This window comes from Sesamum indicum, linkage group LG11 (genome assembly GCF_000512975.1).
Source record: "Sesamum indicum cultivar Zhongzhi No. 13 linkage group LG11, S_indicum_v1.0, whole genome shotgun sequence".
Taxonomy (NCBI): Eukaryota; Viridiplantae; Streptophyta; class Magnoliopsida; order Lamiales; family Pedaliaceae; genus Sesamum; species Sesamum indicum.
In genome coordinates this window covers 6,775,110-6,847,198 of record NC_026155.1, presented here as the reverse complement: position 1 = coordinate 6,847,198, position 72,089 = coordinate 6,775,110, and the positions used below count along the sequence as shown (strand labels likewise).

At 33.1% G+C, this 72,089-nt stretch overlaps 5 protein-coding genes across 8 annotated transcripts; 3 read left to right on the top strand and 2 right to left on the bottom strand.

Moving 5' to 3' along the window:
* On the top strand, positions 8,568-13,144 carry LOC105173456 (casein kinase II subunit beta-1). 2 transcript variants are annotated; one of them, XM_020697969.1, is made up of 6 exons: positions 8,568-8,703; positions 8,834-9,057; positions 10,570-10,788; positions 11,533-11,642; positions 11,740-11,905; positions 12,604-13,144. In XM_020697969.1, the coding sequence occupies exons 2-6, from the start codon at positions 8,868-8,870 to the stop codon at positions 12,732-12,734; spliced, it is 816 nt and encodes a 271-aa protein (XP_020553628.1). In that variant the 5' UTR covers positions 8,568-8,703; positions 8,834-8,867; the 3' UTR covers positions 12,735-13,144. The 2 variants fall into 2 exon arrangements, with proteins under 2 accessions (XP_020553628.1, XP_011093499.1); XM_011095197.2 differs by lacking the exon at positions 8,568-8,703 and having other exon boundaries at positions 8,766-9,057.
* On the top strand, positions 23,828-26,843 carry LOC105173454. 2 transcript variants are annotated; one of them, XM_011095194.2, is made up of 3 exons: positions 23,828-25,348; positions 25,848-26,091; positions 26,191-26,843. In XM_011095194.2, the coding sequence occupies exons 1-3, from the start codon at positions 24,267-24,269 to the stop codon at positions 26,344-26,346; spliced, it is 1,482 nt and encodes a 493-aa protein (XP_011093496.1). In that variant the 5' UTR covers positions 23,828-24,266; the 3' UTR covers positions 26,347-26,843. The 2 variants fall into 2 exon arrangements, with proteins under 2 accessions (XP_011093496.1, XP_011093495.1); XM_011095193.2 differs by having other exon boundaries at positions 23,830-25,348; positions 25,848-26,109.
* Positions 26,728-28,471, bottom strand: LOC105173455 (60S ribosomal protein L37a). Its single transcript, XM_011095196.2, has 5 exons — positions 28,369-28,471; positions 27,616-27,655; positions 27,218-27,306; positions 27,033-27,115; positions 26,728-26,946 (listed from the first exon to the last, which is right to left on the bottom strand). The coding sequence occupies exons 1-5, from the start codon at positions 28,369-28,371 to the stop codon at positions 26,883-26,885; spliced, it is 279 nt and encodes a 92-aa protein (XP_011093498.1). The 5' UTR covers positions 28,372-28,471; the 3' UTR covers positions 26,728-26,882.
* On the top strand, positions 34,561-43,087 carry LOC105173453 (eukaryotic translation initiation factor 4G). Of its 2 annotated transcripts, none has more exons than XM_011095191.2 (11): positions 34,561-34,703; positions 34,786-34,986; positions 35,196-35,305; positions 35,643-35,822; positions 35,974-36,041; positions 36,154-36,210; positions 36,842-37,621; positions 37,758-38,102; positions 38,191-41,309; positions 42,119-42,313; positions 42,561-43,087. In XM_011095191.2, the coding sequence occupies exons 2-11, from the start codon at positions 34,835-34,837 to the stop codon at positions 42,889-42,891; spliced, it is 5,337 nt and encodes a 1,778-aa protein (XP_011093493.1). In that variant the 5' UTR covers positions 34,561-34,703; positions 34,786-34,834; the 3' UTR covers positions 42,892-43,087. The 2 variants fall into 2 exon arrangements, with proteins under 2 accessions (XP_011093493.1, XP_020553218.1); XM_020697559.1 differs by having other exon boundaries at positions 34,825-34,986; positions 42,561-42,891.
* Positions 44,439-51,764, bottom strand: LOC105173802 (SNF2 domain-containing protein CLASSY 3-like). The gene is made up of 7 exons (XM_020698058.1): positions 51,594-51,764; positions 50,731-50,861; positions 50,348-50,602; positions 48,871-50,025; positions 47,363-48,549; positions 46,697-46,855; positions 44,439-46,511 (listed from the first exon to the last, which is right to left on the bottom strand). Exons 2-7 carry the CDS (start codon positions 50,843-50,845, stop codon positions 44,640-44,642), a joined length of 4,743 nt encoding a protein of 1,580 aa, XP_020553717.1. The 5' UTR covers positions 50,846-50,861; positions 51,594-51,764; the 3' UTR covers positions 44,439-44,639.

Genomic DNA, 72,089 nt, shown 5'->3' with positions numbered 1-72,089 from the left:
CCAATATATTTATTGCGGGTGTTACTATTTTGATTATAGTCTCAATTTTTTGATGAAATATTTTAATCAGTTACCAAAGTCGAATATTCATACATTTATTTCATTTGATTTTATAGTCTTGATTGTGCTGAAATGTAGTGTAGGTTTAAGTTAAATGAGCCTGTGGAATGCGTAGTGGAACTTACCACCATCTACTTACGTTTACACCCCAACCCTTGATATAAGGTCTATTTATGCAAATCAATCTTATTTTTTGTGCAATTACCAAAACCACCCATCAATCCAAAAATAGAGATAATTTGTGTAATGATGTTGATCTTTATGGAGATTGTATCTGTAATTTTTTCAAAAGCAGGGTGGTTTGTGTATATGAAGTTGAAATTTCTAGTGAGTATATGTAATTTTTTGAAAGGCATGTGTGATTTGTGTAAATACATTGTAGGTTGGGGGTATAGAGCATAGATGTACTTATACCTTTTCTATGTTACAATTTTCCAACCCAAATCCTGAATTTCCTCAATGTATTTTGTCTTTTTAAAACTTTAAACTCCTAATATCACCAATATTTGTGGTGTTTTTTATGTTTTTTGAGTTACATTTGGTCTGCCCTCTTGAGGGTGTATGCAGTGCAGCAGGATCCAAGAATATATCATTTATATTAATTCTTTTTTTTTTTCTTCTTTTGATGGAATGAGGTTTTGAACTAAATATATATCATTTAAGTGATCAACTCATATTTTTAAAAAAATAAAAAATTACATTACTATCGTAGATTTCTTTTTTACTGCTAGATGTGGTTAATTAATAATTAATATTATTAATCACCAAATAGGTTGAAACTGAAAACTCATTTTTTTAAAAAAGAAAACAAATATACAATAATTAAAATTATTTTCATAAATGGCAAACAAGAAAAGGGTCATCTTTTTTTTTTCTTTTTGGCACTTCATTACTCAAAACAATAATGGTCCAGAGTTCTACGCCTATATGTACCCATTACTATGGGCAAAAGAACTACAAAGTTTAGGGATACGTCTGAAGTTCCAATTAGCCCCGAGTTCCCACGTCTTCTTGATTCCTTGATAATCTGTTAGGGCACCCCATTCCACATCCTCCTTCGCATTTTTAATCTACCTGATGGCATCCATGGAGTCTGGTTCAAAATGACATTGTCAGCATTGACACAATGCATTTTTTCAGCAGCAAGTCGGATAGCTCTTAGTTTTGCAATTGAAGCATTGTACACAAAAAATTCAATTGTTTCTGCACGGATGAGGAAACTTTGATGTTATCTCACCAGGAAGGCAGCAAAGCATTTGTAGTTCTTCAGGGCAATGTAAGTATTAACTTTAATCCATCCCACTAGTGGTGGTTGTCATTCGTTGTTGTACAGCATCTTGACCCGTTTTGAGCTTCTTGCATTTGAGTAGGTTGTTGTGCTTTTTAGGACACTTTGTGCAATGAGTTTAGGTGTTTGTGGACTTTTCCATGGATGAGGTCATTTCGTGTCTTCCAGATCATTTTGAGCGTCGCCCATGCAATGAGGAACTCATCTTGAATGCTACAATTTGGGAAGAAGGTCGAGTCGTTGCTTGAGATTTTCAGAAACCACTCTCTAAGTGACAAGTGGGACGGGGGGACCATCTCACTTGCCATTTAGAGAGTAGCCATGTCCTTTCCAAGAACGCCAACACATGAAGAGGTGATGAGAAATTTCGACCTGAAAATCACAAAACGAACAATTAGTAAGAAAAGTTGATTCAATCTATCTTTTTGTAGGAAGTGTATCAAAGAGAATTCTCCAAATGAAAAGTTTAAGTCTGTTACGAAGATCCAGTTTTCAAATTCTTTTCCCAACAGTTTCACTTTTCGGATTGTCATCGAGTGTGTTTTGTTGGATGGTGTGAAATGCCGCTTTGGTGTTGAATTTTTGTGACTTGGAGGGAGTCCAAAATGGCTCAAGGGCTCCAGAAAATCCAGAATTTGAATTTTCCTTATTTCCTTGACAACATGCCAAGGAAACATTTGGAGGAGTAACTCAGCTTTCCATTGATTCAGTGGTGATCCATGATGTCTCGAACGAAGATCAGCCAGTTAGGATTGAGGATTAAAAGGCGGTCAAGGGTGAAGTTTTGGGTGGACGGGATCCACGGATCTTCCTAGATTTTGATAGTAGAGGTTTTGGACACTGGAAAGCATGTGCCCAACTGGATGATCCTTTTGCATTTCATCACATATTTTCCAAATCTATGAGGTCCTATCACCTGCGAATGAGAGAAAAAGTCAGCATCATTCTTTAAATATTTAGCTAAGAGTAGTTTGCACCATAGTTTATAAGATTTTTGCAATAAATTCCATGCAATTTTAGAGACCAAAACTTTATTGAAATCTGAAAATTTTCTAAATCCGAGGCCCCTTTTGCTCTTAGGTTGTCATAAGGAAGACCATGATTTGAGAGCTAGGAAATGGTTGTGTTCTTCATCGAATTTAGTCCTCCACCAGAAACGGTGGACTATTGAGTCCATTTTGTAACAGGCTTTCTTTGGGAGGAGGAACGTGGACATTTGGTAAACAGGAGAGATTGGGCCACGTTTTTAATTAGAACCATTTTACCAGCTTTAAACAAGTTTTTTGCTTTCCAAAGAGGCATTTTGTTCGACAGTTTTTCCATGAGCTTGTTGGAGAGATGGCTTTGGGATAGAGGTTTGAAGAATGGGAGTCCCACATGCTTGGCTTTGTGGTTGCATTCATGCATTTGTAGGATTTCAAGGATGATGTGTCATTACCTGTTTGGAACATTTGAGCTGAAGTGGACAAAGGACTTTCTACAATTTGGCTTGATCATTCTTCGAACTGAGTAAGGCATTGGTGAATGTTTCGCGCGTCTCCTTCTTCCGCCCTACAATAGATGGTGAGATCATCAACGTACAAAAGATGGGGACAGAAGGGGCATTTTTATAAATTTTTGTTCCTTTAAAGTGCCCCAAGGCTTTTTTCTTGAAGAAGGAATCGAGAGAGAACTTCAGCATAAATGATAAAGAGATAGGATGAAAGGGGATCTCCCTATCTAATACCTCGAGTTGGTCGAAAGAAATCAAAAGGAGCTCCATTGATAAGAATTGAGAAGCTCGGTGATGAAATGCATTGGGATATCCAGTTAACAAACTTATCCCAAATTTTCAGATTTTTTAGGAGATTGATCAGGAATAACCATTCAACGCGGTCGTATGCTTTTGTAAGATCAATCTTGATGGCCATGAATCCTTTTTCTCTTTTTTTTTTTCTTGTGGAGATAATGCATCAATTCATGAGACAGAATAGAATTTTCAATTGTTCTACCCGGTACAAATTCCATTTGAAGGGATGGGATGATTTTTTGAAGAAGTGGTTGTTTGCCAACATTTTGGACATCACCTTGTAGGAATTGCTCAACAGTGCAAGCCTTCGGGTTTTTGGGGATGAGGTGATATACTTGTGGTTGATGGCTTGACCAATTTGTCCTAATGAGAAGAAGTGACAGATTGCATCAATCATTTGGGGTCCAACGATGTGCCAAAAGTGTCTGAAAAAATTAGGTGGGAAACCATAGGGTCCTGGGTTTTTGAAGGATGCCATTTCAGAAAGTGTCTTTAATTTTTTTGGAAGAGGGCATTCTGCAAATTTCCACATTATTAGATTCAAGTAACACTTCAGGCATAAGTTCACAAATGTGATCAATCATTTCAAACTCACTTTTTAAAAGTTCGTATTTGAAAAGGGATTAAAAGTAGATAGAGAACTTGTTAGCAATTTGCTCCAATTCATGATGGCATTACCCTCATTTGTTTGGATTGAGTGGATGTGGTTAGCCCTTGATTGGAGGATTGCTGCCATATAGAAGTATTTAGTGTTAGCATCGCCATCCTCAAACCATCTATGCTTTGCTTTTTACCTCCATTTTGTTTCAAGTCTCTTGAGTTGTTCATCCAACTCACATTGGAGATTGTTTTCCATTGCAATTGTCTCACTAGACTAGTCACAATCTTGAAGTGTTTTCAAGTGTTGTTTGATAGCTGAAATGTTTTCTTGACACCAACCAAAAGTCTTGCGGTTCCACCTTCTCAACTCCTTCCTAAGCAATTTAAGGAGGTTGTGTAACCTGTTAATGGGATTACTTGTAACAAAGAACAACCAAACATCAGCAATAAGAGTTTCACAGGAAAGTCTCTACAACACATTTCCTCAAAAAAGAATGGTCTCAATTTTCCTATACTACTTGGGTGAGTATCTAAGAGTAAGGGGCAGTGATCAGAGGCAATAGCCGGGAGATTAAGGATAATGGTCTTAGGGTAGAGGAGACACCACTCAGGGTTTGCAGTAGCCCTATCCAATCTAGTTGTTGGATAATCCTGTTCTTTTATTGGACCAAGTAAATCTGCAGCCAGAAAAACCAAGATCTACTAGATTACACAAATCAAGTTCATCTCCCGGGGCATTACGAGATGCTGAAGCAAATGATTTTCCCCCTCTTGTTAGTTTGAGACATGATAGCGTTAAAGTCGCCCATGACCAGCCACGGTCTGTCAAGATTGTTACACATATTATGAAAGGATTGCCAAAATAAAAGTTTAAGGACTGTGACACTAGGTAGTGGATACCCATGAACTGCTAGGGTCGTGGTTCTGCATTGAGAAAGATGAGAGCATTAATCATCCACGAACTTGTTAAAACAACAGAAATGTTAAGGTTGGGGGTCCAAGTTAAGCACAGATTTCCCTGCTTTATTTAAAGCAGGGACAAACTCAAAGTGAATTAGATTGAAGGATTGTAAGAGGGAAGAAAGCTTATCAGTGTTAGTTGTTTTGATTTCACAGAGGAAGCTGATGTCGGGTTTGTGAGATTGAAGAAGTTTCTATAGCATTCTCCTTGCTGCAGGCCGGGCCAACCCACGGTAATTCCAAGGATAATCTTCATTGAGAGTTTACTACCATGACCCCCTTGGGCCCTCGACAGAATTGGAAAAAATTAAAATCTCATCAGCATTGAACTGGAAAGCGTTGACTGGGCAGGATTTCAGCTCCTGTTTGGTTCCCACCAAGGCTTTTGTATTTATTTCTAGCCTTTTCTTTCATTCTATAATTTTTCTTTCTTTTTGAACTATTGTTTTCTCTTTCACCAGCTCCAGGATGAACTTAGGATTTTTGTCGTGTGAACTGGTACTGTTAGGCAGGGGAAACTCGGGTGAAAGGGGAATGACATTCATTTGGCAGGAAAACCAGCCTTCAGATCGTTCATCAATTTTCAATTTCTTGGATGTTGGATTGATTTCCAATCGGGGGTGGAAGTCCTTTTAGCAGTCACCTATTTTGTTTTGTTGGTGGGCTGGTCAGGTGTTTTTTTGGGCTCGTTTGGATTAAGTTAGATGTTTGTTTTGGAGATTGGGTTGGGCTTATCTATTTTCGGCTCAAGGCAATAGGAGTGGGATTTTGAGTGACGAGTTTACCAAATACCATTTGGGCTGGAGGTTTAATGAGTGGGTTATCTAAGATTGACCCATTCCAATGGTGGCTAAAGTTGACTTAGGGGAGCAGTTAGGCTTTAGGGGGGAATCAGGATTTGGGTTTATGGGTATGGGAACAACGAATCCACATAATGATTGTGTTGTGTCAGGGGGGTTAAGAACAATTGGGAAGATATTTGGGCTCTTATTGTTCTTTCCATTTGTCCTTTGCCAAGTTAGGTCCGTTTTTTGTAAATTTTGGGTTTCCAACTAGGGGGTTGGTGGGTTTGTAGTTTGGGTTGTCTTTTGTGGTGATCTTTGTTTGTTTGGGTTCAATGGATGCAAGTGGTTTCTCAGGTGGATATGGTTCCAAACTGGTTCTGCAGATATGTATGAATGGATTTGGTATGGGAGCATTCTCTATTTTGAGCTAGGGGCTAAAACGGAATTGGTGTTCCGATATATTTGTTGGTTTTAGGTTAACAGAGTAGGAACTGATTTTATGGCCCACAATACCACAAACATGACAAAAATCACATAATCCTTCATACATGATTTCAAGCACCAATTTCCATTTTCTTTGACAACTTAAAATGATATGATCTTGGAGTGGTTTCGCCACATCAACTTCTATCCTGATTTGGAGTGATTTTTTCCGTCAATGACTATCTGTAGCAAGATCCGCTCCAATATAATTCTCGATCAAGTTCCTGATTTTTTTTTTTTTGCCACTTTTTTGTTTACATTGATAACGAGGAGACCAAATACTTGCGCCTAGATTTGGTATTTGTTGAGATCTACTTCTGTAAGGGCTTCCTCAAGGTGCCACGGTTTTGAAACGATGAGATTACCATGGGCTGAGTCTCGATATATGCCTGCAGTCATCTTCTTTTTCACGGAGAAATACCAGGTATTTTGGGTGATAACATTAATGGTGCTTTTTGGAGGGATATTCCAAGCTTTGACAAGGGTTGATTTCATGGCATTATGGTTGAGTGGTTTCTCATAGATGACTTTAGCAACGATGGGGTAATAGGAGGTAGAATTTCGGTGTTCTGGTGGGTTTTTGTCATTTGAGAGTTCAAGGTGAATGATTTTGTCAAAAAGGCTTGCCACAAAACCTCTTTCCTCCATAAGAGGTGGGTACTTGACCAAACAATCAAGGGATTAAAGGGATTAGAAAAGAGTTTTGTTGGTAGATGAGTAAATGGGGGGGTTAAGTGGGGATCAGAGCAAAGGAGAAAGAAGAAGATGGAAGGGGGAAATGGAGGAATGGACAACCAGGGGTGGGAAAAGGGGAGATGAGTCAAGCCCTCACTCTGTAAGGGAAGGAGAACCCTTTAATTCCACCATGGGAGTTCCACTATAGAGAGAGAGAACGTCTATCTTTAGTGCATTTTATCTTTCTTTGTTCCATTCTCCTATTCAGATGCCGACACTAATTCATTGATTTTATACTATGAAGATAAAAGGGTCATCTAATTATCATAGTCATAATTTTCCTGTTAATAATTCCAAATAATGCTGAATTTTTTGAGATATTAATTATAATATTCTAAATAATTTAATTACGTCTCGTAACTTACTATTACTATCATCTTTTTTTGTTTCTTCTGGTTGTCTTGGTTATATTATTTTATTTTAATATAACAAAAGAATTTTTTTATGTAATATTTACTAAAGAAGTCTAATTAATGTTTCTACCTAACAAGTTCCATGAAATACTCTCATCACCTAAAATATGACAAAGATAAGTGAGATGTATATATATTTGTTTATTTTCTTTTTGACTACAAGTATCTTCATCCTACATGTTAAAATATAGTATTTTTTTAAAGACGAAGAGATCTCGGTATTTTCAGTAGGGGTGGCAATGGGATGGATATGGGAGGACCAGGGACTCGGCACCCATTCTGCCAATTCCGAGGAGGATTCAGGACTCATCTGCACTGGTCATTTTCTACCTCCTCCCCGCCCCAATACAAAATTTATCGAGGTGGGTTCAACTTGATTCACCCAATTTTTTTTTTTACTAAAAGAAAATTTAACATATATACATATAAAAATTATTCATAGCCTAACTCAAGTATTCGAATTCAAGAAACAAATTCTCAAATACAAGTGAAATTATTTATAATAAAACAATCCAAACAATTCAGAGCAATTATATATATATATATATTTCTTTATTCCTTGTTAATTATTGTAGGATAATTTTTCAATATAACAATTATTAAACAAGTACTTAATATTAAATAAATAAAATTATATAATATTTTGTTAGTGTTTATTCTACTAAGACTAAGTAAATATATATGTATATATAATTATTATACCGGGGCAAGTTAACAAGAACTCGCTAACCATCCCGTCTTCAATTTTTGAACTCGAACCCGCCCCTTCAAGGGGGATTCCAGCAGGCAAGGTTTCAATCGCTCCTAATTTTCATCCTTTATATTGCCAAAAATTTATTCTAGACATTAATTTGTTTTTGTAGTGAATCAACTATAATTATTACGTATTTCAAATTATTAATAATTAATATATATTAATATAAAATATTAATTAATTTTACAATATATCAACAAATACTATTAATAAATTAATGGATAAATGGTGACGAGCTTTTTAAAAATTTATCATAATTATAAATACAACGTTTATAAATTATGAATAACTTGTTAAAATTATTGATCGTCTAACAAATACATCATTATTATATCTATAGAAGGAAGATATTTATTAGATAATTGTTAATTCTAAGAGAATATTTATAATTTTTTAAACAACGAAGAAAGTATTTGTAACGAAATTCAGGAGGCATTTATAATTTATTTTAAGTTAATACAATAAAATTGAGATGAATGATTATATGATTTTTTTCGATAAATATAAATTTTATTAAACAAATGATAATATATGAGTACAATACAATATGAAAGATTAGACAGTCACGTCAACAGTAATGACTATATAATTATGAAGGGTGAATTTGTGTGATGGTTGAGGGATTTGAAATGAGATGAAATGAAATATCGTCCACCATCACATCACAGAATACAATTCTATTCCATAATTAATGATTCTTTTTCAAATAAAACAATGAAATTAAATTAAAATAGACACCACCTCCTCTCCCTCCCCAGCTGTGTTCTCTCTCTCTACAAGAAAGAAACCCTAGTTCTCTCCGTCTCGTTCAATCACACGCACAGCATAACAACACTGTACGAATCCAAGCATTTTCATCCTCTTTCCGATCTTCCAGTTGTAATTCGGGAACCCCTGTAGGTAGAAGTGGGCTGGTAGTCGATTTTGTTTTCTCTTTTTTTTCTGGATATATACGAACATGTACAGGGATCGAGGAGGGGGCACATCCAAGGGCGGGGATATGCTGGATCGGAAGCGAATCAACGATGCGTTGGACAAGCACTTGGAGAAGTCTTCTCCTTCCACCTCCAGAAACAAGGGTTCTGCCGTCGCCGTGCCCTCCACATCCAACGCCGTTGGGAAGCATATTGACCACCGGGATAATCGCTCCTCATCCACCCTCACCACCACGAAGAATAAGTGCTCCGATGGTACGTTGTTTTTTTTTTTTTTTTGGGGTTGGGGGGGGAGGGGCGGAGTTGTTTGGTGTTTTGGATTTTTAACGTGATTTATATGGGTTGTGTTCAAATTTTGTTATTTTTGTTTATGCTTTCAGTTGATTGTAGAACAAATGTGTGGTTGTTACGTTTAGCTACTCAATATTTGTTACTGATTTATTTATTTTTCGTCTTCTTAAAGAGTTATTCTGGACGTGTTACGTTTGTGGGCTTCCGGAGTTTCATTATTTTTGGCTGAATGCTGTCGCTTTTATTGTTTGGAGAGCTTTTTAACTATTTGGGTGACTCGATAGATCTCTGAGCTGCTAATTTGTACAATTGTGACTACGATTATTGATGGGTGTGCCTTGTATGAAGTTCTTTAGCTTTTGATCTGGAAAGAGTTGATTTGTACTTGCAGTTATGTATTCTGTTCATCCCTTCTGTTTGCTTCTTGATTCTGGTGCAGTCTTTTGAGAATTTTCATGACTGTAAGGATAGTGTGATGAACACTGAGTCAAGTATAAATTTTACAATGGTTGTTTGATACGTTTGAAGTCATTGTGCTACTTTTTATGCACTGTTAAGGTTATGTTTCTCAGAGTAGTTGTAATTAGTGTTGTTATGGCTTTGAAATGTTAGCTCTCAGACGAGAGCTAAACCTAAAAGCTGCAGGAATTCTTTCTGTGATTTTGAGTTAATTGTGTATTGTATCTGAATGTAGCGCATTTAGTGTCTCAGATATGTAAAATCACACCTAATGCATATGTGGGTATGTCTATATACATTTTTCTGCGTGAATTTAAAGCCTAAAGGTGCCATAAAAACACATGCTTTCTGATGCAGCAAAGGCGTCGGTTTTCCTAGGCTAGTCTAGGTGCAAGGTTGTAATGCCGCTTGTGCTTTCACATGAATGAAAATTCTTAGGAGCATAAACAATGTGACTTGCTGAGGACTTGTTTAAAGTTCCTAGATTCAAATGGAATGTTGGTCTATATTGATTTTTCTTGTAATGACGAATCTTTCCTAAATGGGGATCCAGATTCTACTAGGCCCTATGACTGGCTCATTCACTTAAAGTTATGTAGTAAGACCTCCATTACTAAATAGCATCAATGTTCTGGTCATATTTTCACAGTAACTGATAATGTTATAGAGGAAGCTGGCAAGTGCTATACTTAGAATGATGATGATATGGATGACGATCAAGCTGCAAAGAAAATAGTGATGGTACCGTAAACTTAAAAAAAAAGTCATTTGCGGGACACATGATTCTAACTCTTCACTTGCCGCTAAAAAGCTATCTTTATGTGCCCTAGGGCCTGGCCATGTAACAACTATGCTTATCTAAGTACTAGTTATATGTATACCTTCTTAACACAAGCATTTATGGTGCCTATTAACTCACATTCACTTACCTTTTTCTACTTTCATTTTGCTTAACATATGTGCCTATGTGTATTGATCAAACAAAAGTTAACGATTTCTAATGTGTGCCATTTGCAGAGGAATCTGAAACAGACAGTGAAGAGTCTGATGTCAGTGGTTCTGATGGGGATGATACATCTTGGATTTCATGGTTTTGCAACTTGCGTGGAAATGAATTCTTTTGTGAAGTGGATGACGAATATATTCAAGATGATTTCAATCTCTGTGGGTTGAGCAGTCAGGTTCCATATTATGACTATGCGCTTGACCTAATTCTGGATGTTGAGTCTTCTCATGGTAAGCCTTTTACATTCTTTTCCTGCTTGATAGATACTGTTTGGGTTCTGCTTTTAGAGATATATGCTGTTTTCTTATATTTTATGGAATCTTAATTCATTTTATCACTGGTGTGGCTTCTAGTCTTATGGATAAGAAAGGCAGATTTGTCCTATTACAACATGAATGTAATGAGTCAACTTCGTAATTCAGTAATCTAATTTGGCGTAGATGTAAACGATAGGCTGAGATCTTGAGCATTTATTCTGTTGTTCCAAGCTCTGCATGCTAGCGTTTCACAGAGTTCTTAATCATTATGCCCTGATTATGCCTGGATTTGAATTAGACTTCGAATTTAGTTTTCCATTTCTCATCTGTATTCGGTTGCCGTGGTCCTTGGATCTGTTTGCCCAACTCTTGGGGATATATGTACTACTTCTGGCTTTTAACCTTCTGGGGAAGTTCTTTTATTGGGAAGTTAATTTGTTGTAAGATTTAACATTCCTCCTGATGGATGTATTTCGGTTTTAATTCTTGTACATTCTTGTAACTTTCACTGACAGCTGCCTGCAGTCTATGCTGGAAACTATTTTCAGCATTTCCAGATTGAAATAACCTTGATTTTGGTTTATTTCCTCTCCTATGGTTTGCTCATAGCTCAAGCGCGTTTGTTTAATCCCATCAAGGGCATACTTCCAATTTTTGTCCCTTTCTTAAGCTGAATAATTTTGGTCATAACATTTCTTCCATGATGGGCATATGTAGGTGATATGTTTACTGAGGAACAGAATGAATTGGTTGAATCAGCTGCAGAAATGCTCTATGGCCTTATTCATGTCCGTTACATTCTGACGACCAAGGGAATGGCTGCAATGGTAACATCATTAGTTCATCATGTTTTGTGCATTTGCTACCTCTCCTTTTAGTTTGGTTTTTTGATTTAAATTATCAATGACATGTGAGTTAAAACAGTTAGAGAAGTACAAAAACTATGACTTTGGAAGATGTCCAAGAGTGTACTGCTGTGGACAGCCTTGTCTTCCAGTTGGACAATCGGACATCCCACGCTCCAGTACAGTGAAGATCTACTGTCCCAAATGTGAAGACATTTACTACCCTCGATCCAAGTACCAAGGCAGTATCCTTATATTGTGATGTTGTTTCTGGGTTTTGATCTCTGGTTCATTTCATAATTCAGATGGTTGCATCTCTCTTGCTCTTGCTTACCTATTCACTCGGAACATCTTATATTGACGGAAGTGCAATCACTAAGTGATTAATCACTGCATTCACAGTCAATCTCACAATCCAATACTAATTTCAGTTTCTTACCCATCAGTTAAGTCTTATCTCTCTTAATAATTTTTCTTCTGTCTGATGAATTACAATGTGCACTATTCTCCCATACTAACCTCCAAAAAAGTGAATCCTCCAAAAAACTTTTTGTCCTCTTCAAAGTTTAAAGACTGAAGCATATTTCTTTAACCCTTGTATAATTGTATAGAACTATTTTTGCAGTTAGTACTCCCTCTATTGAGTGTTGTAAATGGGAAAAATAAGAAAAGAACAGATGAACACACAGACCAAGGTATTTGTGTGGATGGGTAGGAAAAATGGATTTAGCAATTTCCTTGCTTATGATGATGGGTGTGCTCATAACGCATTACTAAGATATTGCCTTAAGTTTTCTGTGGGAAAACACAAAACACATATTTTTCTGATGTAGAACTTAATTTATGCTGTATTTATGATTTGCTTGTTTTATGCATTGACATTAACCAACTATTGTAGTAGTATGTTACGTACCAGTTCAGTTGTTTTTCTTGACTGCCAAAGATATTGATGGAGCATATTTTGGGACCACATTCCCTCATCTGTTCTTGATGACTTATGGACACCTCAAGCCACAGAAGCCAACACAGAGCTATGTTCCAAGAGTTTTTGGCTTCAAGATCCACAAGCCTTGACAACAAGTTTTCCCGTAACCTATCTCGAGCTCTTAATTCTTCCTTGAACAAATGGTTCTCATCTGGCATCTGGCATCTGGCACGGACAAGTGTGGGTTGTAAACAAGGCAGGTAAAGGCACATCAGCTATTCATATACCAGAATTGCTTGATTCGTGGAGAAGCAGTTCTAGGTTATCTTTGAAGCAAATTCATCATTTGAACATGGAGCAACCTGTAAGCTAATTTCATTTTCAGGTTCAGAAATGCTTTCAATACTTTGTCATGTAGTCCTTGTGTGCATACTTAATCAGCACTATATTTTCATATGGAGCAGTTGGAGGAATGTATCCAGTTGTAGCCTTACTTGAACCTAAATTAACATCAATTCTATACAATATAGTTTAGTGCTGACAAGAAGTATTTTAACAATCTGAAAAACAATCCTTAAAATTTATATTTCTTTATCTTGTGTTTGAATAATTGCTGTGTCTCTGCTTGAGGTACCTTTGCATTCATTTCTTTGGCATAATTACCCTACTTTACCTTTCCATTGGTTGATATATATATATATATATATAAATATATGCAGCATATAGTTGGATGGGAATTGCCTGTATGAGTACCACTTGACAATGTAAAGAATAAATTGAGGAAAGTGTACTTCTCTGACAATCTTTAGAATATTTATGGAGAAGGCATTATTTGCAGTTACTACCTCTGAGGTTGTGGCCATTATATTTGCACTATACAGCTTCTTTGGGATTTTGACTGATTAACTCTTACCCATGAGGTTCTGATATTTTTGGGCAATAGAGGATCTTAATTAATTGGTACTAAAAGCTAAAATTACACCTATTTTTCATGCTTTTTCTGTGAGTGGCATAATTTTTGGAAATTTGTTATTAGCTATTTCTCAAGATGTACTATTTTCATGCTATCAATTTTCATTTGTTTCCTAAGTGATATAAAACTTTTATCTGATCGAAACAAACTCATGATTTTTTAATCATAAGCGGCCCACAATTTATAGAATGCAATTTCTAAAATCAGACAGCCTCACTTTTATCATTCAGAATAGTAAATTTGTAAATAAAATCAACAGGCTTGTATGATTTTCTTTTTCTTTGTTAAGACGTATTCTAGAATTGAACGTCAATTCTTATTCTAACGTTGTGATTGCTGGTGATATGATGGTTCACATTTTTGTCTGTTTTTATACTACAAGTTACAGTTGTACATATTAACAATTGGGTGCTTATTCCCAATTGAAGATTCAAAATGTCAATTTGTTTCCCGAAATATTCATTTGCAGAAATTTTAGTATTTGCACATAAGTTATGACTTTATTTATATTATCGAAGATCGTCTTAATTTAAATATTTTTCACTTTTTCTTTTTTTGATTGATAACATTTGATCCCAAGATTCTGGGATTATTGGCATATAATTACATGTATAAACTCGACCTAATTGCTAATGCTATACTTCAATAAAAAAGATTTAAATTCAACGGGATAGTATTCCATATGAATAGATTTGGAATAAGTTACGTCTACATCTCCTAAGATATGATCTAATTATGATAGTTAGATTAAAAATTATAATAATTTCTTCTAAGATATGATCTAATTATGATAATTAGACTAAAAATTACAATAATTTTTTCTGAGGTTTGCACACCATTACTAGCCCAATCAGAAAAGTTTAGGAGTTATTAAACACCCTTATCTTGAAGCAAAGAACACAGGAATTTGGGGGATTACCCAAAATGGACAATAACATTTGACATACTTTTTGTTTCTTTTCTCCATCTCGTTGTATCATTTTTCTTATGATGTTATATTTAACTGTCTTTTCAAATCTTTCATTGACAATTTTCACCTTAAAGGAACACAACACTGACGAAGTGATTAGAGAATACGGACGTCTTATATGGAAGAGCATTTTAATTATAAAAAATGGTCAAATTATAGTAAAAATTTATTTTTGAAATATGAGATAAAATGCACCTAGTCTACCCAAAACATGTAAGATCGAATAAACTCTGCATTATTATAAAACGATCAGAAGAGAAATAGTATATCATAAACCTTAACCGTCTTTTTCATATATTCAATAACACCGTACATCTATTATTTATAATAATTGATTAAGTAACATTGTATTAATAATTTCAATAATATTTTACATTTAACAAAGTAAAACGTATAAATATTAGTTAATACTATTAATTGGTCAATCATTATTTCTCTTCATGACCCCTCTTGATTGATCATTTGTAAAGAATGTGCTTCGTTAAAATATTGTCAAGAAAAAATTCGATGGGATAAAAATTTTTGACTAAGGAAAAAGAATATATCATTTTTTAAGATACTCTAGGGTTCAAAAGGTTACGTTATGAGAATATTTCTGGATCCATATTTGAGTACTTGAGGATTCAAATATTTTGAATTGCCTCGTTAAAACCTTGCGAAGGAATACCCGATGGGAAAAAATCTAAGCTAAGGAAAAAGAGTACAATTTGTATGTGTCCCCCCCCCCTCAAAACTATAAGCATTCTTACTGGATGTCCTTTTCATCGACGCATTTTGATGTTATGGATGATTTTTTTAAATGTTGTGGTAGGTAAAACCTTTGTAAGTAAATCTGCCAAATTTTCCTTTGACTTCTATCTGCATGACATCGATTTCACCTTTCTTTTGAAGCTCATGTATATAGAATAATTTTGTTGAAATGTGCTTCGTCCTATCTCCTTTAATATAACCTCCTCGTATTTGAGTGATCTACACAACATTGTCTTCATTGAGTACTGTTGGATCATCTTCAATTTGTAATCCACATTTTTCTTTGATATGTACGATAATTGATCTCAGTCAAATACATTCTCTACTTGCATCATGAATTGCAATTATTTTTGAATGATTTAAAGATGTAGCCATCAATGATTGTTTAACTGATTCCCATGAGATTGAAGTACCTCCACATGCCAATAGATAATCAGTCTGTGATCTCCTTTTATATGGGCCAAAGAGATATCTAGCATCTGCATACCCAATTAACTCAGTACTTGATCCATATAGGTAGAACATCCCATATCAATTGTTCCACGGAGATAACGAAGAATATGTTTGATCTAGTTCCAATATCTCCAAATAGGATTGGAATTATACCTTTCTAATAAGTTAATTGCAAAAGATGTATCAGGTCTAGTATAATTTGAAAGATGCATAAGTGCTCCTATAGAGTTTAAATATAGCACTTTAGTACCAAGAATGTTTTTTTCAGGAGGACCAAAGGGACCATTATTATGTCAAGTGATCAAACAATCATAGATGTCAAGGGATGGGCATAATCCATGTGAAATTGCTCCATTAATTTCTGCATATAAGTGGATTGCTAAACAAAAATATGTTGTGACATGTGTTCAATGTAATCCAAGACAAAACTTGATTTTGCTAAGGTTTTTCATTTTAAATTGTCCTTTAAGATCATGTGTAGTTTTGGTGAGCTCTGTTGGAGTCCAAATAAGATTTAAATCATGAGTATATACTACAACTATAGCCAATTCGGTTGGTGATTTCTTAATAAAAATAGATGGGCACATCTCATTGTCTTCATATCCCTCTTTAAGAAGGTATTCACTCAGATGATTATACCTCATGCACTTAGATATTGCTTTAATACATACAAATACCTTCGTAACATAATAGAATAATCATTTCTTGGTTTCTTATTATATGTTTCCGACATCTTGAGCCCTTTTGGCACTTTCATATAAATATATTTGTCTAATGCTCCTAACAAATATGCGGTAATTACATCCATCAATTGCATTTTCATCTCTGTACGATCACTAAACTAATCAAGAATCTAAAAGTAATTGAATCAATGACAGGAGCATATGTCTCCTTGTAATCAATTCCAAGTTTCTCCCAAAAACCTTATGCAACTAATCATGCTTTACATGTCATGATTTCATTTTTTTTTCATTTCTTTTTATAAAAAACACCTACTTATATCCAATAAGCATAATGTTTTGGGTGTTTGGACTATAGGTCCAAATATTTCATGTTTTGCAAGCGAGTTCAGTTTGCTTGGTATTCCTTGATGATTTGCGGTTCAATTTCATCATCACTGCTGGTGATATCAAAAGCAATTCCAAATGCAAATACGCTACCAATAACGATTTTATTTCTATCCTATATTTTTTCCTGATTGTGAATAATGTATTAAGATCTCATTATTTATAAGTACCTGGTTCTCTTCAGGAGGAGGAGAAAATTTGGACATTAATTTCATTGCAAATTCTATGGATGTATGCTCTTCAAGAGCTTTATTTGGTTCTTCAAGAACTTTAATTTGCATTTTTCTCTTTCGAGGAGTTTTATCTTTCACACCACTACCCTTCGTGCTTCAAGTGGGATAAGAACTCATGCTGCTAGATTTGTTTATGATTCTTCACGGAGTCTAGTCCTTGTTGTTGCATTAACAGCTATGAGATTTTGTAATATTTTGGTTGTTGGTGAAAGCATTCGATAATTGATTTGCAATATTTTAAAAATGAATACTTCAAGTTTACATTCTTTAGTGTGATGGTCAAAATGAGATAACTTTGTTTCATGTCATGTGTAGACAAATATATTTTGTCATCTAGACAATAGGAGAGAAGTGTCAAAATAAAGTATTTGGGCCGATCAAATAATGTCTCGCAGTCAAAGATTCAAGCCAGTCAGCTCGTGCTCATGTACGCTCCAATCAAATCAAGATAAATATTTATTATACTTATCTCTTTAAAAATACAAATATTAAAGAGATAATATCAAGTTGACCAATCATATCATTTTAAATATATGATGTAGTTATCCCTTTAAATTAAATTATAAAAAAATAATACAAAAAGTGTTCAAGTGCATTACAACTCTACCTCTTTCACACCTATATAAAAGAGTTTTCGAAACTCATTCAAAGGACACATAGGGATGGAGAAAGAAGAGCAAAGTAAGGAAAGAAGGACAAATAATTCTCTCTACAGTTTTTTGAGATAAAAACATTCAAGGGCATTTAAGGCAGAGATAGACTCTTTCGCTAAAGGTGTGTCACAAATTATAGTCTTTAATTCAGAATTATAAGTTTTATGCCCTCGAATTAACGTATATCCAAATATACTCTTAAGAATATCCAAGTGGCAAATCCATTTTCAAATCATCAAATTTCAAGCCAAGACTATAGCGTTTAATTCGGAATTCCAGGCGTGAGCCCTCGAATTGAAGTTATAAAAATTCAAATTCAAGTCCTAAGGAGATCTACATGGAGATTACCCTTTGAATTTGTCAAGTTTTACAAGTATTACTTTTAAAGAGAAAAATCTAGGGATAGAATAGAGATTGTAGTCACTTGATATTTTAATTCAAATATTTTTTTTTTGTGATAATTTATATGTGTTTTGATTTTTCAAACACGATAAAATTAGTGCTCACACCATATAATTTCTTGTTGTGTTCAGGCATAGACCTTTCCCTCCCTAATGGACAAAAAACGAACTCATCAAATTGACATTCTTTAAAATGTAATGTAAAAAGGCCACCCGTCATTGGTTCAAGATATCTAATAGTGGATGGAGAGTCAAGTCCAATATAGATACCTAACCTACATTGTGGACCCATTTTATATGTTTTGGAGGAGCAATTGGTACATAAACTGCACAGCCAAATGTTCTAAGATGAAAAGTATTTTGGGGTTGACCATGTACAAGTTGTAACTGGGATTATTTTTTCTAAGTTGTTGGTTTAATTTTTGCTAATTATGCAGCATGTAATATAGCATACCCGCAAGCGAATGCAGGTAATTTTGACCTCATAAATACAGGTACGAAAATCCATTGTAATCTTTTAATAAAAGATTCATATGGACTATTGCTAATATATACATATGTTATTGGATGTTTGACATCAATTCCCTTTGATGAATAATAGTTATCAAATATTTTGAAGTGAATTCACTTGCATTGTCCTAACAAATTTTTTGAATTAAGTAATCTGAAAATTGTGCCTTTAATCTAGTTATTTGAGCAAGTAGTCTTGCAAATGCAAGGATCACAAGTAGACAACAAACAGACATGAAACCATTTAATAAAGGCATCTATTACCATGAAGTGTCTAAATGGACCACATGATGGATGTGTTAGTCCACTATCACCTTCAAGATGATGATCTGATAATTAATTTACCTTGTGAACAAGTATTATATAATATTCCAATTGGTAAAAGAATCTCTGGTTCTTTAACATATGATCATGTGAGTTTTTGGTAATACGATGCATTATTACTGATCCCAGAGGCCCAAGATGATCATGCCAAAGCTTAAAGACTTTGGGATTGGAACACATTTGGTGTGCCAATACAGTAGTTTTAATTATTCTCATGATCGTAAATTAAAACCTTGAAGAAAAAGCAGGCAGTTTGTCTAGTATGAGTTTTTGGATCAAACTATGAAATGATGAGTAGATACTCTTTAATGCCTTCATTAGCGGTCTCAATATGGTAACCATTGAGGTGCATATCTTTAAAATTGGGTAAATCTCTTATGAACTCGGATGAGTATAAAACATCCATTATATGAAGCTTAGTGCCTTTAGGTAGCACTATATTGACGCTTTCGGAACCTTTGATCATATCTGTTGGACTTGATATGGTGATGACATTTATTCTGATAAATGTTAAAGTATCAAAATATTTCTTATCCATAAGACAGTGTACATCCTTACATTATCTACCAAGCATAAGTCTTCACTAGTTCTATTGATATTGGTAAAACCATCAGAATCATCTATGTTCTAACACTGAATAGAATTTAATAAAATCAGTATAAATATAAGCATGTCAATCATATAAAAGTAAACATTTATTCATTCATTTATATATTTAGTAGTACTTTTACATTATTCACTATTTTTATCTGGATCCTCAGCAAAATTTACAATAGTAAAATCGTTGAGATTTTGGTTCTTAGGCTTAGTTAAATCCTCCAAATTAGTCTAATATGGAGAAAATATGTCCTTTATCTCTTTTTTTTTTCTTTTGTATCAGTTTATCAAATGTCTGGGTGTAAACATATACACAATATAACATCTACAAACTTTTATACATAATTGCGGGATAAATTAGTAACTATTAAAAATAAACTTTGAGTGAGTGAGTGGTATATATATTAGGGTCATGTCTATATTTTCGTATAAAGCGTGATATCCCAAGTAATCTTTATTAATAGTTTGTTTACTAGTTTTTTTTTTGCAACTCAGTACAATGTGGGTTGGCCGTAATAAAGCCTCAATTTCAGGTGATTGTAATATGGCCTTCAAGCTGGTGATTAGAAAATCACTTTGGCAACCCAATTTGTGATTGGTTTTTTCTTTCACTTTTGCCATTGATTTTATCTATTGCAATGTTCCTATTGCTCTCCATTTTGAGCTAATTTACAGCAATACATTGTCAGGTACAATAATTGCACCTGACACAAGTTGTTCTTTTCATTAGACCACTTCACCTTCTTTCCCATAATATTTCTTTGTTTGCTTCTTTTTTCCAAAAATAAAAAAATATAGCTTCTTTTTTTTTTTTGTTTTAATCTCATCGTTCATCTTCGTCGTCAAAGGAAAGGAATACGCTATTGTGAAGTATTTTCTTTTCATGTAGCTATTTTTTTTTTTTATCTCAACTTGTATTTTTGAACAGTTTACTTACCTTTGATGAAATCGATCGACCATAGAAACATGTAAATGAAAGAAAAGTTTGGAGACTCGGAGGAAGGCCCCAAAATAAATTGAAGCAATTTTAAATAAAGGGAAGATAGAGGGGGAACACCATGAGAGTATTTTTGTTAAAAACACCAGTGTAACACACCTTCCATTAAGTACTAACGAAATGAGTGTTTTTTTTATTGAGTTTTACAAAATATAGGGAGGGTTTTACCTATTTCGGAAACACAGGGGGGTAAAACGCATTTTAGCCAGAAAAATTGAAAAAATTAGAACATATGAAAATATAATAAATGTAGTCAACTTGATCAACAAAGTTAGTGGAGGAAGACCTCCTAGGGATAAGAGACATAGGGCTAAAGAGAGAGTCAGAAAAGGATCTTTCGTATATAATGCTGCATAATCTCAAATGTTATTAGCTCTGATACGTAGATCAAATAATAAAATGTAAGCAAAATTTTCTAGATTCATGGAGATATAGAACAACAAGTTATCATGCTTGCATATCCATCATTTGAGTCTCCAACAATTATTTCAATAATTACATATCCGGATTATAATTTAATTAATTCAGCTATGGGGTTGGGTCACCAACCCATATAGAACCCATCAACAAAATCCATTTAAAATCCATCACTAACTCATGATTAACCTACTTAAAGTCCATCACCAACTCATATAGGATTCATAATGAACTCATAATTATAGTGTATATTAATTCTTTTATCAATTCTATTATATTACTAAAATGACTTGTGATAAATTTTTTTATATGAAGAACTCATTTAGAACCCATTAGAACTCATATAGGACCCATAATTTATTTAAACAAAATCATATTGGACTCATATTAAAAAATATTAAACCCAAAATCCAAAACTAGGGGAAATTGGTTGAAACCATAGGTTTCCACCCATATTGCCACCTCTAATATATGCATATATGTGCACTTAAACACTTTCATTTATAAAACAGAACCTCTCTCTCTTAAGAAAAAACAGGACATGAAGATAAAGTAGAAGGTTGAGCAATTCCTTCTACTAACTAAGTCGTTTTGAGAATGAGGTAGGTATAGGTAACTGAAATTACATATATATATATGTATACTTGTTTGTATACTTGATTATAAATTATTACTTTTTTTGTTTGAATTACGTTGTTGGTTTCGCAAAGTTTTCATTATGTGCCTATCTGTAGTAAGGTGTAAGAAAGACGAATGAATGATTTTGTTGTGCTATATTTGATTGTTCAATGAAATTGAAAGATGAATTTATTGATGGAAATATTATAAATTGTGATAAAGTTATAACTTATCTAACAGAGAGCATATTCAATTGTTTATGGTATTCTGAATGATAATGATGATTATGTGGTTGATGTGACATGAAAAAAAATATGATTATATAGCCAGGTAACATGGCGCGCAGTGTACCGGAGCAATTCGATAAACGGATAATATACTATGCTGGTATATATACCCTGAGATAGTGTAAGGGATGCCATGTTTGTTATTATATTTTGTGCTGATATTGCTATACACTAGGGTAGTATGGGGATATCACATTCGATAGTTATTTTTATGTTATATATTATATACATTGACTGAAATGATGATTTTTGCCAAAAAAATCATTGGCTGATGTGCTCCAATTAGGGTAAGTATGGCATAAGAAAATAAATGATGATTTTGGATAAATTGTACTATGGTTGAATGTATGGTTATTGCCTATTGGTATTGGTCACTTTATGTATATATTGTGATTATATAATGAATACTTGTTGGTTGGTGTGATTGCATGAATTTTGTCTAACTATGTATGTATTTGTATATATATAAGTTAACTAGTTATACTTATTGAGTATACAACTTATTTTATGTCACTGTGACTATTTGATTTGAATCGTTAGCCGATCAACAATATTACTTGGTGGGGTAGCAGTGATGTATTGAGTTGGGAGCTCTAGCTCTACAGTTACATAGATACTAGACTTTCACTAAGTCAGTATTTCAAGTTCTTTAATAACTAAAAACTTGACTTTCTCCTTTTATTTATATTCATAAAAGCTAAGATTGATGATTAAATACAATATATTAATGACGTATGTCATTTCATGATGTTTATATAATATATTGCTGAAAATAAAAAATATCTTGTTGGGTTTAAATGTGAGTTTTTTATGAGATGGAATGTATTTATAGAGGGGGTGCTACACGCGACAAGTAACCTAGTGCACCACATAAGGATTGTATTATGGATCCGTCTCTTTATTTTGTATTGACCCATTTTGTTTTTACTTCTGGTGGTATGGACTATATCCTTTAGAAGAATTTTGATTTTTATTTTCCCATTGAAACTTATCTTTTACCACGTCTAGCACCAACATTATTCCATTATTGTTACCTTTTGTGCCATTCGCTTCAAGTGACGGCATGGAATCAATGGGGTGTGTGTGCCTGATGGTTTTTCATTAGGTGCTCGTTGTTTTATTCTGCAACTAGAAAACATGTGATTAACTTAGAATATTTTTATGAATCTTCTTTCTCGATATTCTTGTTGCAAAACTATATTAGAGGCATGAAATGTAGAGAATATTTTCTCTAGCATATCAGCATCCATGACTGTTTCACCATACAATTTCAGTAGTGAGGTGATTTTGAAGAGTGCAGAATTGTAATCAGCCACAAATTTGAAATCTTGCGACCTCGAGTCATCCTCCATAACGAGCTCTAGGGAGAATTTTTCGGACTTATAGTGCGCATATCTCTCTTTTAAATTATTCTAAAGGACAAGACGGTCTTTTATAGTTAAATATTTCATTTTAAATTCTTTATGACTGTGGTGTCATAAGAAAAATATTATTTTTGCGCAATTCTGTTGGAATGTCTGATTTCGTTGTTTAATTGTGTCACCAACACAACTTTCAAGTGAAGCTCGATATAGAGGATCCATAATAAATAATTATTACTAGTAATGTCTAAAGCAACAAATTTAAATTTTGTTAAACTATTCGATATTATATTTTTTACTAATAATAACAATCAATGTAATATAAAAGGTTAGAAACTACTCGATTTGGTAACATGTTGAAAGAGAAAATAATAAATATGTCGTAAACTTTCACTGTCTTTTTCAAATACTCAAACAACATCGTACGTCTACCATTTATAATAGTCTATTAAGTAACAATGTAATAATGACTTCATTAATATAAAATGTATAAATATTATTTAATACTATTAATGGTCATTCATTCTTTCTATTACTTTTATAACACACATGAACATATGAATTTACTATAATTTGTCAAATCTTAAAAATATGGATACAATTTACCCATAAGTTTAAATTTATCATAATGTCGTAATATAAAAATGAATGATTGAAGATTATCGGCCCACATCGCGAAAATCATGTAATATACATAGAATAGAAGCTGAGATGCAGAGTTTTGTGTTTTTGGTTTGTGTGAAGTCAAATGGGTCGTCTTCTTTCGCGGGAGGCGCAAATTAATGTTGCCCGAAACACCATTGATTCTACACCTCTGCTCCACTTCTTCCCTTCACTCTCTCGTCCTCTCATATTCAGAACCTCACAATCGTCCACTATAGGAACCCCGAGAGATGATAGACGCCACCATTGTTTTGAGTTTCCACCCACATCACGCACTGCTGAGCAAGCAAGAAAGACGAGACTTTGGAGGAAAAAGATTGAAACTTTGGTCCCTTGTGTGGTTGTTGGAAGGTGGAGGGATTTTGATTTGATTTGATTTGATTTGGGTTCGGTCTTAAATCTGTGTAATGCATCTGAAAAAGTCTGAAGAAGAACAAATCAGGAGAGAAAGCAGTGGCGTCTCCTCGGATTTCAACCCCACCCCACCTCTGCCCCCTGTTTCCCTTTACCAGAAACATTCCCAATTTTCACAACCTCTGCATTCATCTCCCCGCCAGCCATCTTCTGCTTCTTCCTCTGTGACTAGTCCTCCTACCCTTGAAATTCTAATTGATGATGAGAATAAGCAGGAGCAAGAAGAGAACGAGTCTTTTCCCCTCAAGCCCACCCTTTTCAAGAGACCCCATCTTCAGCAGCAATCCTCCGGTTGTCTAACCAAGAATCCAACTTTATCAAAGTCCCTTGATGGATATAGGGTTTCTGCACAGAACCCACATGCGAAAACTAATCTTTTCCGGAATGGGGCTCGGAGGTTCTTGAGCCATTGCCACCAGCTGCCTCTTCGCATTCATCTTGTCCTCAGTCTCCCCTTTCTATATTTTATGGTAACCTACCCTTCAAGGTCCTTCATTCTCGATTTCCTCTTTGCATTTGCCTTCTCCTACGTGCTGCTTTTCTCCCTGAATTTGACCGTTCCACGCCTCCCCACAATAAGATTGTTTTTTGTTAGATCATTGCCGGTTAAGATCAGAAAGAAGGATCACGTGTGCCAGCCCCATTTACCGGTGGTTTGGTCCATAGGGTCGTCGAAAACTGTGGATGAGAATGTGATATCACTATCGGGGAGCCATGTGCAGGACTATAGCAATGGGGATGTTTATGAGGGTGAGTTTCATGAGGGGAAGTTTAGTGGTGGTGGGGTGTATTACTATCATATGAGTGGGAGATATGAGGGGGATTGGATCGATGGGAAGCATGACGGATATGGGGTCGAGACGTGGGCAATGGGCAGCCGGTATAGAGGGCAGTATAGGCAGGGGCTTAGGCACGGTCTTGGGGTGTATAGGTTCTACACCGGAGATATGTATGCTGGGGAGTGGTTTAATGGGCAGAGCAATGGCTGGGGAATGCATACTTGTGCAGACGGAAGTCGGTATGAGGGGGAGTTTAAATGGGGTGTGAAACATGGCTTGGGACACTATCATTTCAGGTGGGACATATGATGCTTTTTATTGTTTCAATTAACAGTCTTGTTCGATGACTGTTTCTTATTGTTCATTTGTTTTATGATGCTTCTTGTTTGATATTTGAATCGCTCAATCCTTCAGCACTTGCCTACAATATTTCTTTTGGTTGGGTCGCACCTTTGTCTGAATCTTATTTCATCACCTAGTTTTCTTGTTGCTTGATGAAGCTCAATGTTTCGAAGAATAACAAGAAGGACGATCGTTTTTCTATTATAGATGTGGTTCGTATTTCATCACCTAGTTTTCTTGTTGCTTGATGAAGCTCAATGTTTCGAAGAATAACAAGGACAATCGTTTTTCTATTATAGATGTCGGTTATGATCTGTCCAATCGGGTGGTATCTGCTATATCTGCAGTTTCATTATGACCTCTTGAATCTTGATGATTCAGTAGCATCCATTATGTCATCAGGTCTTCCTTAAATGTGATGAATTCACCAAGTCAGACATTGTTTTGCAACAGGAATGGCGACAGATATGCTGGAGAATATTTTGCTGACAAGATACATGGATTTGGAATCTATTACTTTGCCAACGGCCACCGTTATGAGGGGGCTTGGCACGAGGGTAGAAGACAGGGTCTTGGAACATATACTTTCAGAAATGGAGACACTCAATCCGGCCATTGGCAAAACGGGAGTCTTGATGTGCCAAGCACACAGAGCACCACCTATCCTGTTTCCCGCATTGCTGTCAACCACTACAAAGTGCTCGACATTGTTCAGGCTTGTTCTTACATATATATCACAGTGTTCTGCAAAATTCATCTTTGGCTCATGTCTAAGAAGTTTTCATTCAACTTTCAGGAAGCCCAACAAGTTGCTGAGAAGGCTCAGGCAGCAACAAAGCTAGATGAGAGAGTGAACAAGGCAGTAACAGCAGCTGTCTTGGCTGCTAATGCTGCTAGAGTGGCCGCAGTGAAGGCTGTGCAGAAGAGAATGTATCATCCAATGCAAAAGTGAAAGATGATTTCTCAAATGCAGTGGTGGAAAGATTCTAGCACAAGGATTTAGGAAATTCAGAGTTGAACAATTTTTTTTCAAACTTTTGGAGGCTATTCTTGGAAATAGGTACGATATTTTGCACCGGTGCTAGGGGAAAACCCCTAAATCAATCCAGCATTAGGTGTGCAAGTAGCAACTGCAAAGAATTTTTTTGTTCTCAGATCAAGTCTTTTACTGGCATCTACTCTGAGAACACATGGATCTTACAATCCAAATAGGCAAACAGAACCAATCACAAAACACCCTGCAGAGGATTAATCTCATGTTCACAAATAGAATTGCAATTAGAAAAGCTAGAGTCCACAACTCAGAGCAGGCAGGAAAACAGTGAATATACCTTCAAAAAGACTTCATGATTTCATGGATATCATTAAATATTGCAGGAATTCGCATTAATCGGTATCAAGCTCACAAGAGTCAAGACTAAAGTAACTTAAAAATGAAACTGAAAACTTCAAAAAGGACAACAATGCCAAAAACCAACTCAGCTAAGTTTAACTCTCAGTCTGCTCCCTAAGCCTTCTGATGGTGCTCCTAACAGTCACAGCACTGGCAGTGCTGCAGAACAGAGAAACATGAGTTAAACCAATGAAACATGAATGTGTAACATCACAACATGAAACGACACTGCAAAAGATTATTACTTTAATGTGTAGGCGCCGCCAGCTTTCACTTTGCCGCAGTCTTTGCATCCCCAAATGCCAACAGCCTTCCTCTTCACTGCATACTGTGGCAGCAGCATTCATTCAGACACAGGAAGTATAACCGATCAAAGTCGCAACGAGAAACCAATAACCAGTCATGATATAAACTGAACATCTATGTATACCTTTCCGCAGAATTCACAGAAATACTTGCTGTGCTGACTCACTTCCATTTTCTTAATCTGCTTTCTCAAACTAGCACCATAACGGGTGCCTGAAATGAATGAAACACAGATCAAGTACCGCCCAAGTAATATACAAATATAAGTTTTAGATTAGTTTTAGCTCCAACAAGCAAAAAGCTAGAGTATTATTTCACAAACCATTAGAACACTTGCAATACTTAAATTCTATTGCTTGCCAACTATTTTAATGCTCGTGGAGATTTAACGCTTAGCACAAACATGAACACTAGAATTTTTACGCAATATTTACATAAGAACAAAAGAAAAATGTAAATGTTATTGAGAAAACAAGTAATTATAAGATCCGCAAAGGAAGTAATTACAAGATCAGCACGCACCATATTTCCCAACAATACCAACCTTCTTGGTTCTCTTGGCCTGCATAAATCAGAGAAGAATTTCAGTGGAAAAATACAACCATGGAGGACCACATAGTACGGCATACATAAAAGATTTATACGACCAAACAAAATTTACAATGAACAAGAAAAGCTACAAAGCTGCAATCCCATCAAGAACCATTAATTGCAAAACTACATGTTGAAACAAACAGATTCTGTATGAAAGCAATCAACAGTGTTTTACATAGCGAAATGATTGTCCGCAATTGATTTTTTCCAATAAAGTAACTTAAATGCAAATAATAAAAGTGTGAAATCGAACTATACTAACATGAACATCTAAGTAAAACTAAATGTTGCAATACTCCTTTTAAGCACACTCATCTCTATTAACAAAAAGATTGCCGCACATCAGTATGAGCTTTTCCACTTACAAATACATTCAACAATACCAAACACGCCTCACAAATACTGATAACTAGAACACAAAAGATAAAACACCACAAGAAACCACACCCGAAACAAAACTAAACAAGAAATTATTCAATCCAATCAACACCAAAACCATTAAACACATCCTCATAATACTGTCATTAATCGCAATTTCAAACCGAGAAATAAGAACAACCCTAATTCATAAGCTTCCAAAGCTCTTTACAGTTTGAGAAAAACATAAGAAAATCACCGAGCAGTAGATTATGCTCGCCAAATGTACGCGAGCGAGCTCAATCGAGCGAGAATGAGGATTACCATTGCAGATTAGGGCGACGGGTACGAAGAAGGAGCTCCTCGGCAAAAACCCTAGTTATTGTCGCTCTTAGTATCGTTCTCTGTATATATATACCAGAATTACCTGAGTGGCCTGTTATTAATCAGGCTTTCCGAGCCGAATCGATTGGGCCCAAATTCTTTGCTTTTGAATGTAATAGGCCTCTCTGGCCTGTTGTTTCATTCTCTCTTTGGGCCCAAATTCTTTGCTTTTCTAATGGGCCTCTCTGGCCTCTTGTTTCATTCTCTCTCTATATATATAAATACATATATATACACATTAGCAGTCCACGCACAAACGATTCGTGAACAAATAAAAAAAACTATGATAAAAATATTAGGGTAAGGTGCCAATAGATTAGGCCAAAATACAGACTCTCTTCACTTTGCAAAATCGTAGCTACACCCAAGAGGTTATAGTTGTAATTACAATGACACTTCCTATTCGATTACAAAACTTGCACAAACACCTTTTGAAAAATATTACACTAACACCCCTCATAGAATGTAGTTGTAGTTTGCAAAAGGTAGAGGAAACCCCTCAAGAGATGTAGCTGTAATTTTACAAAAAGTTGGGGTGTAGGTGTAAACTGCCTAACATCAAGGGATGTTAATGTAATTTATCCAAAATATTAATATGCATTAATCATTATGTTTAAATTATTTATTTTGGTCAATTTTAATACATATATAGCATCAAGCAAAATGATACAGATGTAGTGTGAGTTGAGGAGAAAGAAAGAAGTTTCTGAGAAATAAATGAGCAGTAAGGTGAAAGAGAAAAATAATTGTAATTGTAGGTTTATTAAATATATAAAAATTTGAGTGGAAAAACAAAATATATGGAGAATGGAGTGAGAGAAATATGTTTATTTTTTCATAAGAGGCGATATCCTTTACGATTCCATTTAGGGTATGTTTACCAGTAATTTGATAAAAACTAGTTATTCAGTGGGTTGATCCGATTCTGGGCCATACATTTAAGTAATTCTAATCACGCACAATTATTGTTGATTAGAAGTCGAATAGGACAACCCATTTGGAATTGTGGATTGCTCCTCTTTATGTTCTCAACTTGTCCAAACCTAGTAAACACACGAGTAATAGTCATATATATAATCAAAAGAATCTTGAAATCAGTAAATGACTTACAAATCAATCATTTATCAAATAATCAACAAGACAATTACAAATTTGCTATTTAAATTGTTTATCCCATACAATGAAGTAAACACGATCTACATGTATAAATATATTTATCATACACATGTTTGTTTGTTTGTTTTTTAATATTTTGCATCTTAAAGTCAAATTTAAATTCTTTTCAATTACAAAAGTTTATATCTGAGCTATAATAGTGAAAAAAAGGTAATTGTTAACTTAAATAATTCAAATTTTTAACACAGAAAATTAAGTAACAAATTGAGCATGATGAGAATATTAAATTAATAAAATATTGCACGTAAAATATTATTATTAATTTGGTATTAAAATCAAGTTTTAAAATAATTACTCTAGACTTTTTCTTTGTTTTTTTTTTAACATACATACGAAGAATTACATCTCCCATTTCTCAAATATATTTAAAAATTTTGAACAAATTTATATTTATTCATTTTTTTTTCCATAAAATGTCCGATAATTGGTTAAGCATACTTTGTTATTTTTTCCCAAAAATATATATATGGGTTATTAACGTGGTTTGTAATATTAGTCTTACACTTTCTAAAATAGTTAATATTGATACCATATTTTAAAAAAATATTACAAAGTTAGTCCCACCGTGAAAGATTTGCAACATCTCAAACTAACTTTGTAATATTTTTCTAAAGTGTGGGACTAACTCTGCAATATTTCTTTAAAAAGTATGAAATTAATATTGCAATATTTGGAACTAACTTTACAATATTCTTTTAAAGTTTGGGACTAACTCTGCAATATTTTCTAAAGTATGAAATTAATATTGCAACGGTGGGACTGAACTTGCAATATTTTCTAAGAATGTGATAATGTTGGCCTTTCAAAAATTATGAGACTAATATTACAAATCATCTTGCATTTTAGGATCGAAATTATAATTTTCTCGTTATATATGTATATATCTATTATGCTAATTTATTTTACTTTAATTTTAATTTAAATTCTTAAGCTATTATTTGCTTAATTTTCCAATACTTTCTTGAAAACTATTTTCTTCTAGTTCAAGTGTAATTTAGAGGGTGTTTGGACCTCAAAGTATCGTATAAGATGTTTTAAAATTTATAAACTCTTGAAAATTGTTCGGCAATTTTCTTTTAAGAGATTATAAGATCCGAAAATAGAATGCTTTGGATTTTATAAGTTCTTTAAAAAAAATTAACTTGACCCAATATTTTGAAAAACGTCTTATAAGCTCTTTAATCTTAACATCCAATAAACAAAAACAGGCTCATAATTTTGTTAAATTTTCACTTTTACCCTTTTATATAATTGACTCTCCCCTTCCCAAAGTATGATTATCTATTTATATAATTTTAAATGCTAATTATTTGATGGCTTTATTTGTTAATATAAAAGTGTAACGCCAAACACACTCACCTTATAAGCTCTGACATCTTATTTATTCAAATACTTTAAAAGCTTATTTAAAACACTTTATAAGATGTCGGAATTTATAAAATATTTCGAATAAATTTAGTCCACAACACCCTCTTAGTCTTGATTTAAGGTGTGGAATACTTAAAATACATAAACGGGTAAATTACTATGACCTCTCATGAGATTTGGCATAATTATGAATACCACCTCATTGTTTGAAAACTTATCAATATCCCCTAATTTTAACGACCGTCTAACAATTTGCCCAATCTGTTAGGCTTTCATCCATATTTTTATGATGAACTGACCAAAATGCCTTTTGTGGATTAAAAATTATAATTTTATTTATTTTTTAAAAATATTATTTTTTTATGGACTAAGTGGATGATTTTTAAAAATTTTCCATCCATCACATTCAAATTCTTTATAAGTTTTACTTTTTGTAAACAAAACAAAAAATACAGTAAGAAAAAAATGACAATTTAATACGTCCGTTCAAGGATTACATAACTTCATCGAATATTAGGGGGTATTTGTAATTTTTCAAACAACAAGAGGATAATCGTAATTATGTCAAATCTCAAAAAATATCATTGTAATTTATCCTACGTAAAGAGCAATATAAATAAATAAATATGGCATAATAAGCAACTTTTCGTAAGTATTATATTTATTAACTTTAGGAGGTAAATGCTACTCAAAGAGTATTTACTCCAAAATTAAATACCACAATTTTATATTTAATATAATTTGGCATTTGGTGTTAAAATCCAATTGTAGCCCATAATTTTTGCACCACTAGCTCTTAAGTAGAGTATGGTCCACACTTAATAGCATTTTAATTAAAGATAAATTACAACAACTTTTTTTAATGTTTGGTATAATTATAAATACATTTTTGTTGTTTGAAAAATTACAGATACCCCTTTACGTTTGTTAAAATTATATAATCCTTATGTAGATGTATGAAATTGTGTAATCCTTAAATAGAGGTATGAAAAAACAAATACCTTACAAATAATTATATTTACACTTCCTGATCTATACGTAATTATATAAATCATCTCTATCTTTTGTGTAATTTTAGAAATGACTCCCGACAATCCAAAAATAAGATAATTTGTGTAATAATCTTGACGTTTTTTGGGGTGTTTATATAAATGATGTTGATATTTTAATAAATATATATATAATTTTTAAAAGATAGGAGTGGTCCTAAATGTAATTATCCCTATATATTATCAACAAGTTTAATCATATCATATTATATTAATAAATCCACAACAACATTCCGAATGAGTGGATCTAATTAAATGCAAAAGATATGATAATTTTTTTGTTTCAAAATTTGAAACATTTAAAGTAGGGAAATGACAATTAAAAGGGGAATTGTGAAAGAATAATAGTTTTCTTTTAAGTTGTTGATATAATTAAAAGGGGAGTAAATATAAAATATTTCTAATTATTTTGTACGAGTAAATTAGATTGAAAAGAAAATACGAATTTTTATAATTTTACTGATGAGCTCTTCCTCTTTATTTTGTATTAACAAATAAACAAGTTAATATTATATTAAAATAATTTGTAGTATATGAAAATTTTAAAGATCTTATCTTATTAATAAAAATATTCATCAAACAAAACAAGAATATTTTTTTATTTTTATTAATAAAAACATTCATAAAAATTAGTATTGTTCATTTATTCTAAACTATTCAATGTAAATAAAATAAAAATTATTATCAATCTCCTCAAATAAAGAAATTAAATTCAAGCATTAGCACTTTTATTGGTGATTTAATTACCTTTTTAAAAGATTATGTATCGGTGTTATCAGCGGGACTGAGAAAAGAATTTGAGGAAAATTACGTATATGGGTAATAGAGTAAATAAAAATAGAATATGTACTTTTTTATCCTTTTGGCCTCATATGTTCAATTTTCGTTTAATTTTGGATATATATTCAGTTTTACTTCACCTCCATCTATACTCCCTAACAGAACATCAAACTTATTCTTATACATCTATTTCTTTTATACATTCAGTTTTTATCCCAACCAAACAAACCCTTAAATATTAATGATGCATAAGAATTATGAGTTCATAGAAAAGATAGGTGAATTACATTGATTTTGTGAATGATATTTAATGATAATAAAAATGAAAAATTATTACAGTAATATATTAAATATAAAAAAATTAGTGAAATTAATATATAACAATAAATAAAAAATAAAATCTTATGAAAATACAATATTTGCAAATCTGAAAAAGATTTAAATGAAAAAATCGGAAATGTGGGATCCGTAATATTGCAATCTCCTTATACATCCATTTTTACTTTTACTTCTTTTATATATCCCGTTTTTATCCCAACCAAACAAAACCTTAAATATAAATAATGCAAAATCATTATAAGTTTTATAGAAAAGATACGTGAATTAGATTGATGCTGCGAATTATATTTAATGATAATAAAAATGAAAAATTATTACAACAATATATGAGATTTATATATATATATAAATAAAAATTAATGAAATTAATATATAACAATAAATAAAAAATAAAATTTTATGAAAATACAATATTTGCGAATTTGAAAAAAAAATAAATGAAAAGATCGAAAATGTGGGATCCGTAATATTGCAATCTCTTTATACATTCATTTTTACTTTTATTTCTTTTATACATTCAGTTTTTACCCAACTAAAGAATCATTTTAAGTTTTATAAAAAAGATACGTGAATTAAATTGATGTTGCGAATGATATATATATAAATAAAAATTAGTGAAATTGAAATATAACAATAAATAAAAAATAAAATCTTTGAAAATACAATATTTGCGAATCTGAAAAAGATTTAAACGAAAAGATCGGAAATGTGGGATCTGTAATATTGTAATCTCCTATTATCACTCGAAGTTTCAACTTCTTTACCAGTTGATAGGTTAGGTTGTTACACTTATACCAAAAAATACATACATATATATATATGTATAATTTAAATTAAAGCTAGACAAAAACATACAAAGAAAAGAAAAAGGAAATAAGATTTAGGATTGATTACACTTAGACACCTTTAAAAATGTGAAATTATACTTTTTACCGAAAAAAATTCAAAATTACAATTACACCACCTTCCAAAAATTTATCAATTATACCTAACCCCTTTTGTTATTGCTTGGAAAAAACTGCTTACGTTAATAGAAAAATTACATATATTTTTAATTTTTATCCTCATTTATTATTCTCATATAATAATTTTATACTTATAAGTAAAAAATATAATAAAATTAATTTTACTTAGATTTATAAAAATATAAATGAGAATATTAAATAAAGAATAAAATTATAAATTTATACAATTTTTCTGCTAAAGTTAGTATTTTTCAGTCAAATTATAATAAAAGGGGGACAAGTGTAAATTAAGAATTTTTACAGGGGATTTAATTATATTTTTAAAATATTTTGAGGAAAAACATTAATTTTATATTTATATAGGGAATCTAAGTGTAATTAATTCAAATTTTATTTACATCTATATTGTGTAAAATATAAAATACACACACACACACACACGTAATATACATTGAACACTCTTCTATTTTTCTTTTTCCTCCTTCTTCTTCTTCTTCTTCTTCTTCTTGATCTTCCTTTCCTAACGGCAACGTCCATTCATGGTTCCCGCCATTCTTCTCTCCCGATGGAAACCCTAATTCCACACTCTCGAATACAGGTGAATATAATTGAATTTGAAATCTTTCAGTGATTAACGGGAAGGTGATTGATTCTTTTTATGTGATCGGTGGTCTGTGTAGGGAGGAAGATTGCTCTAAATTTCTGGGTTTTCGTTAAAGGTTAGGATTTATGTCCCACAATCAATCAAGGAGTGAGAGGAGTGAGTCTACACAGTACAGGAAAACCGGTCGATCCAATCAGCAAGCACAGTTCCCGGGCGGCGTGTCCACTAAGGGCGGTGGTGGCGCCTCCTCCGCCCCCTCCAGTCAAGCTAGTCGCAGGTACACCTTCTGTGTTGATTGAATTTCGAGTGGGGTTTTGTTTCTTTAGTGTACCAATTGTTTCATACATGGACGTGTTCACGTGTGTTGATTGATTGATGATGAATGTGGGTGTGAGCGGTTATTTCCTCTAGGGCTTGCGCGTCTGTCTGTCGTGGGTTTGAATGATGTATTGTTTTTTTTTTTTTTTTGTTCATTTTGAGATGCAGTTTTAAGAAGTATAATAACAATGCACAAGGAGGGCAGACGAGGGCAAGAAGTCCGAATGTGGATTTAGACTCTGAGACTCATGCTGTACATCAACAGCATCCAACTCATGGTACGTGATTTGATTTTTCTTTTTAGGTTAACCTTTTCATTTTAATTTAGTCTTTCTTTGCATGGCGGGATTTGGAATTTGGGGAGGGGTGAGAATATTCTTGATTTATTGGGAGATAATCCAAGTTTTTTCTTTTCACAGTTACAGTGTTAGTTGAAGTTAAAAGGTTTTCTTTCCAAGAAAATTCTTCTTAACTATAGCCAGTACTAATTTATAGTGATTTTTCCAAGAATTTTCTTCACCCTGAAGTGGTTTTGGTTTTATTTTTTCGTTGTTATCTTTTCAAGTTTGGTTCTAGTAAACCATGTTTTTAAAATTTTAATTTATTTACTCTTAGTGGTAGCTGATGCACCAGTCACCAGCGTCTCTTCCGGTGTCAAGCTGACAGATACTCCAACTCAAAAATTCACTGGAGCTGTTCCAGGAGCTTCGTTGTCTAATGTTTCAGCTGCAGCTCCAACTTCTAATGTTTCTGTTGCTTCTTCTGAGTCTGGGACCCCTGCTACACATGGAAAAGGTATGGCATAGTGGATTGTGTATATATATATATATATTTAGCTGTTAAAATAATTTTTTATACATAATTTTGCTGATACTTTATTGCAATTGAGATTATCGTTTCTTCTCCAATTGATGGCTCCTACTGTTTTTGTAATCTTTCTCTCCAGGAGATGCATCTAAGTCGTTTCCTTTGCAGTTTGGGTCCATAAGTCCTGGTTTTATGAAAGGAGTGCAGGTAATCCAATATTCATGAAATGCAAAGTCCCATTGTCATCTCCTTTCTCTTCTCTCCGTAATCCTAACTCTAGTTCCTAAGAATAAAAAATGCTTTTTCTATTTTTTATTAGATACCTGCTCGAACTAGTTCTGCACCACCAAATCTGGACGAACAGAAAAAAGCTCAGGTTGGCAGTTCTCTTCTATCCTGTTGTTTACGTGGTGTAGGAAAAGGTGCTCTCTTCTGTTGAGTACTTAGAGTTGTATGTTGTCATACTTTTTGATTGAAAAGACTCAGAAGACATTCCTTTTGTATTGGATATTGTAGAATGCTATGTTTCTTTTGATTTTTTTTACAGTGTGCTTGGATAGACATGGAGGGAAGTCGAACGATATCATAAATTATGAGAAAAAATGGAAACGGTTTTTTTGATCCATTGGAGAAAGGAAGAAAGAAAATTGCTATTAATATAGAAACTTTAGGAAAGAAATTAATCTCCTCTTGTTTCCTTTTTGCATCTGCTTTCTGTAAAGTGAAAAGTGTCCCCCTTCCTTACTCTAATCAACCGAAGTCTCTGAAGGTTACGTTGCATTTTTAGCTCAGAACACTACCTATTTCCATTATTTTTCTAAGAATTGCCTGAAGATGGGGTAATTTTGGGTTGAGCCCCACCTGCATAAATCTTTCTTGAATTCATCAGTGGGCCTGTTGGTCAAGATTATTCATTCTGCTCAACTTGAAAGGATGGTGACAGTAACGGTTCAGTTTGTATTAAATCGCTGTATGATGGTTTTGCATCATGATTCTTTTCTTGTCAGGCTCGGCAAAACTCTGTAAGGCTCAACCAAGCGGCATCAATTCCCAAGTCGCATTCGCTGAAGAATGATACAGGGATTCCTGACCAGGCCAATACTGTTGAGGCTCAACCAGTGTCCAAATCTAAGAGAGACACACAAGTTTCAGCTGGAGCACCTGTGACTCAAACTCAGAAGCCTGCTGTACATCACATCCCTGGCATGCCCATGCAACTGCCGTTTCACCAGCCGCAGGTTCCTGTCCAATTTGGTGGACCAAATCCTCAAATTCAGTCTCAAGCCATGTCAGGATCATCATTACCTCTGCCAATGCAGATACCCCTACCTATAGCTAATCCTCCAATGCAGCAACCAATGTTTATTTCAGGTCTTCAGCCACACCCTATGCACTCGCAAGGAATAATACATCAAGGGCAGAATTTTAACTTTTCATCACAGATGGGTCATCAGCTACCTCCTCAGTTGGGTAGCATGGGAATTAATATGGCCCCACAGTTTCATCAGCAGCAGGTTGGTAAATATGGTGGTTCTCGCAAAACTGTAAAGATTACCCATCCAGAAACTCATGAAGAGTTGAGGCTTGATAGCTCACCTGGTCCAAGGTTGCATCTTAATGTGCCACCTCAATCACCGCCAATCCCCTCATTTCCGCCTAATCATCTAATGAACTTTTATCCAAATTCTTACAATGCACCTCCTATCTTTTTTCCTTCTGCGAGCTCCGTTCCTATGAATAGCACTCAGGTTCCACCCACTTCTCAGCCTCCAAGGTTCTATAACAAGGTTAGTTTATCTTTTCTGTAGACTTTGCTTTGGCATCTTAGTTATCCTAATAAGCCATTCCTTTTTTGCATTATGCTCACTTTCACTTAGGATTGGGGAAGATTATCTGTTAACCTTTCTGGCTTATTGCCTGCAGGTCACCGTGAAACCACCTGTTGGCTCTCATGGGGAAAAAGAGTCATTGCAAGCTGTGTATTCAATTTCAGTTGGAAAAACTAAGTCTTTGGAAGTTGACAATTCATCTTTGAGCGCTTTACCAGAGTCAAAGTCTCGTTTAGGAACATCTACATCTGGCCCATCACCAGGTTCTATCAATGGGGAGAGTGATGCGCCCAACACTTTAGCTTCTGCATCTGCTCCTATAGATGGTTCTGCATCAACATTAATCAACTCCGCTGATGAAGAAAGAAATGGAGTACTTGTGCCTGATTCCACCAAAGTTAAGCATGATAAACCAGTCAATAGGGGCCAGCAGTATCAGGTATTGGTTGTTTATCTCTAGTTGTAAGTATTGCCCACTTTAAGCTAATTTGCAGTGATTCATGAGTATGATTTCTTGATATTTTCAGGTGAACAGGTACCCAGAGTCCCTCTCAAGTTTGCCTTCTCAATTGTCAGAAGCTGAGGGGATGAAACCAAAATCTACCTTGTCTATAACTAATTTGGTACCTGCAACTTCTAAGGGATCAACACCAACAACTGCTGGTACTGCTTCTGAGACTTCTAATTTGGCAAGTGAGGGTGCTAAAGAAGGAAAGACGGGTGATACATACAGAAGTTTAGTCATGAAAGGAGTAAATAGCAGACAACCAGAGCCTGAAATAATTGGGAGAAAGGAACAAGGAGAAGATGTATCATCCAAAAGTTCAAAATTCGACAAAAACAGCCTAGAAAAGCCGATGCAGTCTCTTTCTTTAGAATCTCCACAAATCACTGGTAAGGAGAGCTTTAATCAAGAGGTAACACCCAGCATTGATGGTTTATCAGAACACACAGAAGGAAAGGCCAAAGAAACATTAGGTTCTCGCTCTGATGATCTTAAGATGACTGATAATTTAGTTGCATCTGCTCACACAGAAGGTGGTGGAGATGCTCTGAGTTCTGTGTCAGTCAAGGGTTTATCTGCACAGGATGACAAAATTTCTAGTTCAGACACATTGCAAGGTGTGGGTGATGGCATGGGAACAACTGTTGCAAAGTCTGTAGACCAGGAGTCTGCTCCTGTTTTAATTCCTTCTCATCCTCATGGTGCCTCGATACCTGAAAATGCAGATATTGGCAATAATGGTGGTGACTTAGTCTCTCCTTCTTCAACCACTGTCAAGGATAAAGTCTTGTCAGATACAAATGTTGCAAAAAGTGTTGTGCCTAGAGGGAAGAAGAAAAAAAAAGAATTATATAGAAAAGCAGAAGCTGCTGGTACAAGTTCTGATCTCTATATGGCGTACAAGGGACTAAAAGAACAGAAAGAAACTGTAACCTCTGCAGATAGCACGGAGAAAACTTCAAGCATTAGCATGAAACAGGCATCCGCTGAAGTGACTCAAGAGAATCATGTGTCAATTGAAAAACCTGCTGTGCGTAAATTGGAGCCAGATGATTGGGAAGATGCTGCCGAGAACTCTCCCCAGTTAGAAACTTCGAAGAATGAAAGTCAAGGTATTGATGGAGATGGAAATGGGTCGATAACAAAAAGGTATTCTCGAGATTTCCTCCTCAAATTTGTGGAGCAATGCACTGATCTTCCAGAGGGACTTGAAATTACTTTGGACATAGCAGATGTGTTGATGAACTCCAGTGTCAATATTTTGCGTGAGTCATACCCTAGTCACGGAAGAAATAGTGACAGGCCAGTTGCAGGTTCTAGACCAGATCGTCGTACAGGTAGCTTGGGAGATGAGGACAAATGGAGCAAATTCCCTGGCCCTCTTATGCCAGGGCGAGGAGATATGCGGGCAGATGTTGGCTATGTGGGTAACATTGTCGGCTATCGACCTGGCCAAGGAGGTAATTATGGTGTTCTTAGGAATCCACGGGCGCATACACCTGTCCAGTATACTGGAGGCATCCTCTCTGGGCCGATGCAATCCTTTGGTCCTCAGGGTGGTCTGCAAAGAAATAATTTTGATTCTGAGAGGTGGCAGCGGGGAACTGGTTTCCAGAAGGGCTTGATGCCTTCTCCTTATATACCAGTACCAGTGATGCACAGAGCTGAGAAGAAGTATGAAGTAGGTAAGATTGCTGATGAGGAAGAAGCAAAGCAGAGACGGTTGAAGGCCATATTGAACAAGCTTACTCCTCAAAATTTTGAAAAGTTGTTTCAACAAGTTAAACAAGTGAACGTTGATAATGTTGTTACACTGACTGGTGTGATCTCTCAGATTTTTGATAAAGCTCTGATGGAACCTACCTTCTGTGAGATGTATGCCGACTTCTGCTTTCACCTTGCTGCAGATTTGCCTGACCTGAGCGTGGAGAATGAAAAAATTACTTTCAAGAGACTACTCCTGAACAAATGCCAGGAAGAATTTGAGAGGGGAGAAAAGGAGGAGGAAGAGGCAAATAAAGCTGAGGAAGAAGGTGAAGCTAAACAGACAGCAGAAGAGAGAGAGGAGAAGAGGCTCCGAGCCCGAAGACGGATGTTAGGTAATATTAGACTAATTGGAGAACTGTACAAGAAGAGGATGTTGACTGAGAGAATAATGCATGAGTGCATAAATAAGTTGTTGGGTCAGTATCAGAATCCTGATGAAGAAAACATTGAAGCCTTGTGCAAATTGATGAGTACAATTGGTGAGATGATAGATCACCCAAAAGCAAAGGATCATATGGATGCATATTTTGATATCATGGGACAGCTGTCCAATAATATGAAACTATCTTCCAGGGTCAGATTCATGCTGAAAGATTCCATTGATCTGAGAAAGAATAAGTGGCAGCAGAGGAGGAAAGTTGAAGGTCCGAAAAAGATTGAGGAGGTACACAGAGATGCTGCACAAGAGCGGCACGCACAAACTAGCAGGCTAGGCCGTGTTCCGAACATGGCTAATTCTATTAGAAGGGGTCCACCTACAGATTTTGCTCCTCGAGCTTCTAGTATGTTATCTTCTCCAGGTTCCCAGATCGGCAGTTATCGTGCTATCCAACCTCAGGTCCGCAGTTATGGTTCTCAAGATGTGCGGGTGGATGAGAGACATTCCCTTGAGAACAGGACCATGTCCGTTCCTCTGCCTCAAAGACCCCTTGGTGATGATTCCATAACACTTGGGCCCCAAGGTGGCCTTGTGAAGGGAATGGCTTTCAGAGGGCAACCATCCACACCTAATGTTCATTTGACAGAAATGTCGAGTCATGGAGATGCACGGAGGACAGCCCCTGGTGTAAATGGATTCAATTCTGTGCCAGAACGGAATGCGTATAGCCAAAGAGATGATCTCATGCCAAGATACACGCCAGACAGATTTGATGCTTCATCCAATTATGACCAATTACATTCACAGGAGAGAATTGTTTCCTATGGGAACAAGGAGGTTAGAAATACAGATCGTGATTTTGATAGATCTATCCCTACTTCTTCACCTGCTCAAGGTGGCCCCACAGCTAGTATGCACAATGTTTCTTCAGAAAAGGTATGGCCAGAAGAGCACTTACGAGACAAGTCGATTGCTGCAATTAAAGAATTTTACAGGTATCAATGTGACTCCAACCTGATATTTTTTTGTTTCATAGTCCCTCGAAAATACGAGCCCAGGTTCGATAAGTTCATTAGGAAGAGTAGAACAAGAATTCCTGTGTTCAAGTTGCACTACCTAATAAACTTACAAATCATGCCTCTCAATTCTTTCTGTGTTTCTCTCTAATGCTATGTCAAATTTGAACCAATAATGATCTTTTTGAAGAAAATATATTGTCTTTACTATGTAACTGTGGTTAGTTGATGCCATCGTCATATCATTTGATGCACCAGTCTTTCAGTTTTTCACATAGAGGATTTGTTTGGCTGGAGGAGGGGGCCAAAGTTAGTTGTGTTAAGGGAGATGTTGGATGGTTTAGGAAGCAATTCTATCCTGTAGTTTAAGTGGGGTTAAGTTGGGTTTTACCTAAATTATTTTTTACTCTGTTTTCACCGTCTTGTTCTCACAAAACACTAGAAGAACCCTATATAGGATAATGTTTTCAATGATGAGCACTGGAGTAAAATGTTTAGAATTAACCCACCCTGGACTTATGTGGGTCAGTTCGAGAGAGTGGAAGGGCAAGATGTTGACACCATTGGGAATGAGAATTTGGCAGAGCTATTTATTCCTTGAGAATCATTTTTAACCTCGTCTTGTACTTTCACTTTATGTGTTGTCTTTCTTACTGTTGTACAATGCTATATAATTTTTTAGCCCTGTTATCTTTTGTGGACTTATTAGTCTCTTCATATTTGTTAAGCTTAAAAATATTTGCTTTTCTTTCTATATTAAGATGAAACTGAGTCTCTCATTTTTGCAGTGCAAGAGATGAGAATGAAGTTGCTTTGTGCATCAAGGATTTGGATACCCCCAGCTTCTATCCCTCTATGATCTCTCTCTGGCTTATTGATTCTTTTGAGAGGAAAGACATGGAGCGGGATCTTTTGACAAAGCTTCTTATCAACCTTGTAAAACCAAAAGATGGAATGATAAGCCAAGATCAAGTCCTCAAAGGGTATGGCTGTGACCAGTTTTATAATCACTGTCACAATAACGAGTTTTAGATATATTATGTAAAGCCATTGAAGATTGGATGGTTAAGGGAAATCTGCAACTGAAACTTGATTATAGAGGGAGTCTAAGTTCTCAAAATCGATTTTTCTTTTTATTTTTTTATTTTTTTATTTTGTAAGATGTCCAAACTTAAGGGGGAATTATCCATAATATTTATTCTGTTGTCTGATATAATCTCACTTGGATAGGTTTGAATCTGCTCTGAGTGTCTTGGAGGATGCCGTGAATGACGCCCCCAGAGCAGCAGAGTTCCTTGGCCGTATCTTCGCAAAAGTCATCTTAGCGAACGTTGTTTCATTTTCTGAAATCGGGCAACTGATATATGAAGGCGGAGAAGAAGAAGGGCGTCTGGTAGAAATAGGTCTTGCAGCCGAAGTAATGGGAAGCATGTTGGACATGATCAAATCCGAAAAAGGCGATTCCATGCTCAATGAGATCCGGTCAGGTTCTAATCTGCGGTTAGAGAAGTTCAGGCCTCCAGGCTCTAACAAATCATGGAGAATAGATAAGTTTATATAGAGGATAGCCATGCTCCTTGTATCTATCTGGTAGGGAAATTCTTGTCTCATTTTTTTTAGGTTCGCCAGTTCTAAATTTTCAGGTAAAAATTTTTGTTCTGGGCCAATATTAGGGGAAATCTTCGTGTTTTTATGTTATTTTGCCAAGAAATGACTTGCAAATTATGAATGAGCAATCCACTTATCTATTCTTTCTATATCCATTTTCTGTTGTTTTCTTAGGCTAAATTTTAAGGTGACTTACTCTACTCTTAACTATTTTTTCTGATCAAAATTGTAATGCTTTTTGAAAAGTTTTGGGGGTTAAAATGTTATAATTTAGTACAGTGTGGTCAAATATTATCTTTAATTTTTTTTTTTTGAAAAACTAGCCGTTTACGAGCATTTGAATCATTGTGAATGTATCTACCTATGTACATAAATTTTGATCTGTTAGCCTTTTTATTTTTTTCTAAAAAAAATTAACGTGGCTTTTCAATGGATCACTTGTTATTTTATTGAAAATAGATTGAGATATTAAATAAGCAAATATGGATGTTTGAAGAAAATCGTTGTCAATGTATAATTATATAAATATTCCACTTGTGAAACGACAGTGGAATCAAGTGATCAAATATATTGACAACAATCAAACATATATATCTTTTTTTTTTAATTATTATTTCTCAACTTATTTTAATAAAGTATGAAATAATTTATTGAGAAATGCAAAAATTGTGAGAGAAGATTGTAGATCAAAATATGTAGCACAAGTACATTAAATGGTCATAAACGAATTAGTTTTTCAGAAATATTAATATATAATATTTAACCACAAAAGTGTATTAAAATAATATTTTGATCCTGTCAGTTTTAGAATTTTATAATTTGGTTCAGAAGAAGTAGTTAAATTACAGTGAATTTTATTGGAATATCACATATAATTTATTGGATGGCATTATATCCAAAACTCAACAAACCTTGGTTTGGACAATTGTAATTTTTAAAAATAAAAGGACCAACTCCTATAAATTTAAATCTTGAAAAAGCACTACTGTCTGAGTGAATTTTGTTAGTGGAAAAGATGCCCTACAGTTGCAAGAAGCCTCTTTTCTAGTTCTAATATCAGTAAGAATGTTCATTAAACTAAAATGCTAAATTACAGCCACTTCTAATAAGATCTAACATAATTATAAATATGAGTTCGTTATTTAAAAAATTATATAGAAATAACAAATAATTATGCTAGCCGATGAGGTGGAAACTACTACTTAATCTTGTCGTTTTCTTTTTTCTTTTTAATCATATGAAAAAATATAAAAGAGTCCCAAGGTGAGTAAAGTAAATAATCCATACAGCATGTTAGTACATAAAAAATAGTTTAGAAAATTCAAAAAGATAAAATAAAATTATATTCATAATATTTTGATCAACTCATCACAAAAATTGAATGAAAACCTAACGAGAACTAATATGATTGGCTTATTGTTAGACGGACGAAATGAAGGAAGTATTTGTAACTTTTGAGAAAATATTTGTAATGATGTCAAATATAATTTGAGATGTCTGTAATTTAACCAACTAAAATTTCCAAGCACAGAAATGAATGCTTTCAGCTGCAGTTGCTTCAGGTTTTGAGATGTAAGAAGATGGTTCATTTGATAATGTGTTTGTATATGAGAACTCAAATCTTTGGTAATAAACTTCTGGATGGGGCAACAGAGAGTGGCCAAAGCTGATGAGATTGAAGACAAATGTCAATTTTCGCCATCAAGATGCAATACTGAAAGTTTCAACCAAGTTCTTATCCTTTGGCTGATAAATGATCTTCACAAACATGTCTTTGAGGTTCACATCAGCAACAATATCTTCAAGAACTCCGTCATCAATGCATGTATCAGCATTCATGGACTTGCATTGTTCATTGGAGGAAGAAGTGAAAACGAGCTCGGATAGCCGCTCCTTTTCAGCTTGTCTGCAGTACTTATCCCCCTCTGTTGTCCCTGAAGTCATCAGATGGTAGGTGTAGACAATCTTCTTCTGTCCCAGCCTATACGCTCGGCATATAGCCTGCCTTTCCACTGAAGGATTCCAAACAACATCAAGAAGCACGACTCTGGATGCCCCGACTAAGTTTATGCCCTCTGAGCAGCACCTTGTCGATGCAAGTAAGACCTTGGCTTCGCTTTTGGGATCGTTGAAAGCGTTTATCAAGTTCTGCCGGTCCTTTTGTCCCATTTTTCCTTCCATTTTGAGAATTTGCTTCCCTTCTCCCCATCCAAAGAATCCTTTAAGATGGTCTTGTATCAGATCCAGAGGTCCGAGATACTGGCTAAAAACGAGCACTTTCTCGTTCCGCACTGCGCTGAGACGAACGAGCTCCATCATGAATCTTGTTTTTACTCCTTCAAAAGGAATTAGCTTAGATGCCTCCAATGCAGCCTGGTCGACTCCACTTTTCTCTTCTTCTGTTAAACGGCATTGAGTGAAAAGATACGGGTGCACAGAGATTAGTGCGACCTTATGATCAAACTTAAACATATTTTTCAACCCTTCTATTCTCTGTATTAGACTCTTTTGCAGTTCTGGAGGTCTTAGAAGGATAACACAATCTCTCAAACCAGGGAGACTCTGTTGAAGAATGGCGCCTTTGTGAACATGAACAAATGGTGCCATGGCAGCTTTTAGATCGTCTATTGCAGTGTCCATGACGGAGACAGAAAATTGAGATTCTTCGATATCCCTGTAATTTTTCCTCGAGCACCTTCCCCTACAAGATATCATTTCACTAAACTTTTTCTCTTTAGCAAGAACTCCAGCTACTGCCGGCCTCACTATGCGCAGAATGTTGAAGAGTTCTTTGAAGTTATTCTGGAAAGGTGTCCCTGAAAGAATGATCCTTTTCTTAGTCTTCAGCTTCAGAAGGGCATTCCAGATGTTGCTTTTCTGACTACGTGGAATGTGCCCTTCGTCAAGAACAACCAGACCAGGCTTCTCAAGAAGTATCCTAGTCACAGGCTCATTTTCGCTTTTCTTCCAAGCCAGGCTCTTGAATAGATCATAGCTCATTCCAAGAATGCTTTGCTCTTTGTTCCAAGAATAGATTTTCACTGTCCGCACTGTTGTGTTGTTGAGGGGCCTCCCTTCCGGCAGACGTTGAAGAATCATTTTATTCTCCTTTCCTGATATCTCCAAGTTGTTCAGGTTATGGAACGGGAACTGCACGTCCCATTTCCTGAATTCTTCTTCCCATGTAAGGAGCATGCTAGCTGGTGTGATGATGAGGGGTCGAGAATCAGGATATAGCTTCAAGTAAGTCTCGAGAAAAACCATCGTCAAGCGGGTTTTGCCAGTTCCCGGAGCATGAGAAATAATGCATCCTTCAAGATTTCTGGACTCTGCAGTCTTCACTTGAGCAAGATCAGTTGTTCCTGCCAAGTTCTTCCATAGAAACTCGAGCCCTTCTCGTTGATGTTCATACATTGTTTCTCTGATACCAGGTTTAATATCCCATATTGTTCCTTTCCTAGGATTGCAAGAACCAGCGAAATCTTCTCCTGGTTCCATATCAAGGCCGTCTAGCACATAAGATTGATCAGCCCCGGCGAACCTCCTATTTGCCCCTCGATACATTTTTTCTGCCTGCATGAGAACAGAATAACAACATAAGTTTATACAGATTAGTTCCAATATCAACTCTTAAGTAAAAGCTCCTATTTTAACATCCGAGAAACAGGAATTATTCATATTTGATGCTGTAATTATCTGAATGTTCAAGTATTTCCTCCACCCTGTTAATTCTCATGAATACAGATCAAAGTACTTACCCATGGAGGTATAACGTGTTTTGCTTCAAGCTCTATATGGAAGCAATATTTACAGATCACTCCGATTTCATCATCCTCGATCAGCTGATGCTTCCCCTTACAACACTGTGTGTATTGATTTGCTTCGTCATCAGGAGAATTTGTAGTATCTTTTGCAACCTGTGACTTTAAAAGATAAGTGCAAAATTTTGAAGCAATAAACGAATACATGTCATCTTTTTCCCTATTAAGTTTCCTCTAAGAAAGCGCACGGATGTTGCACGACCTCAAGAAACAATGTGTGCTCAGAATTTATGAGGAAAGATCAAATTCTTTTATTGTTTTCTCATAGGGACAAAGTGACCTTTCCTTAATTAGTTTAAACATGTTAACACAAACAAGGATTTCATTTCTTACAACATATAAACTTTTCCAACCTGTGACCTTAATAGGTAAGTGCAGAATACCAAAACAATAAATGAACATATCACTCTTTTTCCATTCCTCTAGAAAGTGCACAGAAGTAGCACGATCTTGAAAAAAATGTGCGCTCAGAATTTATGAGGGAAGGTCAAATTCTTTTATTGTTTTCTCATAGGGAAAAAGTGACCTTTCCTTAATTAGTTTAAACATGTTAACACAAATAAAAGCTTCATTTCTTACAACATATAAACTTGATATACTTACCTCATGGTATTCATTGAAGTCCATATCTCCATATGTCAGACAAAGTTCCATTTCGTCAAACAGACGTTCAATGATCAACTCAGATTCTGATTTTTCTACTGCTGTTGTGATCTCATCCTCAAATCTGAACTTCAGAGGAAGGGCATCTTTGTGTTCAAGCGACTGCTTGGGTTCCTCATGACTTCCATCCTCTTTAACTTCTGCTGTCTTATCCAGTACAGAATCCAAGAGGTCCTTGTACAAGTCATAATCCTTTCTTGCACATAAACGCCTCCCACTCATTTGCTCATTGTTTTCAAACTTGACTCTCGCTTTCTTATTTCTAGCATGTTCATATGTGGGAGAATTATCGTGCAAAGCAGAGTTACTCTTATCACTATCTTCATTCTCCTGTGACAAACCATATTTCCTTATAGATGCTTGCCCATCTTTCCCCATTCTTTGAGCAGCTCGAGTGCCGCTAGTATGTGATGAAGAAATCAATTTCATTCTCTTTCTGCCAGTCCATGAATGGTCAATTCCCTCATCGTCTTCATCTTCTTTGAACTCTTTCTTGGTAAACATCTGACTTGACAACAATGGAGATGATTTCTGCACATGATCTCTTTTGTTTCCTGGTCTATTTCTGGAGCTATCTTCTTTGCTGGGGCAATTACCGATGTTTCCTACTGTCCTTTTGCGACTATCTCCGAGCTCTTGAACTTCAACTTGAGCCTCTTCTTGATGCACTTTCAATGATGCAAATTCCGGTCTATTAGAAGCATGCTGATCAACAGATCCTTGTTCATCATGACTATCTGATAGCTCAATACCATCAGAACAGTCATACTGCTCCATGGTGAATTCTTCATCTTCAGAATCATCAGCTTCATGATCACTTGAAGACAGAGAATCAGAAGGTCTGCTATCAGAAGGAGATGATGATCCATCCGATAAAAAATCCAAGGAAATATCGTCAACCGTTGTGGGCTTTCTCAAAACCCCTCTCTTTGATCTAGTCCGACTTGCTATACCTGTTTCGTGTGCTGATCCATGTGACCTCTCCTCATCTTCTTGCGGAAGAGGGCTCTTACAATCAGCATAATATTTATTTTGATCCAACTGTCTGCTTCTGTCCAAGTTAGTTTGACTCCCTCTTGTTCTAGGACAAACAGAAGTTGATTCTTTGATTGTGTCATCATCATTCTCTGCAAACGATAATTAAACCCTAACTTGTTACAGAAGTAGCAGAAAGCAACATGTGTGCAAGCAACGCGCAGAAAAATGCCAAGAATGCAAAGGACATAATTTCGAAGATGTTTGATTCAATGTTCATCAAGTTGTTAAACAAGAACACAAAGGAAATAAACATGCAGATCATATGCAGAAATAGAATTGACAGGAATAAAATTGTCTTAAATTAAGCAGTTTATGGCATATGAATTTTATCATTAGGAAAAGTGATGAGACTAAAAACCAAAGATAAAAAAGGTTGTGATCCTGCAAAATGAAACAATTCCTTCACTGACCTTTTCCTGCATAATCTCTGGCAGATTCTGCTGCCAGTGAAGATTCTTTTTTCAGACCATGATGTGTCTGCCTGAATTCAGCTTCGCTGATTCTTTCTACCCCGATTTCCATTCCACAATGACCACTAATGGTGTCACCATTTGCATGCTTTATATGCATCCCAAGAAACTGAACATCATTGTCGTCCAAGGAATCAGTGTCATAAGCCTTTAACTCGTAATCATCTTCCAGCTCTGTATTGTCCTTGTACAAATCATAATACTTTCTTGCACAAAACCGCCTCCCACTTGTCTGCTCATTGTTTTCAAACTTGACTTTTGCTTTCTTCTCTCTAACATGTTCGTATGTGGGAGAATGATCGTGCAAAGCAGTGTTACTCTTATCACTATCTTTGTTCTTCAATGACGAATCATATTTGCTTATAGGTGCTTTCCCTTCTTTCCCAATTCCTTGAGCAACTCGAGCACCCCTAGTACCTGATGAAGAAATCCACATTTTCATACTCGTTCTGCCAGTCCATGAACTGTCAATTCCCACTTCGTCTTCATCTTCTTTGAACTCTTTCTCGGTAAACATCTGACTTATTAACAATGAAGATGATTTCTGCACATGATCCCTTTTGCTTCCTGGTCTATTTCTCGAGCTATCTTGTCTGCTGGAGCAATTACCTATATTTCCTACTGTCCTTTTACTACTATCTCCGAGTAACTGAACTTCAACTTGAACCTTGTCTTCATGCACTTTCGATGGTGCAAACTCCTGTCTCTTAGAAGCTTGCTGATCGATAGATTCTTCTTCATTATGACTATCTGATAATAGCTCAATACCATCAGAACAGTCTTCATGCTCACTTGAAGAAGGAGAATCAGAAAGACTGCTGTCACCAGGAGACGATGATCCATCCGATAAATCCAAGGAAATGTCGTCCACCATTATGGGCTTTCTGGCAACCCCTCTCTTTGATCTAGTCCAACCTGCTATGCCTATTTCGTGTTCTGATCCATGTGACTTCTCATCTTCTTGCAGAAGAGCGCTATTACAATCAGCGTAACATTTGTTTTGATCCAACTGTCTGCTTCTATCAGAGCTAGTTCTACTCCATCTTGTTCTAGGACAGACAGAAGTTGATTCTTTGATTGTGTTATCATCATTGTCTGCAAATGATAATTAAACCTTAAGTTGTTACAGAAGTAGCACAAAGCAGCATGTGTGCAAGATGTCTAGAAAAATGCCAAGAATGCAAATGACATTATTTGGATGATGTTTGATTCTAAGTTCATCAACTTGTTAAACAAGAATACAAAGGAAATACATGTGCAGATCATGTGCACAAATAGAATTGGCAGAAATAAGATCGTCTTAATCCAAGCAGTTAATGGCATATCACAATTTTATCATTAGCGAAAGCGATGAGACTAATAACTAAAGATGAAAAAAGGTGGTGATCCTGCAAAGTGAAAAAATTCGTTCACTGACCTTTTCCTGCACAACCTCTGCCAGATTCCACTGCCGGTGAAGACTTCGGACAATGAGGTGTCTGTCGGAATTCAGCTTCGCTGATTATTTCGATCTCCATTCCATGATGACAACTCCCAATGCTGTCACCATTCGCATGCTTCACATGCATTCCAAGAAACTGAACATATTCGTCGTCCAAGGAATCGGTGTCATAACCCTTTAACTCGTAATCATCCTCCAGCACTGTATTGTTCTCTTCTCTTGGTTTTTCTCCTAGACACAATAACAATATCATCATCATCATCAAGTACTATGTTCTTACAAAAAATAAGAGTATCAACAATTTGCAACAAAAGCTTTCTTGCAATTACTGTTAACCCAAATGTGGTAAAAATTTATACTTAAATTCATCTGCACGCTCTTGCTTGAAGAGCCACTCTGCGTTCCCCCCATGATGTCATGAGCGAACCTCGTACGTGATCTTGTCCGTGATGCTACACCACCAGAAGAGTTCATTGCTTTGCTCCACAAACTAGACAAGATTAGGAACATAATTAAGGAGTGAAGATAAGTTGGAAAATTTAAAAACACAGTAAATGCAAAGAAAAGAGACTTCAAAAATGTTGATTGGGAGATGTAATGCAAAACCCTCTACTTGTCTGAAAAAGAATGAATAAGAACAGAGATTAGGGACAGAAAACAACTGAAAAGTTCCAGGTAGAAATAGTTATTGCACATACCATAACAGATTACATTCAGACATGCATTTTATGTGCATGTTTTGTGCAATGGAAACAATTCTTTCATTTGATCAGATAGCTACATGGGGTTTCAAGACACTGTGGGGTTCTTGAAATTCAACATAAACTGCATCAAACTCTTCTCCGACGTTGAAGAACAATTCAAGCTTTGTGGTGCGGTGTGAAATGAAGTCCACAATCTTCTGCAGTTGGTTTGCTGCCTATAGGCTTATGTTATGACAAGGGCTCAACATCAATCGGAAACTAAAGAACATCATTCTACTAATTTAGGATTCTAGATGTTTGAAATCAAGAAAACACTGCAAAAATGACCTCTTCAGATAATCAAGATATTCTTCAAGTAAATCACATGCTAGTACTCGCATAAACAAGAAAAATCATAATACTCAGAGATAAAAAAAAAAGTAATGCAAAAACACATAAGTCTGAGAACATCAACTCCATAAAAATGCACAAAAAAAAGGTGATCCCAGAAACACAAAACATTATATGCAGAGATTTACCTTTGAAAAATTTCACTTGAATGTCACCCTCTGATCTGATCCCTGAAACACACAACACACTTGAAACTTCCCCAAACCTAAATCTTTTAATGCAGGCAAAAAAGATTGATTCTTATTCTTTCTTTTCCTATGTATACCAACATTTGCTATTCTCTGTGTCTGAGTGTGACTTTAAAGTTCGTCTTTTTTTGGCTAAATGTCCTTAACTTTACCTCTGCATGGCCTATAACTTCTGTGCTCATACTTTTCACCCCCATTCACAGTGTGTGTGTCTGAGAGAGAGAGAGAAGAGGAGAGAGAAAAGAGAGACAGCGAGTGAAGAAGGTCACGTAGGCATTTTGGTGTGAACTGCAGCAAAGAAAAAGCACTAAAAATCAACTCTTTCTCTCTCGCTCTCTGTGCTACAGGCTAAAGCTAAAGAATACAAAAATGGGATTCTCTTTTTACCATAATTTCATATTTTGCCCAAAACTTTAAAACATTATACGGATTGAGACATTGCTTTTCTGAGTTTCAACACTGAAATGTCAAGGCTTCCTGTGCCCGGCCCCTCAAAATCTTGATTCTTGGCACATATATAGCTTGCTTGCCCTGTTTGGAAAAGCTGATGATGATTTCCAATAAATTATGCAGTCATTACACGTCTTTTGGTGTCCAAGAAGATGAAGAATCGTTGTTAGAAAATTGACTCTTGTTTAATGATGATTACTTTGTCCCTATGCATCCATTTCTTAGGGGACAAGTTGTTCTTTCTCATATTTAAGTTATACCCTTTTTTTCTAAAAACAAATAACAGTAATAAATTATAATAATAATACCTCAATTTAATCAATATTTAACAATAATAAAAAAATCAAAATAAACCACACATAATGAAATAAATACTCATACATTCGATAAAATTTGAATCAAAACATTAACCGTTAAGTTAAGACATCATTATTATATATGTTATACCTAAGTATTCTGCTAGCACAAAATTAATTTTGAATGAGCATTTGGATGGGTTTATAAACTTTTCAAAATATTTTATAAAATATTTGATAATAACGTACACTGTATTGTGAACTATTTCGTAATTTTTTTGAAAAAATAGCTTGTAAAATACAAAAATAAAATATTAGAATTTAATGATAAGCTCTCTTAAGAGGAGTAATGAGTTACTAAGTTACTTTTAAAGTTCTACTAAAACTTTTCTTAAAGTTCGATCATATTAATGAGGGTTAAATATATTTTGCCCTCTGAACAATGTATATAATCGTATTTACCCTTTTAAAGTATGAAAGATAGCAAAAAATGCGCTGACAACAAATATTTGTCATTGATAGATAAAAAAGCCCTTCTCATTTACTCCCGATACTTTTTATTTTACTCCCAAAAATATATTTTATTAAGAAATTTTTAGTGATTTTAAAATTTTACTCAGCTTATTTTAAAAAGTAATACTTAACTTTTAAATTTTTATAAATTATGTAATACAAAAAAATATTTACAAGTTCAATATACGTACATATATTTTACAAAGTAAATTTTATTGTTCGGGAGGGGGGAGGAAAAATGCACCTCAGGCATAATTTTGGGGTGTAAATATATTTAGCCCTGTTAATTATAAAATTGTCATTATGTTAATAAGCTGTGTACTTATATTTTATCCAAACACCCTAAAATATTATTTTTAAAATAAGATATAACATCTTATAAGTTTTAAAAATATCTTAATATATAGTAGTTGTTCATTAGCTATGTGTATTTGATGTTGATAATTGATGTATTTGAATGAATTTGTTACAATTACATTATGAATTTCAATCATCAATAATAAATATATGTCAATTACTAATATTAAATATATTTGTATATAACTAGCACTATAACTAATCAATAACTATTCACTACAAAAAAAGGCGGGATTTGGCAGGGTCAGGACAACCATTCCAAAATTCGTTCCATCTTCGAACGAGCTCTGGAACACATAATTAGGAATGGATATTGAAAGATGACATCATGATCTACATTTTATTTGAGTTATAATTTTTGAAACGGCCAAACCGTTCCAACATAAGTTTCAAACAAACAGTTACAAAATTCGGTGCAAAGACCGTTCCAAAGTAGTAACTATAAATTGTTGAAACTCTGTTTGGAACACAATATTAGAATTAGGAGCGGTCTTGAGTTGACCGTTCCTATATGTGTGACAAATGATGTCCAAAAAATGACAGTTAGAAAATGTATTCCAGAATGAGGTATAATTTGGAACGATTTTAGTACACCCTTAATCAATTATACGAAAAACGATTCCAAATTGTAAGTTTTGCAAAAGAAGTAATGTATTTTAAAAATCATTCCAAAATTCAGTACTACTTGGAATGGTTTTTTTGTATTATTTATTTTAGTATTATTGAGACCGTTCCAAATGAAATACAATGGCTATTTTTCAACGGTCAAAAAATTCGTCCCTAAAGTCGTCCCAATGATGATTTCAAAATCTAAACTAACGGCTAAATATGTGTTTTTGTACCCGTTTCAAAGATCATTCCAAATTTTTTTATATAAATGTGCTCCTCTCTTTTCATTTAATCTCACTATTTTCTTTCATTCTTCTTATTTTATCTCTTTTCCTCAATCTCTCTCAATTTTGTTTTATCTCTGACTATCCCACTAATATTTTTATACTCTTGTTCGTCAACCTTGATATTTGAAGTTATTTTGATCAGTTAACAACTTTAACCCTATGTTTGTCAATTGATTATATTTATTATAATTTTGTCACTTAAATTTAATACTATAATAATATATATGTGTGTCAGAGAGAGAGAGAGACTCATTATCATGTATGAGAAAAACCTTCCAAATAGGGCGGGTCTTATTTCGAAGTTTGAGGGTGGTGTTGCTACATTTGTAGAATGGGTCAAGTATCAATATGCATATATGGACGACAAGAAATTAAGTGTCCTTGCCGAAAGTGCAAAAAATGAAGTTTTCAAAATCACGGACAAAGTAAATTTCGACTTGTATATCAAAGGTTTTATGCTGGAGTATTATAATTGGACTTCTCATGGTGAGAAGAGGATGCATGAGTATTTTGAGGCCGTTACAGCAGCCCCGTTGCAGGAGAAGCAAACTCTCGTTTCTCATGTTATGGAGGGTGCGGGTACGCCTTGGGGTGATGCGGCGCAGAGGATGGTTTTTTATGCCGCCAGGCCGGTTGTCTAGTCTTCTAATTATAATCAGGATGGTGTGCTTGATTATGGTACAAAGTCGTGTCCTACTGATGCATGACCTAGTTCATATTATAGTGGGGCCCCTACAATTATGTGTCTAGGCTGGCAGATCGATTTCAAGATGTAGTGCATGCTGCTAATGGCAAATCTCAATTGGGGGTTGCTGCTGAGTTGGTGAAAATCAAGGCCGAAGGCCATATTTCTCAGCATATATATGATTGAGTATCCCAGTGGACTGATCATATATTGCTCCGCAACCACACTCCACCCCAGGATTACTATAGTATGAAGAACTTGATAAGAGACTTGGGTTTACCTGTTAAGAACATTGATGCGTGTAAGAATGGTTGCATGTTGTACTGGAAGGACGACATTGATTTGGACAACTACAAGTTTTGTGGGGAAACTAGGTATAAGCCGACCAGGGAGCGAAATTCTAATCGCAAGAAAACACCATTTTTTGGTACCTGTCAATTACCCCACGCCTGTAGAGGTTGTATACTTCAGAAGCGAGTGCCGAGCAAATGACGTGGCATGCCAACCATCAGACGGGGGAGGTCTCCATGTGTCATCCGTCTGATGAAGAGGCATGGAGACATTTTGACCGGTCATATTCTGATTTTGCAGCAGAGCCCCGTAATGTTAGATCGGGGTTTGTGCATGGATGGGTTCGCACTGCACAGGCAGTACGGTCATACATACTCATGTTGACCCGTTATACTTACACCGTACAATCTTCTACCAAGAATGTGCATGAAGTTTGAGTATATGTTCCTAATGATGGTGATCCCTGGTCCTTCCAATCCGAAATGTCCCATTGATGTTTATCTGGAGCAGTTAATCGAGCAGTGCAGAATTTTATGGCATGTGGGTGTCCATATCAATAATTTTTTTTAAAAAACAAAACACAATATTTTTTTTTTTTATAAATTGCTACTTACATATATATAAAACTAACAATCTTATATGTAGAAATATACTTGATCTTTTGAACATGTATCAATTTAATTCAAAGCATTGTATGTTTTCAATGGCCTTAATTAATTTATGGTCTACTTTTTTCTGATTAGTAACATGACTGGGATGGTTTTTCCTACATTTTTTTTTCTAAATTATTTTAGAAAATAATTTTGACACACAATTAGGAATGATTTTTTAAAAATAGGAATGGTTTTGTTAAAAATATACCAAAACAACTTCGTTTGTGCATCAAACTACATCGTTTCGGTTTTTTAAGGAACAGTTTGTTGGAACAGTTAAAAAATTAGGAATGGTTTTTTAAAGAATGCTCGTTAACAAAAACGATGTCGTCTTGGTTATTTGGAACGGCTTTTGGAATGATTTTTCAAAAAATACCTGTTCCAAAGTCCATTTTAAAAATTCAATATATATACAAAACTTAACAAATTTTTTTCTTTCCTTCTCCCTTTCTCTCCCTCACTCTCTCAGCCCGACTCCTCGCACTCCTGTGCCGTCCGTCGCCATAAAACTGCTGTCTATCCTAGTAGGGGTAAGCCACGTTTTTTTTTTTCATTTAAATACCTATTTTTTTATCCCCCAATTTTACTTTATTTTTTTCCCATTTTCGTAAAATGAATTTCCCCCATTTTCTGAAATTTTTTGAACCAAAGTTTGACAAAAAAATTTTGAAAATATTTTCAGAGTATATTTCTGAAAATATTTTCAGAAAATATAACAGAATTTTTTTCTAAAAAATTTAGGTAAATTATATAAATTTTTTCATATTTTCGGTAATTTAAAAATTTTTCTGTAGTTTTTTTGAAATTTTAATACATTTCTAAAACTTTAAAAAAAATCATAATTTTTGGCAATTTTTTTAATAATTTTCTATAATTTTTAAAAATTTTCTTTAACTTTTTGGTAAATTCAAAAAATTTCTGTAAATTTTTGGTAATTTTAAAGATTTTCTGTAAAAGTTTTGGTCATTTTTGAAAAGTTTATGTAAAAAAATTTATTTTATGTAATTTCTGCAAGTATAGAAATATATAGCTGTGTAAGAATTATGCAATTATAGAAATTTATTTTATGTAATTTTTGCAATTATAGAAATTTGTGTAATGTCTCGAAATTAATTGTATAATTGTGTAATTTATGCAAGTATTGTGTAATTTAGTAATTGTATAGTGTAATTATTTGTGCAATTTACTGTATAATTCTGTAGTTTATACAATTTTTGTGTGTATTGTAACATATTTCTTAAATTTTATATCACATTTATTGTATAGATGGTGCAATTTATTGTATAAATAGGCTAATTGATGTAATATTATTTTTTACATGAGCCAATATATAATCCCAATAATAATATTATTTAGATAATAAAAAATATTAGATTAGTATTTCTAATAATAATATTTTTAAATAATAATATAAATAATCACAAAAATTACACCAATATTCCCAATAATGATATTTTTACATAATAACGGTAATAACCACGAAAGTTAGACCAATTTTCCCAATATTAATATTTTTACATAATAAATATAAACAATCACAAAAGTTAGATCAATATTCTCAATTAATAATATTTTTACATAATAATGTTAATAATCACAAAAATTAGGCTATTTTTCTCAATAATAACATTATTTACATAACAATGTTAATAATCACAAAAAATAGGCTAATATTTTCAATAATAACATTATTTACATAACATATCAATGATCACAAAATTAGAAAATATTCCCAACAATAATATTTTTACATAATAATGTAAATAATCACAAAGTTAGATCCTAATAATAATATTATTTACAAAATAATATCAACAATAACAATGTTAAGGTAATATTTCAAATAAAAACACAATTGCATAATCATTAGAAATACAAAACAAATTGAGGATAATATTTCCAATGATTAATAATTATTTAAAAATATATATTTTCTTTGTAACCACATACAAATTGATCACGCATGCCTTTAATTTTGTTTAGCCCATCAAGTGAATTTTGTTAGTAAAACTAGTTAGATTTATCCATCTTCACCTGTCAACAAAAGATAATGTTGATAGAAAAATTGGACAAACTTAAGTAGTACTACAACAAAAAAAGTTCATGTAACAGGCTAAACAAGCTTAAAGCAATGTGTGGCCCGTTTGTATATGTGCACAAGAGAATTATATATTTTTAAATAATTAATGAGTACAATAATCATAACTTCATGATAATATTTTCAATGTGTAAGAATTAGTATATTCTTTTTTATTTACATATTAATGTCAATAATCGCAAAATTTAGACTAATACTTCTCGATAATTCGTTTAGGTCTTGTCTAGTGCTACGCCTCCTGTACCACGTGCTTGAGGATGTGGTCATGGTAGTGGCCACGGTCGTGGCCCGCCACTTCCAACAGCGCCGTCGGATGCTTTCCAGGACCCACACGAGCTCACCATCTAGAGCTGCACTGGCAGCTGATGAGACGATACAACAATCTGCCACCCCCACCACTACCATTAGCACGCCAATACACCAGCCTCGATGACGCGAGGTAAATTTGTTTATTAAATTTTTTTTCGTATTCTTTTATCTTGAAAATGTCTAACATAACATGTCTTTTCAGGTCTGACCGCCACTTCCATGAAGGCATCAATGCGGGCATGCGTCCCCACCTATGGTCGTGTCTAAAGCAGGTGCAGCTAAAGGACCAACACTTCTAGTTCGAGAGCATGAAGGTAATCAATTTTAAATTAATTTAATTTTATCTAATAATCTAATTGTTTAATGAATTTTACTAATATTTTATTATTGTAGATGGCCAACTGGTTGGACTGTGACGAAAAGTCCATGTTCCAAATCTTCCACGTGTGGGTTTTTTGTCGCCCGCTATCCAGCCTGGTCAGGCCACTCTAGCTGACCAACGAGGTCTGGCTCCAGCTCCAAACGTACTGGGCCAGCGAGGACTTCATGCAGGAGTCCTCGAAGAATAAAGCAAATTGGGCGGCGAACCCCACAACATCCTCGACTTTGTACCGGGAGGGTCTTCCTCTGTCGGCATGCACAAAAGAAAGTTAATAAGTAAATAATAGTATTTTATATGGTTTATCATTATTTCATAAATAAGATGTTAACTAATTTTTTCTTCTAACAGGAAGCAGAGCTCGGTCGGTCACCCAAGCAGATGGAATTATTTGAAAGGTGCTACAAGAAAAAAGAGGATAGTGGCTGGAGTGGGCCGAGGGCAGCAGAGGTGGCGGTAAGTAGCTACATCATTAATTATTTTTTAAAAAAAATAATTTTTTGTTAAAAGTACTAATAATTTTGTTTGTTTTGTAGGAGACGTTTCAGAAGCTGCTAGAGGTCGTCAGCCTCAGCCCATGGCTGAGGACCATGATGCCCCCACTGAATCGGAGGCTTTGATGGCAATGACGAAGCACAGATGTGGCTGGCTGCAGTTAGGGGCCAGAACAAGGGCCGGGTATTCGGTCTTGGTTTTGAGGCCCACGTCTCCAGCCGCACCTTCACATCACCATCGCCACCCTACCACACTGCCACTGCCATGGAGGATTGCATCGGTTGCCTCGAGATCATGATGGCCATGAAGAGGGAGATGTAGACCTTCTCGTCGACCGCAGCACTGCCTCCGACAGACCCCTCGGCCTCGAATTAGGACAATATGGATATCGCTGACGAGGAGGGGTTAGATTAGGTTTTATTTTTTTATTTTTATAATTAGATAATTTTTTTATATTAATATAATATTTTTTTAATTATTCATGTATCATAACATTTATTACACTCCATTATTTCATATTTATTCAATTAATTAAATTCATAAATGCAATTAATTAAAAATTTATTAAATTAACTTAATTATATATAAAAATTTATTAAAATATATAAATTTATTTATTTATTTAAATTTATTAAATATGTTAATAAAATATAAAATATAAATCAATTATAAAATTATAAATAATTATAAAATTCAAAAATTAGGAACAACTTTAGTAAAAGTAAAGAAAATGTTACAAATTTAAATAAATAACCGTTCCAAATACCGTTATTAAAATAATTCTGAACACGTATTTCTAAACTGCATCGACTGTTCCAAATACCATTACTACAATCATTTCAAACAACTGTTTCTAATTAGTGGCTAACCGTTTTAAATACCATTACTATTTCAGTTTTCCATACGTGTTCCAAACTAAAAAAATCGTTCCCAGTACCATTATTAAAACAGTTCTACAAATGTGTTTCTGACTAAAACTATCCGTTCCTAAATTTGTTGCAGAATAAAGTTACAAAAATCGTTCCTATATTTATCACCAATACAAATAAAAATAGTTCCAAAATTCAGGCACGAGTATTATAAATACCATTCCAAAAGTTCCCCAACAAAACTAATGTAGCCGTTCCAAATTTCGTGAAAACCGTTCCGAAATAAAAAAAATTAAAAAAAATTTGGACAAATTCAATATTAGGAACGATTTTCAATGAGTGTTACAGTTCCGTCCCAAATTGGAATAATTTTGTCTGAACCATTCCTAAATTTTTATAATGCTATTTGTAAGGATGGATTCAAACTGTTCCAAAATCGCTCCAAATAAGTTTGGTGTCCTAGAAATTGTTTCAAAGAAATTTTTTTTTTTTCAAAATCTGCCCCAAATCCCGCCTTTTTTGTAGTGACTATTAGAATTAACAAATACTTACATAAAATTAGATCTCAAGTCTACAACCTCAAGATCATGTGGTCTCAATTTCTCTAACTAAATTATGCCTCGTTACAATAACCTCAAACCCTAATAAATGCCTTTTAATCAAACAACTTATGAAAATGAATTAATATTTATTCACAACAGATAATAAACCCTAGAATGTAAAAAAATTAGAATAAATTATAGGATAAATTACAACTGCATCTTCTACAGTTTGACATAATTATAAAACTCGAGTCTATGACCTAAAAATCACATGGTCTCAATTTTTCTATATTACTATAATCTCAAGCCCTCATAAATGTCTTTTAATCAAATAACTCATGAAAATGAATTAATATTAAACACAACATATAATAAACCCTTAAATGTATAAAAATTAGGATAAATTATAGGGTAAATTACAACTGCATTTTCTGAGGTTTGACATAATTACAAATACCCTTTATTTGAAAAATTATAAATACCCCCTCTCAAATGGAAAATAATTATGTATCCTCTAAACATTGAAGTGGACGTTACTATTTTACCCTTGTTGAATTTCTTTTAGAAATAAAAAAAAAAGTATTTATAAAAGTATAAAAAATTTTGAGGATGGGTAAAACAAATAATCTAGAGAGAATATTAATTCATAATTATTTTAAAAAATTATAAAATATATAAAAAATTATAATTTATAATTCAAAATGACATTTTGGTCGGTTCACCATAAAAATTAGATGAAAACCTAATGGAATAGGCTCATTGTTAGACGAACGTTAAAATTAGGGGGTATTTGTAATTTTTTAAACAACAAGAAAGTATTTATAATTATGCCAAATATCAGGAAAGGTAGTTGTAATTTACTCTAAATTATATAAACTTTTTTTAGGTTGATCATAATTATAAATAATCTGTTTTTTTATTTTAAAAATTATAAATACTCTTAAAATCAACGATCGCCCAATAAATACCTCCTTGAATGAACTGTCACGAGGGGATATTTGTCATATGGCTGTTTATTTTAAAAAGTATTTATAATTTTTAAAATAATATTTATAATTATATTAAATTTTTTTAAAAAATATTATAATTTATCCTAAAAATTATCTAAAAATACATCATTATTACTAATTAAGAAAAGAAGTAACATGTGATTGATTGGTCAAACCGAATCATTCAGTCAATTTTTGATTGATTGGCCATTCACCCAATTACAAAAGAGATGCCTCCGTGATATCATTATACTTTTTTCCTTAATTAAATATATAAATTAAGTGCCAAAATATTAAAAAAATGTAAATCATATACATCATTTTTACAACATAATTAAATATATAAATTAAGTGCCGAAATATCTAAACTTATAGAACATATATATCATTTTTGCGCCAAAACTTACGTTATGCTACCGTGGCATAATATTATTTCATATTTTAATTTCAATTCATATAAAAAAAATTCAATTATTTTTATAAAAGTCCATTTAATATTGATCTATTTTAATAGTAATATTAGTCTACTATAATAATATTTATTAATTATTTATACATATTTAATATTGATAATTAACGTATACTAATTATTGATGGTTGAAATTCCTGATGCAATTATAAAGAATTCTCCTAATATTTTATATTTCAAAGAATGAATAATAAATGCAATTAGTCTACGATCAAATTAATTGAATTTGAATGAATTAAAATATAAATAAAAAGCATTTATTATTTCATTTATTTTATATTAAACAAAATTTTCTGTATCATCTCAAAATTGAAACTATAGGATCGTTCGTAATTGTAATATGTAATTTTTTTACTACTGTTTTTTGGATAACTTCTACGTGTATGAAAATTTTAATTTTTTTCTTTGCATTAGAACAAAATTCCAATGTAAATATCATAGAATTTTCGTAATTTGCACAAATAATCCAACAAAAAAGCCACATCTTGTACATGAAAATGAAAAAACATTATCCAAATTCATCACTGCATAACACAAAAAACGAATTTACAAAGTTGTAAAAGCGTGTCTTAAAAAGCTGGAGTGGGGTGCAATCGAGTCGAGCTCGAGCACTAGACAATTTGAGCTCAGGAAATAAAGAGTCTACCTCAATTATGTATTTTTTTGAAATATTTGAATTTAAAAAATATGGACTATTGTACCATATGAAATACATTATTCAAAAATTTAAATATAGGAAGAAAATATTCACAAGAAGACCAAAAAGAAGTAATACGATGAAATAAAATTGACAGCTATTAAAACATTCGATCCGATCATTTAATGAGAAGTAACTAAAGTTCCATACCACTACTTAGTATTTAAACCAACATCAATAAATTCAGTTCACCTAAATCTCATAACCCCATTATATAAATACTTATTTACAAAAAAATATATACATAAAAATGTACTAAATTATTGATTAAGATTTTCTTTTAGATAATATAAACTAAAATACCATATTTTAATATCATTTTTAAGATATGAATTAATAATATAGTGAATAAGTGCATTTTGTTCTAATGCATTGAAATTATAACGATAAAATATATGCATTATATTAAATATTTATTTAAAAATTAATAATTATTTAAACGTATTAATTGTTGATTAAACTTATTTCTAGATAATATAAACTAAAGTATCATATTTTAATATCATCTAAAACTAAAATATAATATATTGACTAGCAATTCTAATATATGGTGAATTTTTAAAATAAATGCATTTTATTATAGTGGATATTGAAATTATAACGATAAAATTCATATGCATTATATTAAATATCTATTTACAAAAAATTATGAAAATGTACTAAATTATTGATTAAGCTTCTTTTTAGATAATATAAACTATAATACCATATTTTAATATCATCTAAAACTAAATTATGAGATATGGACTAATAATTATAATATATAGTGAATAAATGCATTTTGTTATAATGAATTGAAATTGCAACAACAACAATAAAATTTATAGGCATTATATTAATATTTATTTACAAAAAAAATTATCAAAACATACTAAATTATCTAATAAGCTTGTTTTTAAATAATATGATATAAAATACCATATTAAAATATCATCTAAAATAAAATATGATATATTAACTAATAATTCTAATTGATAATGGATTTTAAATATTTATTTACAAAAAATGTATCAAAACTTACTAAATTGTTGCTTAAGCTTATTTTTAAATAATATAAATAAAACTACCATATTTTGTTATTATATGAAATTAAAATAAGAGATATATTGAGTAATAAATTCTAATATATGGTGAATTTTAAAAATAAACTTGATATAATATTAAATATACACTTAAATAATATATATATATATATATATATATAAATTAGAAAAACAGGGGGTGAGCTGGCAAGCCGGCTCTTGAGCTCACGAACGTTAACGTATAGAGCTTGAGCTCGAGCTTGCCAAGAGCTCGAGCTCGGATACAAGCCGGCTCGGCTCATCTTGCACCCCTAAACTGAAGTATTTGTCAGAGTATTTATCATGGTTTTGTGTCGGATTAATTCTTATGGAGCATTTAAGTTCTGAATAAACATTTGATATATATCTAAAGAAGAAAAGCAATCTATATAGAAAATGAATTCAACATAATATCAAATATATCATAATCATAGGTTGTTTTAGTAGTAATGTTGTAATATTACAAATCTTGGGGTTAATTACAGCCGAATCATTTTTAAAAATACAAAATTATATATACTTCTCTAAAACAAAAATTTGAAAATTATATTTCAACCCACTCTAAGAATTCTTCGTTTATTATGTTTTAAACAAAATATTGACATTAAAAAAATTTACAAAAATTTTTAATTTTTCGCCTAGCTCATTCAATATTTCGTATAATTTATTGACAGAGATGCCCAAATAATATTTTTGTGCTTGTAAATTGGGTGATGTAATATATAAAGTCACAAGAATGTAATCATAATAAAATATTATTTACAAAATTATTATAATTGGATATAAAAGAGTTGCTGATGAATGAAAAAACTAACCATATTGTTAATAATTTTTAAAGAATGCTTAATGAGTCATAAAATTTGAAGTTTATGTATTTTTTCTTTTTTTAGCTGAGATCAATATTTTATGTCCAATCCTTAATAGAAATGTATAGTTGTAAACGGAGAAATATCGGCGGGTATATAAGTGTAATTTCAAAAAAATTTCAGAATATAGTGCAATTTCATATTTTAAAAAGAAATTTAAGCGTAATTAACCCTTAAATCTTACATCTTCAAATGGGTACGTACAGCAACATAATTTAAAAAGATAATTACACTATTCTCTCCTGAAAGTTTAGTGTAATTACACGTAGACCCTATGTATTTTTAGAAATTGTATCTAACACTCATAAAGTTTGATTTCGTCTAACAAATAAGTCCATCCATTAGTCAAAATTCATTGAATTTTCTTATATTAATAAAAAAATTAGAAAAAAATCTATATCAACCCCTGATTGACTTATATATTACTGACTTATTGCAGGTCAAATAAATCTTTTTATGATCAAATTACCCTTATAAATCTTCACGCATTAATGCATGTAAGAAAATATATCTTCACCGTTATAATGGTAGTTTAATCCGAAAAAAATACTTGATTTGTAGTAAATCAGTAATCAATCAATCGTGGGTGAAATTTTTACTAACGAATGACTTATTCGTTAGATGGAAGCAAATCTCAAAGATGCTAGATGTAATTTTCCAAATTATAGGGGCCTAAGTGTAATTACACTAAATCTCAAGAAATGGAGTGTAATTATCCCTAATTAAATGTACTCTTTTTTTTTTTATTCTTGTACTATGTTCACATTGAGTTAATCAGTTGTACTTGTTATGTGATCAATCATTTTTATCAAATAGTATAACGGCGAAACAATAATTTTTTTCATACAATACTCAAATAGTATATCGGTCAAACAATCATTTTTTCATTGAATGGTAATTTCATTATTACATTAATATCAATAAATTTAGTACATACAATCTGATCAGTAAACACAAATTATAATAAACTGATTTGTATGACAGTAAATTCATATGAAGTGAGATAAACACTCATTACGATACTCACACTAAGTGAGACAAATACCCATTAATTTAAAATAACTCGAATCCGCAATGTCAAATTATTCAGAAAACTCAATTTAAACCACTAAACTAAGATATCATTAATAATAAAACAATAATTAAGCATACCAAACAATTATAATTGTATAATGAAGTGAATTTTGTGTCTGTATATGATTAGAATTAATTCCTGGAGATGTAAAATCCAAATGTTGTCTTGAAAGGTTGCATGCATGCATGTGCCTGAGATTTTAAGGTTTTGGGATCCCAAAAGTTTCTTGAAAATTTCATATGTTGGAGTTTGCCAGTTGTTACTTGGAAAATTGCAACAACATTTGGTTGTACAAAGTTGTAATGAAGTGAAATGAGAAGAATTGATTATTCCATAAGTTGCTATTTACTGTGATTTGAAAATCGTAATAAATTTATATAATATACAATGGTAAAATAAAAATAATATAAAAATTTAAGTTTTGATCACCACAATATGACGGAAATATTTGTTATTATTTTTAGATGTAGCAAATGTTTTGACATTATTTGCAGAAACAATGACGGATAGCGTTGTGCAATCGTGATTAATTAGTATCTGCCACAGCTGTTACCTTTAATTATGATCATATTATTAACCATAGTGAAAAGTCATATTTCTTTTAATGAAATGTGGGGTTTGATTATACTTCATTACGTCCAAAATAATGTAATTATATTTTATTTTCTTGAACTTATGAAATTACAGATGGATTTTCTTTAAAAATGCTCTATATTATTGCACATTTGTTGTTCAGAATTTGAACGAAAAATGTTGAGAATACACTGAAAAAGAGAAGATTAGCGATAAAAAAGAGAAGAAATATAAGTGATGATTTTAGTAATATTTTATCATTAATTAGCAGTATATATACTGGCGAACTAGTGACAACAAATATATTTTTGTTAATATTTTGAAACTTGTTGTATTTTTTTTTTCCAAAAATGCAAAGATTAATATTTTTTCTAAATTAGAAAAAAGGGATAATAACACTCTCTTCTCCTCAAGTTTGTTATAATTATACATAGATCCTATATAGTTTGAAAAATTACATTTAGTACCTTTGAAGTTTGCCCCGTCTAATAAAGAGGTCCACTAGGTAGTGAAAATTCATTGAATTTCTTAATATTAACAAACAAAATTAAATAAAATTTGATATTTACCCTTGATTGATTTATGTCGACTTATTGCAGGCCAAACATATTTTTTTTTCTAATTAAATTATGCTTATAATGATGAAATATACCTCATCACATTAACATATCCGAAAATGTATAAGGGTAATTTGATCGTAAAACAGATTTATTTGACTTGTAATAAATTAGTAATAAATCAATTAGGGACAAAACATAGATTTTTACCTGACTTTTTGTTAATATCAGTAAAATCAACGAATTTTGACATAATAGAGAGATTTATTTGTTAAATAGAAGCAAACATCAGGGATAATATATATAATTTCTCAAATTATAAATAATTTACGTATAATTAAATTAAATTTCAAAAAAATAAAATTATATTCTCAAATTATAAATAATTTACGTATAATTAAATTAAATTTCAAAAAAATAAAATTATAAATTATCTCTTAAAAAAAAAAACTACATCAACACTTTTTAAAATTAAATTTTTATACAAATATCTCTTATCTTTTATATATATATATATATATATGTCCCTATGGTGTGCCTGTCGATATAATTAGACGAGATGTCAACGATGAGACATCCCCGAGGGGCATCTGCCAATGTAATTATAAAAGCCCATGACGAGATTTGTACAAAATTTCAAGAAAACAAATACTATAATTAAAAAAAAAAAAAAAGTGAGGAATTTGGGAGCAAATCTTAGTAGAAAAGATTCTAATGTTTCCTAAATCATTATTAGTTACATTATTTAATCTATATATATATTTAGATCCCAGGTAATGTTCTTCCCAACCTAGGGATATGGGTAACGTGCAATATACAAAATATGAGACAATCACATTCTTCTTTCTAAAATTTAATGTAATTATATACAGATATGTGTGGTTTAAAAAATTACACTTAATACTATTCACATTTGTTATCGTCCAGTAAATAAATTCATTTTCATTTTGCCATTAGCAAAAACGTTGAATAAAAATTCATATTTACTTCCTGTTGATTTATTGTAGGTCAAACATATTTTTTAGGGAAAATTATTATTTTAATCCGTTAAGTATGCCTAATTTTAATTTTAGTCCGATAACAATGTCCATTTTTGTTTAGGTCCAATAGCTTACGAAATTACTTACTTTTAGTCATCTGGCAGATTTTTGGACAATTTTACCCCTGTGAGTGCATATGGACTAAATCTGTCTTTCAAAAGTTGCATAGGAGTAAAATTGTCCGAAAATCTGCTAGAGGACTAGAAGTAAACAATTTCGTAAGTTAATGGACCTAAATAAAAATGGACAAAAATTAAAATTAGGAATACTTAGCGGATTAAAATAATACTTTTTCCTACTTTTTAATGACCAAATTAACTTTATAAGGGTGAAGATGTACTTTCTTATATGTGTGAAGATGGAAAAGGGTAGTTTAATTAAAAAATGATAAGTATGAATTTTCATTCAATTTTTTTGCTAATAGCAGCAAATTTCGTGAATTTTATGAACATCTGAATCTAATTGTTAGACGAAAGCAAACATAAGTGGTATTGATATAATTTTCTAAACCACATGAAATCTATGTATAATTTTTATTTAGCAATTCGTACAGATACTAAAATATTAGTCTTATATAGATATTTTTATATTTATTGATTATTTCTATATTGTTTATATTATTCTACTTTCAAAATAAAAATAGATAAATATATATTTGTAATTTTGGTATTTGATTTTTAATAAATTTTTTATTTTTAACAAAAAAAATTCAATTTATTAAAATACTCATTCCAAACATAAAAACAATACGTCAATAATTAAATCTAATAAATCAGTTTAATTAAAAATTGCTTACCAAGATTTGTATTTATCTAAATTATGATACCAATTAACATACAGACAAGTTTGAAAATTGAAATCAATTCCAACAAGGGTAGTTTAGGTAGTTAGATATAATCTAGGCAAATTATTTTGATTATATTTAAAAATTATTCAACCAATCATAAAAAGACATATGTCAAATTGGATGTGACCAATTTAGCTGACAGCTCAGTCTTTGTTGACTATAAATAACAACGACCCAGAAATCAGAACACCATCAGATGGTCAGATGCGTAAGGAAATATTATACATATTTCACTTAAATTATTTTTGGGGCCTTCAAAATTTAAATAGATTATTATTAACTATCCATCGTCCATCTATCATTTATTCATATATATATATTTAAAAAAATTGCATATTTAGTCCTACACGATATAGAGTGTTGTACTTTTGATCCTACAGTTTATGTGCTTAGCACGCTTGGTGTCATAAGATAAAAAGTTATAAAATTTTCCGTTTCATAGGATAAAAATTGTAACACGTTTCGTCTTATAAGATAAAAATATTATATTGGTCCCAAATGCTGTAAATTTTTAGTTTATGGGACTAACTGTAATAAACTGGTAAATTATGGGACAAAAAATGCAACACTCTTTATCTTATGAGACCAAAAATATAATTTTTTTTCCTTATATTAACATTAGCTACCGATTGATATTTATTATTTTCTTTTAAATGAGGATCAGAACTGATTTTTCAAGTTTTCGTTGTGATTTGAACCCATTTTACAGGTAGAAAGTATCATTATCGAATCACTAGATCATCTGTTAATGATTAGTTATGATATTTGAATGGTGAAAAAAGCTAACGAGATTTGTCTCTGCAATAGCTTGAAAAAAAAGGCACAGGTGTTTGGATGATTGTCATATATTCATTGTATTTTTAAAAAAATAAAATATGTATCGATTATCTAACTATGCTAAAAAAAATATTAATGGCTATGGCTAAAAATCGTTGTAAATAATTATTATTACCCATGATTAACTAAAATCAATGGAAAAAACTATTATTTACTCAGCTAAGAGCCCTTATAAAATATTTGTCATGGCTAAAATATTTTAGCCACATTCGCAAAAACTACAGCCACCAACCGTCGCATGCCCGTGTCAATAGCTACTTACTACTACTATTTATTATTAACTATTATAATTAATTAAAGTTAAATGTTATATTTTTTTTAGTACTACCTAATATTAGGGGTCAGTTTGGTCGGTACGCCAAAATATTGTACCACATATGTAATCGACGTAATCGATTTAAATTTATTCTTATATCTTGGTTTGGTATTGGGTAAATTGATTTTTTCGTTTTAAATATTAAAAAATACATAAAAATTAAATATTTAAAATAATAACTACACTTTTTGTTTACATTTTTATTTTTAATAAGTAAAATATAAAAATATGTATTTAATAAATAAATATAACAATAAATAAAAAATTAAAATAATAACTACACTTTTTCCCGCATGGTCGTAAATCGCTAGCCAAATAGGTATAAAATGTGTCAAATTTAAAAAATTAATGGACTAAATGTATATAAATAATTGTCGGACTTAATTTGCTCGTTAAGTAATTACACGACAAATATGTTGAAATTATAAAACTTACATTTTCAAATGTGTTTTTCAAAAGAAAAAGGGGCCAAATGTGCAAGATTCGTATAGTTATAGGACTAAAAATAAAACTTTGTCTTCATTGAATTGGGGGTATAATGTCACTTTTATCCTTACTTTCTCTTTCTTAGCTATGAGCTTGGTGGATTTCATGGTAATTTCTCCTCTTTCTGTTGATACTCCTAATAAATTGTTGGTCATTTATTTGGGATTTGATTTTATTTCTAAATGGACAGCTTTTATTCTTTGAAATTGATTGCGTTATTTCTTTATGAAAAATAGAATCTATCAAGTACATTTTAGTAAATTTATATTAGAAATTAAAATTGAATCAAATATTGAAATTTTTAAAAAATAAAAATTAAATTTGGAACCAAAATTTTCAATTCGATTATCAATTTTTTTAATTTGGTTTGATAAGATTTACAGACTATCAACATTTTTTTAATACAAACTATCAACATTCAATTCTCCTATTTTGTCAATGAGGTCTAATTCAGTTGGCGAAATTGAGGCCATAAGATCATGAGTTAGAACCCCCACTAATGATTTATTACACAGTAGATATTGTCTACTGTAGTAGTAGGTGTTGTTTAGATTTTATTTAGGATAATTACATTCTTCTTCCCTAAAGTATGATGTAATTACATATAAACCTTCTATAGTTTAGGAAATTACATCCAATACGCTTGAGGTTTGCTTCCGTCTAACAAAAAAGTCTCTCCATTTGTCAAATTTCATAAAATTTGTTGATATTAACAAAAATAAAATAAATAAAAATTATTATTTACCTCGATCAACTTATTATTGACTTATTGGAGGTCAAATAGTTTTTTCCGACTAAATTATCCTTATAACAGTGAAGATATATCTCCTCACATGCATTAATACGTGAAAACATATGAGGGTAATTTGATCATAAAAATATTTATTTGACTTGCAATAAATCAGTAATAAGTCAATTGAAGGTAAGTATAACTTTTGTCTTCAATTCTTTTGTTAATATCACAAATTTGGTGAATTTTGACTAATTGAGGGCCATATTTGTTAAACGAAAATAAACCTCATGGGTGCTAGATGTAATTTTTCAAACCACATGAGGTTTACGTGTAGTTATACCAAACCTCCAAGAAGGGGAGCATATTATCCCTTTCATTTATCTGATATTGTTGATTAGGATATGAATATTCTAATTGTCTTTGTTAGATATTGATAATTAAACAAAAATAATTGTAATCGAGTTATTTCAATTAATAATGACAGTGCTTCAAATAATAATAAAAAAAAAATCACCCCTACTTTATATATGGCATCTACGATGCCAAAGAGTAGAAAGGTAAAGAGGAAACTGTTCTCTCTCTCTAGAGTGGAACTCCCATGGTGAAACTGAAGGGTTCTCCTTCCCTTTATAGAGTGAGGGCTTAAGTCATCTCCCCTTTTTCCACCCCTGGTCTGTCCATCTGCCATTTCTCCTTCGCTCTAACCCCCATTCACTCATCTACCAACGAAACCCTTCTCTCATCCCTTTAATCCTTTGACTATTTGGTCAACTACCCACATCTTATGGAGGAAATAGGCGTTGTAGCAAGTCTTTTTGACAAAACCATTCACCTTGAACTTTCAGATGACGAAAACCCACCTAAACACCCAAATCCTGCCTCCTACTACCCATCGTCGCTAAAGCCATATGTGAGAAACCCCTCAACAGGTATAAAAGAGTCCCCTCTCTGTCTCTCTCTCCATAATCCATAAAATCGACCCTTGTCAAACTTGGAATATCCCTCCAAAAGCCACAATTAATGTCATCACCCAAAATACCCTGGTATTTCTCCTTGA

What these genes read in the sequence shown, in the direction of transcription:
- LOC105173456 (XM_011095197.2), top strand. Translation starts at nt 8,826, where the DNA reads ATGTACAGGGATCGAGGAGGGGGCACATCCAAGGGCGGGGATATGCTG. An exon ending in GGATGTTGAGTCTTCTCATG is followed by an intron (nt 10,789 to 11,532) that starts GTAAGCCTTTTA and finishes GGGCATATGTAG; the next exon opens with GTGATATGTTTACTGAGGAA. An exon ending in CCAAGGGAATGGCTGCAATG is followed by an intron (nt 11,643 to 11,739) that starts GTAACATCATTA and finishes GAGTTAAAACAG; the next exon opens with TTAGAGAAGTACAAAAACTA.
- LOC105173454 (XM_011095193.2), top strand. Translation starts at nt 24,267, where the DNA reads ATGCATCTGAAAAAGTCTGAAGAAGAACAAATCAGGAGAGAAAGCAGT. An exon ending in TTGGGACACTATCATTTCAG is followed by an intron (nt 25,349 to 25,847) that starts GTGGGACATATG and finishes GTTTTGCAACAG; the next exon opens with GAATGGCGACAGATATGCTG. An exon ending in AAGTGCTCGACATTGTTCAG is followed by an intron (nt 26,110 to 26,190) that starts GCTTGTTCTTAC and finishes TTCAACTTTCAG; the next exon opens with GAAGCCCAACAAGTTGCTGA.
- LOC105173455 (XM_011095196.2), bottom strand. An exon ending in TCTGTGAATTCTGCGGAAAG is followed by an intron (nt 27,116 to 27,217) that starts GTATACATAGAT and finishes CTGCTGCCACAG; the next exon opens with TATGCAGTGAAGAGGAAGGC. An exon ending in GGCGGCGCCTACACATTAAA is followed by an intron (nt 26,947 to 27,032) that starts GTAATAATCTTT and finishes TCTGTTCTGCAG; the next exon opens with CACTGCCAGTGCTGTGACTG.
- LOC105173453 (XM_011095191.2), top strand. Translation starts at nt 34,835, where the DNA reads ATGTCCCACAATCAATCAAGGAGTGAGAGGAGTGAGTCTACACAGTAC. An exon ending in TCCAGTCAAGCTAGTCGCAG is followed by an intron (nt 34,987 to 35,195) that starts GTACACCTTCTG and finishes TTTGAGATGCAG; the next exon opens with TTTTAAGAAGTATAATAACA. An exon ending in ACGAACAGAAAAAAGCTCAG is followed by an intron (nt 36,211 to 36,841) that starts GTTGGCAGTTCT and finishes TTTTCTTGTCAG; the next exon opens with GCTCGGCAAAACTCTGTAAG.
- LOC105173802 (XM_020698058.1), bottom strand. Translation starts at nt 50,845, where the DNA reads ATGAACTCTTCTGGTGGTGTAGCATCACGGACAAGATCACGTACGAGG. An exon ending in GAGCGTGCAGATGAATTTAA is followed by an intron (nt 50,603 to 50,730) that starts GTATAAATTTTT and finishes TATTGTGTCTAG; the next exon opens with GAGAAAAACCAAGAGAAGAG. An exon ending in CAGAGATTATGCAGGAAAAG is followed by an intron (nt 48,550 to 48,870) that starts GTCAGTGAAGGA and finishes TATCGTTTGCAG; the next exon opens with AGAATGATGATGACACAATC.